Source organism: Coenobita brevimanus, chromosome 57 (genome assembly GCF_032717465.1).
Source record: "Coenobita brevimanus isolate Jiangsu-jjx chromosome 57, ASM3271746v2, whole genome shotgun sequence".
NCBI classification, from domain to species: Eukaryota; Metazoa; Arthropoda; class Malacostraca; order Decapoda; family Coenobitidae; genus Coenobita; species Coenobita brevimanus.
The window spans coordinates 8,686,576-8,747,523 of NC_137010.1; the positions used below are offsets into that span (position 1 = coordinate 8,686,576).

General features: G+C 40.2%; 1 protein-coding gene across 1 annotated transcript; it reads right to left on the reverse strand.

Moving 5' to 3' along the window:
* Positions 1-30,784: 30,784 nt before the first annotated feature.
* Positions 30,785-53,331, reverse strand: Paf-AHalpha (Platelet-activating factor acetylhydrolase alpha). Its single transcript, XM_080274198.1, has 5 exons — positions 53,187-53,331; positions 45,714-45,920; positions 42,085-42,207; positions 33,075-33,180; positions 30,785-31,008 (listed from the first exon to the last, which is right to left on the reverse strand). Exons 1-5 carry the CDS (start codon positions 53,250-53,252, stop codon positions 30,785-30,787), a joined length of 726 nt encoding a protein of 241 aa, XP_080130324.1. The 5' UTR covers positions 53,253-53,331.
* Between the last annotated feature and the right edge of the window lie 7,617 nt (positions 53,332-60,948).

The following is a 60,948-nucleotide window of genomic DNA, read 5'->3' on the forward strand; positions in this document are numbered from 1 at the left end:
TAAACTTCTGATCATGATAGTAGCTATGTATTTTAACTTCTTTTTACAAGAATGGCTGAGAAGTAAAGCATAAGGCAATGCATACACAGACACTGTGACAGACAGTCATCAGAATCTTATGCAGATTGTATATAGAACCTAAGCAGAGATACTAATAAAAATGATAAACAAAGTTGTTATATACTGTAAGAGAAAATGTTAAGGTGTTCAAATCATGTGGTTCATATAGGTCTACTTCTGAGGAATAGTTCAGGTTTACTTATCAGTTTATGCTGCTCAGGGTCTGGCAACTGGTCACTCTTGCCTTCTGTGTCTCTAATGAAGAGCCTAGCCCTATGTCCTTATACTCCTGAAGGGACAATAATGAAATACACAAATGAAAAAGTGTGTTAAAAAATCTAGTCTTCCATTACCCCTGCGAGGTGCAAGGTTTTCAAGAATTCAATACCATAATAAACAATTTAAGGCAGGTAGGTAGGTAACTGGCCTATGCTTCTAGTAACATTACCGTATATAATAGAAAAACTTTTCAGCTGCCTCCTGGAGACATGAACCAATGCACAAAACTCTGCTTTCTCAGTCCACTACACCAGTAGACAATCATTTGAAAAAAATACTACTAATATTTGTGTGTGTGTGTGTGTGTGTGTGTGTGTGTGTGTTTGTCTGACCTAGTTGTGGAGGTTGAGTCTTTGAACATCCAAGTCCTGGGGTCGATGTTCTCCTGGTTCTCCGTCTCCTCCGGGATGGCACGACATCCATGGTACCTGATACAAGGGATAACAGAAAGTCATAGGCTATATGCTAATGTACAATGCAAATGCAGTAACACCCTATACTTTTTTATTACCGGTTCACTATGGAGGTCTTTGGGTATTAAGCCAGACTATGGACTGTGCATGGATATGGCACTGTTAAGGATGTGTAAATTGTGTACACAGAATTCATACAATGCAAAATACTGTATAGAGATTTATGAAAGATATGCAATAAGGAAGCCTACTGATTATAAGGTAGAAGTGACAATTCTTTCTCTTCCTTTAATTTCCTTATCACTGTTCGCCTGCTGGCAACTACAGTAGCTACAATGTTGCATGAAAAGTAAAGACCTGAGCAATAAAATTATTGTCTTATAATTTTGTTGGTTGTCCAGAAGTATCAAATACTTCTGGGCATCCACAGTTCTACAATGGCTCTTCTTCTGATTAATCTGAATGCATTTTATAGGGATTTATTGTAACCACTAAACTAGGTAAAGTAAAAATAATACAAATGAAAAGATTATTTACAAGATATCAATAGCAAATTTGCAACTGACCCAGAGTCAACAGACTATACTGTATGAAACTTGTCTGTCTTAGAAAGGTTATTTTCAAACTACAACAAAGTAAACTGATATTGCCATGAGCATATCCATACTAAAACAGTGCAGTATATGATTCACTCTTTCACCACTATGCTATCAATTTAAATGTCAGCATATTTCATTCAACTTTGGAGAGATCTTTCACAGTTAAGGTGTTAGCTAACACACATAATAGTCTGAAAGGTATGAAGACCGGAATGCTTCAAAGTTAGAATGATATAATTATACATCTAATTATGAAACTAAAATACTTTACTCATGAGTTATCATTTCAGCTCACCATCCTCCAATACCTCTCACTGGAATGAAGCTGCACTCATGAGCAAAAAGTTCAGCTCACCATTCTCCAATACCTCACACTGGAATGAAGCTGCAGCCAAGAATTCAAACAAAGAACTATCATCCACAAAGGTTCATATCATATTATTTATAAAGGCTATGCCATTACAGTAATCCCTCCAAGATCCAACGTAACTGAGCCAAAAGCATGTCCGGGATTTGGTTTTGTTCGGGACTTGGGAAAAATGCCCCTGGACCGGTACTTATAGACCCCAACCCAACCAAACTTTGAAAGCCACCTATATAACTCCCTACCAGACATGCATAGCACCTATTTAAGACCCTATTCACACAAATAAGGGACAGAAACCAAAAAATAAGTGAAAAGAGACCAGAAAATGAGGAATGAGAAGTGAGTATGGAAAATATTGAGCAGTGTACAGGGTACTTACGACACAACCGTGACCGTCGCAAAGCTTGACCCGCCTCCTCTATGGCTCTGACAGTGGTGAAGGTTCACTTGAAGCATGTACAATAATCCAGTGTTGCGCTGCACTTAATCCTTTGCACTGAGAATTATAACTGTTTAACACTCCACATTCTGTTCTTACTTGCACTACGCCAATTGCAACATGCCAGCGTTGCACTCTGCACATAATCCTTTGCACTCTGGATTTCTTAACACTGCACAACACTGTAAATTCCCATGTGGTCTAGTGGCGAGGTATTGCAGTTTATTTACTGCCCACCACAAAAGTGAGCACGTGGGCAGCCATGGCGACAAGCGTCCAGTCACAATGGTAGGTAGGCGGGAACTAGGGAGGATGCAGGGGCGCTCTAGCAGATGTTGCAAGAACTATAATCCAAAACACAGCTGTTTGTCACTGCGCAGCAAATTTAGAGTAGGGATGAACACATATCGGCTTTTTTTTTTTTTTTTTTTTTGACCGAAGCTCAAAATGTCTGGGACTTGGGCGTCCAGGTCTTAAAGGGATTACTGCATTTATAAAGGCTACAACATGCCTCCATGTGTCGGCTTTGGTCACCCAATGGTAGCTCTTCATGCTGCTCAAACTCTGGCAGCCTCCCTATTCAGTCCCTTACCCATGAGGTCACACATTGTGACCTCATCACAGGTCTTTTTCAGTCTGCTTCTCACAACCCTACTTCCAACATTCACACATCTCACTTTCTGCATCCAATTTTCATCCTCCATCCTCTCCACATCCTCAAACCACCTCAATCTATCCCTCCTCATTACAACATCAATACACTCCAGCTTGTAGACTGAAACTCTACTAGCCTGCACAGCAAGCAGTTCAGAATATTCCTGCACACCTCCAAGCTAGCAGACTTTCTAAGAACTTCCAAACCACCTTAATGTGGGACCACAAGTCTTCCTTCAATGTAATCTGTCCAATCGGGGAAAGGAGTAAATGGTGAGCAGAAACTTCAAGAGCTCTTGGTATGATAAACGATATCAATTTCACCACCTTATTCTAATACCCACATTCATATGAGGGAAATTTTAGAGTATGGCTCTTTTATCTTTACTATGGACATGAATACTGGGTAAGTAAGCCCCATGTACAATTTCCTCCTCTTATGCTGCAGGCAGTACAAGACAACTTGAAACACAAGTGTGAAGTTGCCACATCCCTTTACCAGACTTGCAGTAACCTGTCCTCCTGTCCCTTCACTCCCATCCTACTAATTTCTGGGGATTAAATAGCAAGTTAATACTTAAGAAAACAACATACCGCAGTTGACACATCTCGCGGAAAACAGAGTGCATATCTCAAACTACAGTTAGTGTAGTTCCTTTTGGGGGCAGTCAAAAGGGGCAGGGTGAATGAATATGTAAAGTTAAGTGAAATTTGTCTTATAGTATCACATGTTAACCTACAGTTATTTAAAAAAAAAAAAAAAAAAAAAAAAAAAAAAAAAAAGTTAAATCTGACTAACAAAGCCAGGTCAGAACAGAACCTTAGCTCTGCTAAATTGATGAGTTTTGCTGACATGCTTCTTCTATTTCATTAGTTGACTGAGATGGAAGGATGGAGTAGAGAGGTACATGAGAGAGGGGGCTGTGAGCTCAGGGGGACGGCAGCAAAATGGCAGGGGACAAGGTGACTTGGAGATAATTTGTTTGTGGCCACCCCTTACAGGATTAAGGCATCTGGGTATAGATAGACAGAAAGATAGTTTTCAGTTATGAACATTGTTAAAGTAACTTTGATTACGTACCGCTGATGCAACTTTACCCAGTTTATTCTCTTCTCGTGATGCTAAGTCACTGTTCCTATTTAGACAACTCTGTTGGAGCATGTAGCACTTTGCAAACAAACACTCTTCCTGGTGTCAACCAAACATACAACTCCTCAGTAAATAATGTGCGTTCTAACCCATGAAGCCATGATAATATTTATACAGTAATATAATTTTCCTTCACTTACATATTTGGTCAAGTTTAGCTAGTCTGAGTAACCATATTTCACATGGAAGTTGTCCATTAGATTTGCAATTTGTATCAGTAAGCACAAAAAAGTTATTTTCAGTTATCAGAAAACTTTACCTATTTGTACAAGTCACAGCTCTGGGTTACCCACATAACTGCAATAAAAACTTGTGCACTTCGTGGGGGTTAATTTGGTTGCCAATTTAAAAAACCTGGCATGAAGAACACATCTCAGTCTCACTTGTAAGGTGTGAGGAAGGTGTGTGGCTGAGGTGAAGGTGTGGTGGTTGGGGTAGTGATCTGCTGTAGTGCCCGGTGGGTGGACTGTGGGATGGAGGTGGAGTACACACCCTCCTCACTCACCCCCACATTACCCTCGCCATCCCATATCGTCGCCTCCATTGTACCTGCTGCCACCTGCAATGTGCCTGAATTATAATGCTGATAACACACTTCAAGATCTGTTGTACTAAACTGTTAAACCCAATCACTACTTTAAAAAGGGTTGTCTCTGTTGCGACTAATTACTACACTACACTTCTTCCTCAAGCTACTCCAAAGCTTTCCATAATAAAACTGGCTTGTTCTATACCAGGTTACAGGCAAAAGGAAGTTCACTCTGTTAATATACTCCACCACTGTTCCAAACATTTAAGATCTGCACAGGCTATTCAGACTCATCCCTCCTTGTTACTTCAGCTTATAATTAAATGGTGCTGGGACACAGGAAGCTTACAATTTACACTACCTAACAGCTGCATACTCAGTCCAGCATTATATATCACAAGTTATATGGCATACTTGGCAGGCGGGCTGATGCATGACCACCTACATACTTCCCTCCTTATATGATCTTCCATTATAGCAAGAAACTGTCCAATGCTTACCCTCCCCCCCACCCCTTCAACTATCCACTTAATACTTATGTGGTATTGGTAGCTATACAATTCTGAGCCATCCCAAAAATACAAAGCATCTGCAAGGTAAACAAATATCATGCCCAGAGTGAAATTGGCATGGAGAAGGCGATAAGTTCAAACTATGCCTCATGGGGGGGAGGATCCCAAACCTAATAAAACTCAGTTGAGAAGAAATAAATAAACTACATGGATTCAAACAGAGTTCCTGGTAACCCTTAAGGGGACATTGGACCATCTCTTAAAACTAACAATAATTTTTACTTGCCTCTGAACTGATTCAGTTTCTTTGTAAAGGTGTACAGAAGTGCATTTCAAGTATGATAAGGAAACATTAATAATCAAGGAAAATGTGCTTACATAAGTGATAGGTAAGGTTAGGATACATTTGGTTAGTACAGCATAACGTTAGGTAGGTTAGGTTACGAAAGGATAAACAAAGTTGAGTTCCATCCACCCATCCATTGCCAGACGCCATGTATCCCAAACGGGGTGGTCAAGGGCTTAGAGTTAATTGTTTTACAGGGAGGGGCACTAATCCTCCACCAACCCCACTTGACACGTAGGGATGCCAACAGTATCTGGTGTTCCATGGCGGTCACCCATCCAAGTACTAACCAGACCCAACGTTGCTTAAGAAAATTAAGGTTAAGTTTTGACAAACAGGTACTCATAAAGGTAATTTTGTTAAAAAATGGCATTCTAAGATGGCATCCATCTGTCTTCATGCACCACAAGATGGCATCATCAATCTTTGGTGCTGTTAGAAACTGGAAACATACACTCCTTTCAAAAGACTTTTCGCTGCTTTTCAAAGAAATAAAAAAAACACTGAAATCTGAAAACACATTCAGAAACTACACAAAGTCCCATGAAGATCTAAGAAGAAAAAACACAACAAAAACTGCAAAATAAGGTGGTCCTATGTCTCCTTAAAGATTACAGTTCCTTTCATCACAAGAGTTGAACAGTTAGGTTTGGGTACACAGTGCTGCCATACTGTGTTGGGCTGGATTTAGTGCTGTAACTGATACAATTTGCCGAACCGATATATCACCAATGTTTGCATTTTTTCCGATACCAAACCAATACTGATATCTACCGCCAATATTGGGATATCAGATTTGGACGGAAGATGCATTAAAGTGACTATTATTGAAGATTTTGTTCAATGTTTTGCCTGATTCTGTGTGAAAGAACGTTGTTACCCTGACTCTGTTTTGCAGCTTAATAATGTTACTGAAAACTATTAAATTCATTCATTCATTCATTGCCAGACGCCATGTATCCCAAACGGGGTGGCCAACGGCTTAGAGTTAATTGTTTTACAGGGAGGGGCACTAATCCTCCACCAACCCCACTTGACACGTAGGGATGCCAACAGCATCTGGTGTTCCTAGGCGGTCACCCATCCAAGTACTAACCAGACCCAACGTTGCTTAAGCTTCATTATAATAAATGGGTAGGTGAGAAAGGAGAAAAGGAGAGAGAGAGAATAGAACTGATGGCCGAAAGCAACAAGTTTAATAAATGGGTAGGTGGGAAAGGAGAAAAGGAGAGAGAGAATAGAACTGATGGCCGAAAGCAACAAGTTTGGGTCGATGTACAGTCAAGTTGCCTAAGGCGCAGCTAACTGGTTCTGGACCAAGCCCGTGCCATACAAATAACTAAACCTATGGGAAAAATGGAATTTGGTTCTCAATGTTCGCCCAGAGTCCCCCTTTTCACCCCACTTTTCCCTGCTTTTCTCCACTTTACACATGCACACAATCAAGCAATCAGTCAATGCATGTATTATATACACATAACAACAGGCACAAAAAACGGGAGGGTGATCAGCCTTGTGTCTACTTGGGCAACACCATGCACTGCAGACTGAACGAAAAAAAGCTTGGCCAAGTAGACACATCAGCTGACAGACCAAAACATTAAAGATGGCAGAGGCTGCCTGGTCAAGCACTGACTGAAGAAGTTTATTTGACAAAGTTTGTAGGCTCAAATGTCAACAAAACTAACATTTAACGCATTAATAATCATTCTTATATACGTGATGATGATGATGGGAGGCATTATACTTCGTCTTAGCCCAGAGACAGGTGCTTCATCACTAACCTGTTCATAGCGATTTTATGAACAAACCTATAAACTGGTCACAATGCCCAAAGAATCTTTAATGTTTCATTACTTAACACAATGAATCTGGTGAAGTTTAACCTCCTTATAAGAGAGAAAAAAGTCCAAAGTTGGAGCACCTGTAATATGGAGCTGAAGTGGTCGCCATATTCTTTATTTACAAACAGGGGAGTGCACCACCAGGGGAATTTGCCCGCGCGTTTCAAACCTTGCCACGCCCGTGCCATAGGTAGTTTATTTGTGTGGTTCTTTTTTGGGTCTGGCACCTTGCCGTATCATAGAAAACCGTGCCACAGAAGTCTGCGCCATAGGCGACTTGACTGTATTCCACGTATTGGTGGTGTGTAAGTGTGGTGGCTGTGAGTTTATGAACACAAAGTAGTGTACACAAGCTGTTGAAATATGCAAGAACTGCTCACATCCATTAGTTTTTTATATTATTTTGTCATAATATTTACATTCACTCTTCTATCTGCGGTTTAAATAAAGTGATTTACTGCACATAATATGAAAGAATACAGCATATGAGGCCAATAAGCGTAGAGTAACTCTTGAGATGAGAAGATGAACATTTGGCAACTTCGTTTAAACTCAGTTCTATAGTGAAACAATCCTCTAATTGATAGAAAAACGTTGCATACAGATCTTGCTGATGCTTCTTCATAACTGTGCTATAAGTGCAACATTTGCTGTTTGGTTGTGTGTGTGTGTGTGTGTGTGTGTGTATATATATATATATATATATATATATATATATATATATATTAGTGGTAGGTGGGGGCGCTCACCATCCACTCACTCAATGTAGTGCTGCTCTCGGGTGTCTGCCCTTTCCTCTCCTCCATCCTTCTTTCCTTCCATCCTCTTCTGTCTTTCTTTCCTTCATTCGTTCCTTGTCCTTCTGCCTATGGTTGACTTTACACTCCCTCTTCTGTCACTGCGTACAAATACACAACAGCCATCTTTGGCTTTGAAATGAGTACAGAGAAAGTAGGAGGATACAGAGAAGGGTTTGCTATCAGTTGCCTCAGACAGCTGAGTCTTAGATAGGAGGAGGTGTGGTTTAGAGAAGGAGAGGTGGTATTCAACAGAGAGAAAGTTAGAGAAGAGGCCATAAACGTTGCCGAAATGAAGAAGTGAGTCAGACAGTGGTTCCAGGCATCTCGCTGGGTTGTCATTGGGATGTTGGGGGCATTTATGGTTACTCCCCCCCTAGGGACTCCAAGGCTTGATTATGAGACGCTATTTTGGTTAAATTTGGAGTAGGAAGTGTAGTGTGTAACGTGCATGTAGTTTGGTGTTGACAGAGAAACTCGTATAGGAGGGTATGCTAGCCTACTCTCTGTGTTATCGAAACACTGAAAAGGTTCACCAAAGGGGGATGGTCAGGAACTAGTACCGAGGGCTGATGAAATGGGAGCTCCAGCTCTCCCTCTCATCTGCTTTTGATCCACCTTGGGAGTACTGCCCTGCTCGACTGGTGCTACAATCTACTCCCTACAGTGCTTGCCGACTTACAACACTAGTTCGATTAGATTAGATAATGTAGGTTAGAAACTTGATCTGAACAAGTGTACATTAGCTTCCTGACTTCATTGATATCCACATGTGACAGAAGTATTGATGAAAAAGTTATGAGAGCTCCCACATACAGTAAATACTGTACAGTAATTTACAACTGTACATATTAATCAATAAACTACTGTGCATCCTAACGATCCTAAAGAGTGGTTTCAAAAACACTGAAACTTGAAAAATTCATTCATCATCCAATCCTACATTGCCCCATGAGAAGTGTAGGAGCCCGGGGCTAGGCAAGTTGGTCCTTACACTTAAGATGAGAATGACCTGCCTCACTCATCCCTGTGTGGCATTACGTGAACAATAAACCCCAACCACCCTTTGGATATAAACCTTCACTGGCTCAATCCGATTGGAGCGCCGTACTTACCCACTAAACCACCAGGCGCCAAAATTTGATTATATGGTTGCCACCCAGCATAGTAAATGGTTTCCTGGTGTACAGGAAACCATTTGGTTTGTCACTCAGTGTAGAGTCACCCACAGGCAGAAAGAAGAGGAAAAGATAAAGGAAAGAGAGACAGAAGAGGGAGTGTAAAGTCACCCGTAAGCAGAAGGAGGAGGAAAGAAAGAAGGAAAGACAGAGGAGGATGGAAGGAAAGAAGGATAGAAGATAGGAAAGGGTGGACACCCGAGAGCAGCAATACATCAAGTGAGTGGATGGTGAACACCCTCACCAACCATACAACTTGAAAATGAACTTGGAAAATACTGAAAGAATCCCATGAAGGGCTCTGGTAAAAAAATAAAAAATAAATCTATACCAGTATAGCCAGACACCATAATCCCGTAATGGGTGGTCGTTTGTTTTTGAGTTACCGTAGCTGTTTTACAGGGAGAGGTATTAACCCTCTGCCACCTCACTTGCTGACATGTTGGGAACACGTATGGGTTATTTATATTATTACCACCCAGCACTGTAAAAGGTTTCCTGGCTTACAGGAAACCATTTGGTTTGTCACTCAATGTAAAGCCACCTGAAAAGGAAAGAAGAGTAATAAAATATGACAGGACAAATGGGAGATACATGAAGTGGGCACAGAAAAAAAAAAGTGATAAAGGTGTAGGAAGCAGTAGGGAGCACAACATCGAGTGAGTGGATAAAAAATTATATTAAAACTGCAAAAATGGTGGTCTTTTCTCTCATTGAGAAAAAAAAATAAATAAAAATAATAATAATAAAAAAATTAATGTCATACCATATAAACTATTTCCACAGCATTTATGTTTCATAACTAATTACCATTAAATCCTTGTAATAAAATTGTAAGCATTTGTTATTAGGAACTCTCCTGGACTTTGAAGTGCTTTGCAAAAAAAACTCTTAGAACATTGGATATACTCACCAGATAACCCATATAAAAGCTTTTAATTATAAGCATGGTTATAATGAGGATTTCAAAAATGGGGTGGTTAAGTCTAATTAATGGATGACCCAGGTAGAACTTTTGGCATTATTTCAGAAATAAACCCAACTAATGCAGAGTGACATTCAGATGTTCGTCATTTAGTTTATGCATTTTTAATTAACTTTTATTTATATATCCATCACCAATGCACTTTTTAGAACTAGGTAGATATGGAGTGAGAGTGGGGATTGTTCTGCCTGTATTTCCTTCTGTAATCAAATCTACATCAACTAATCTAAATTAGGTTAGGTTAGATGCAATGAAAGATGGAGATAGGAGCTAGAGACTCCCCTCCCCCCCGCATCTCCTTTTTCATGTAGGCTGGCTATGAAGAAAAGTATTTGTGACAAATGCTTATGTATGAAAATAGGTACTTAGAATTCCTTAAATTCAGCTAGGAGCATATTAATTAGTTGGTTGGGTGTAATTCCAAAAATTTACCAAACTTTTCATGGGAGGGTCTAAGGGGGGCTGTTTCCTACAGAAATTTGGGGTGGCCAGGCAAATTTCAGAAATGGCCAATGGCACATCTCTGGTTATGCCATTATTTTTGTGGTGAATGAAACATCAAATCCGCCTCTTTTCCTAACATGGTGCCATGTTTCTTAAGACGTAACACAATATACGGTTCATTGACAGAGTAAGCTATTGTTACTGTAGTTCAAAATCTCTGGACACTGGACAAAATCAGAAAGTAGTTTTATACATATACACTAATTCGTCTACTGGGCCACTTCTCGTACCTATAAGTAAACGCTAGTGACCAGGGCCAGACTGAGCAAATTTTAAGATTAAGTACTAAACCAACGGTGCATCTCATCCTTTCCACTAACATTCCAAGATACTCCAAGACACCAGAGTAAAATCACAACCTTTAACATACTGCTGAAGGCTGCTGTATGACCATTCTGTTTCACGGATGTGCTGGACTCGGTTTTCGTTGTGAATATTTTACGGTAATTTTCCCAGTGCTCACATACTCTTCTTATGCTCTTGTTTACGTTTTGAACATCACGGCACTGGAAGAGAGCGCGAGTCCTAACTGGTGCAGACACATTCGTTTTATTATTATTATTATTATTATTTTTATTATTATTATTTTTATTATTATTATTATTATTATTATTATTATCTGCTACCTGTTTATTATCTACACCTGCTGATTGAACTTACTACTTATACAACAAAAAGGTGGTGGGTCTTGCCCCAGTATTTTTATGTATGATATTTGCAATCATAGTTTCTCTAATCCTAAAATTTACGCACTGTTTACCAAGTGTAGGGAGAAAAAATTGTACAGGTAATAAGGGCATATGAATTGTAGCTGTTGATTTGTATATGCCTGATATCATTGGGTAGCAATAGTATACAAGTTCATAATGTGTTTTGTAAATGGCAACTGATCTGTAGGGTCGAGGAACACTACTTTCTGCCACCTCAGAAGCAGTGTTGCCACTCCTTGGGTTTTTCTACTAGATCTTGGGTTTTTTGCTTCGACCTTGGAGTCTTGGAGTTTTTTCCTAAGAATCCAATAAATCTTGGAGTTTTTGTTATGTGTATCAAAACAAAATATTTTGATGTGAATACTGTAATAATATAGTACTGTATATCATTAAACGTAAAAATCTGTATGCTTAATCAATTGGAAACGAAAACAATTATGTTCGGTGACGATAAATATGAGTCATGGACTTGTTTTTCATCACTGAAGTTCAACGAGGTATGGCCGGGAGTGGACACGTACACACGACTGTACTGACTCTGGACAGGTTCAGTTCGCGGCCAGTATCTGGGCATTTCCCCACACTCGTGAAAGAGCCAGAACTTGATGACTTACAAGAGCAGTGGCAAGATCTGTTGCATGCCAAGGCTAGTCTTCAAAATTTGAACCTGTCACCAACCTCTTTTTGGCAAGAATTACTTTAAGTAAAAGATGGAAACAATGAAGCAAAGTTTTATACTATTGCAACATTCATGCGAGATTTATTGGCCTTGCCACATTCATCTGCCGCAGTTGAGCGGATGTTTTCTAAGATAAACATTGTTAAAACCAAGCATTCTAACAGGTTATTAACCGAAACTGTTGCAAATCGTATGCTTGCAAAGCAAGCAGTCGCTCGGCAGGGAGGGTCTTGCTGCAATTGGAATCCATCTAAATCTCTACTAAGTGACATGAAAAGTGGAAAATGTCACCAGCGCTATACAGAGAGGTGTTCCAAGTCAGAAGTGGCAACTCTGCACCCAGAAGATGCCAGCATTGATTCGGAAGAACTTCCACTACAAGTATACATGCATTAAATACGTACTGTATAAATCCCAGGTAAGACATTGAAAGTATATACATATTTTCGAGACTTTAACACAAGGTAAATGTTCGGGTACGGTGAAAATGAATATCTTGGGTTTTTTAGGTCAATCTTGGAGTTTTCTGAGGTGCAATCTTGGATCTTTTTAAATTCTGGAGTGGCAACACTGCTCAGAAGTGAGTGCAGGATTATAAACGCATTAAAAGTTTGTGCTGGGGTTGCTATGGTTGTAAGACGTAGCCTGTAAATATGCCGTCAAGGGAGGCTTCTGGGAGCCTTAACGAGGTGCGTTCATGATTATGTAATAATACTGTATACTACTGCACTGTAGTACTGTACCCTCTGAAATGTTCGCCCTCAGGAGAGAGTGAGTCCAGAACACATTTCAAGAGACCCAGCTCTTACAATATCCTAGTCAGATGCACTACATTATGCATATACTGTACTGTACTTTGAAAGGGAGTGTTTTGTGCTTGCATAGGCTGATCTAATCACCTTCATGGCAGCATTCTGAGCTGCATTATCTCCCACGGCAACTGCGTCAAGTCTCCTAACCCTGATATTTCTTCTACAGACACCCATGTTTCCTTGGTCTGTCCATCACCGATCTTCCTTTCACATTCAGGGTTGTGCAGTGCTTCGCCCACCTTCTATCAGTCATTTCCTCCACATATCCAAACTGTCTTTGCTATTGTCTGTATGCATCATATCGCTGACATGATTAAAATTACAGGTGTTCAACCATCTTTGTAATACAATACCTTTTAGTACAATCAGTGTGGTTACCACCCAACCATTTACAACGCTGGGTGGTAACCATATAACCAAACCATACGTGCTCCCTACGTGTCAACAAGTGGGTTGGTGGAGGGTTAGTGCCCTTCCCTGTAAAACAAATAACTCGGAGTCAAATGGCCACCCTGTATGGGATTATGGCGTCTGGCAATAGATAGATAGAGAGTACTGTACTGTATCTGTGACTGCATTTTCTTCCCCTACTGTCCTTATTTCACTTTGAATCTGTGCTCTAAACTTCCCATGTTGCATTACTAGAGAGCATTAAACTTCAAACATAAAGCATACAACTTCCTTCTCACAGAGGGAGTCCCTTTATCATCCATAACAATTCTGTCCTAACAAGCTTATCTTTTGATTTACTGTGTATTTCATCCTGAAGGGTTCAGTGTTCTATCTTTTCCGTATGACTGATGGATGGATACAACAAGAGTAGTGGCTAAACACACACATTACATAAGTTGTTCGTTAACACAACTGCATAGAGCTATTCAGCCCCCTTACTCGACTGTCAGGCAAGGGGGCCACTTCAGTGATGCCAGTCCTTCACAGCAGTGGTACCATCTTGGCCTTGATCATTGTTTCTTTTAGTGTCATAATATGTAATTTTGCTGCTTCCATTGTCGTAGCCTCTAATACAGGTACCATCATCATTACCTCCATCGTAGTCTTTAGCAGGGTAGCAGAGGACCTTACAAATGGTCCCCCAGTCCATGCCATCACTGGGGATGAAAGCTAGACAACAGTGTCCAAGATTCTTTAACGGATGGGCACTACTTTTGGTCCCGCGGAGTGTGCCTCAACTACCAGTATGCGTTGCCTCCTGCTATTTGAGCTAGGGATCAGGAAGAGACTGAGGTCTCCATGTGTCTCATCTGCTGTATGACCATCTCATCCCTCCTGCCCTGACATAGACTTCATCCTTATGCAGATTATTCTCACTGATGGAGTCTAAATCATTCTCTCTCCTCTGGGTCCTAAAGAGGCACTGGGAATGAGCTGAAGTCAGAGCTGAAGGGCAAGGAAGGATAAGAGCTTCTTTAACACAATATCTTACTGAAAGTTATAGGGTAAGGAAGGCAGGTTGATGGAAGAATGATAACTTTTTTTTTTTTTTTTTCAACCACTTTTGAACATAGCAAATGAATTAACATCTGCACAACCTCCTGCACCAATCATGTCATGGGGAAGGTTTTAGCTCAGTCAGTAGAGAGGTGGCCTGCAGTCCTACCAGACCTAGGTTCAAATCCCTGCTGGTGCAGGGAACAGTTTAAGGATTTGAATTTAATAAAAGCAGACTTTACTGATCTACCAGAAGACCCGCCAACATGTAAAAATACCCCCGCTAATACCAATACACCAGTCCTGTGAGACAGCCCTAACATGGATTCAATATGGACGGTGGGTGTTAGCACCGAAGTGGTGACATGTAGAGGTGTATGATATGTAGGAGGACTACTGGGCCTTGGGAGCAGGCTGTGAAGCCAATGCCCAGAGTCAGACACATACACACACACAAAAAAAGCAAAACTCACCGAGATGCTTAAAAGTTACATCCCCCTCTAGTGATCTTGAGCTTTTATTTCCTGGCAGATCACATGATCTCTCCTGCATGACATATACACAACTTATATCTTGTAATTTACCTTTCACAAAGCTGCACCTGCTATGCACCCATTTATCACAGATGCTACTGTATGTAAGACAGTTGCCACTAATCTTTTCTTGTATATGGCACAAGACTACTGATCACTTTCCAATGACACCTCTCTTCCCACTCATCTAACCATAGCCTTTTCCCCAGATTCACTCTCATTTCCCTAAACTGCTTACCCTCTTCCTACTTATGAAATTTCCTTGCAGGCCCCTCCTTGTTATCAGCAATCACTGATCAGTAGCAAATAATCTGCATATAGTAACTCACAGCAATCCAGACCTGAGAACTTGCGACAGTACTTTCAGATGGCTCAAGACAAACTTTAGATGCACACCCACCTATACTGTAAACATCCCAGTCTCTACACTACCCACACAAAGTTGAGTTTGGGCTATCATACATTTTCAGTACCAGTATTCCATGAACCACCCACTCTCCTGGTCCCATCTTTCTTAGAGGACTGTTCATGACCTCCTGACATCCTATCAGATGCCCTTTAAAAGTCCACAAAACCCAAATGGGGATCACTCTCTACTCTAGGAACTTCTCTTGTAGATGATCAAGTACAATATAAAAGTAGCCTATATTATACTCTTAACCAACATAAATCCAAATAACTGCACATCTCATCAACTTAAACTCACCTTTTTTATGTTATTCCAGATCCTCATCATCTTTCATTGTCCAATTCCATATCTTCAGATCCCATTGCTAACTGTTAATTGCGGGTCCCTCCTCCTCAAAAGCATTTACCATCATCTTTAAGCAATCATGTGGCACCAAGTCCTCTTAACAGTTGCAATGATCAACTTAGTTAATATCTTCACATCTTCTTTATCTAAAAATCGACATTTTTATGACCATCCCTGAGGTACTATTTGCCTACCATTTCTCATTTTGCCTTATCACATGCTAATTGGTAGTCTGTTATAATACTTCCTCTAAGCATGCTATATTTCAATACTTCCAGTAACTGCTTTCTCTATGTAGTTTTTGTGATGGCATAAGTAGTGTATACAAAATCAAGAGAAAGAAATACTGTTTAGAGATTTGTGAAAAATGTGAAGTATGGAAGTCTGCTGATCAGAGGGTAAAAGTGTGTTTGGATGGTATGGTCATATAGAAAGAAGGGATGTGAAGGAGGGTTGTAAGAAGGGAATTTATGAATATGCATTAGGAAAAAAGGAAGACTGGAGGTCTGACAAGAAGATGGGTGAATAGAATAAAGAATGTGGAAAAAAAAGCAAAGGGAGCCTCTGGTGCTAAAGTTGGTAATGTATGATCCTACCCATGCACCTGATGGCAGACATCAACAAGAATGCAAAAGCATGTCTTTTTCGATGTGTCCACATGTCTGCACCCTGTTGAGGTTCCCTTAGTGACACACACTCTTGTCATTCACAGTCATTTCATCAGAACAATTTCCTCATAAAATCTCACCGTACACAACACAATCCTTCCACACCTATACCCATGCATGAAATATTAAGTAATGACAGGGCATGTCTCCAGTGAAGAACTGGTAGGAAAGTTGCTCTTTAGGAAGTGTAAAAAATACAGATGAACATGTATAATAAAGTTGCTCACCCATGCCAGGTATGTGTAAGCCATCTGCTATGATACATAGGCCTACATACTGTACATACATACAATAGTAAGTGAACTGACAAAGTGTAAAGATGAAAGGATGAAGTATATACAAAGTATGGATGTGCATAAGAAGTCAACAGTATGGTCTTCATCTCACAGGGATTGTGAATTCGGCTGAGTACTGTACACATCCTTAGAGCTAACAGCTTGTCCGCATGCAATAGCTCATTCCAGAACCTCAGGGACATATGCTTTTACATTTGATAGGATGTGATCATCAACTAATATCTCAAGACCACAATTCTCTCATTCACCTATCTCAGTTCCAACTCATTGTCAACTTAATACTCATAAAAAAAAATCCCAGTCATGTTTGCCTGTCAAGAAAATTTATCTATCAGTCTACTTTGTGATGAATTCAACTGAGCTCACATTCTGCATGACCCTTGCACACAGCATGTATCCACCTGTCTGCCTCTCATTGTGCTGATTTTCAATCTGATCAGTTTGAATTTCACACCTTTTACTTGCCATATTTAGAGAGATTTCATTCCAGCCAAAGCTCAGCCATTCAGTACAGTCTACCCACTAGTGCAAACCAGAGCCAGCGTTCCTTTAACTCTGATCACTTAGGGACAGTGGTCTTAAAACAACCTGCCATGCCAAGTGCAGGGACACCAATCCAAGCACAACACACTACAGCTGACAAAAAATTACACCCCTGCTGATGAGGCAGCTTTCATGGGATGCTACTGCAGAGTTCATACCCTCAGTAACTGCCAGTGAAATTTGCCTGTCCTTTGCCCTCTAGCCAATGCCACCAACCAGTCTTATAAAGATGAATGTCAAAGTTTGGGATCTGTACTGGGAAGTGAACTTCCCTAAAGGGACAAGAAAGTAACAGGTTTTACAGCTATTAACCAGAAACAGATACCAACACACTGTAATGCATGAGAACAGATATTCAAGATAAGTGCCAGGATTTTAATAATGTAAGAATTTTAGCTTGAATTTTTAGTCTATGTACCTTTGGTACCAATCAAGAATGAGATTGTGTGGTTTATTAGCAAGCTAGCAGGCACACACCACTCTTCCTCATAAATTACCTGTAGACACTAAACAGAAGCCCACCATGAAGTTAGAACTGAGAAGGAAAATAAAAACCTCTATGAGTGTGTACTTGTTTAAATTGTTTAAATAACTTAATTATCCACAAAACATATAGGGGTGTTCAGGGCTTTAGTGTGTCAGTGGTGGTGGTGCAGTGATGATTCAAAATTATAATGTGGTAAATCACCAATAAAAGTATACTAACAATCCTCTGCTAGCACTATGTCCTACCTTCATGTTTCTCATTCCTCCCCACACATCACAGAGTATCCTTTCTTCTCATAATCTTTTCTTGTGTATTCAATTGCTAACATAAAATCTTTTTATGTAACATCTTCTACCACCACAGCCACCAGAGAAGCGCTGGTGAACTTTTGCTTGTGATAATACAATAGCAGTGCAAATAAGGTCACACTGGCCTCTGTGGTATGAGAGACTGAGCACATCTGCTATATTCATTACAGATCTAGCACTGTATTCACCTGACTAAAACTCAAGATATATATTTTCTTACCTCTCATACCACAGAATCTCTAATTAAAGACAGCATCACACTACACTAAACTTCTGCTGAACCTGATGCATGCAAAGTCCAATACCATAAACTGAATTACTTCAGCTATATCACAACTACAGTAGTTTAAGTTATTCAGTGACATCAGTGTTTTAAACAATGAACGAGGCATGTCAAGACATGAATAATTACAAAGTGGGCCAAAAATCTGGAAACACCTGGAGTATTAGAATACAGTACATTTAACCTTTTTATTGCTGTGGACAGACTGTGGTATTTTATTCAGTAGGTGGGGGCGCTTACCATCCACTCACTCGACGTAGTGCTGCTCTCAGGTGACTGCTCTTTCCTCCTTCCTTCCTTCCGTCCTCTTCTGTCTTTCTTTCCTTCACTCTTTCCTCTTCCATATGCCTACGTGTGACTACACTCCCTCTTCTGTCTTTTTTTCCTTCATTCTTTCCTCTTCCTTCAGCCTATGGGTGACTCTACACTGAGTGACAATCCAAATGGTTCCCTGTATACCAGGAAACCATTTACTACACTGGGTAACCTTATAACCAAATTATGGCGCCTGGTGGTTTAGTGGGTAATTAAGGCGCTCTAATTGGATTTAGCCTGTGCAGGCTTATATCCAAGGAGTGGTTGGGGTTTATTGATCACGTGATGCCTCTCAGGGATGAGTGAGGCTGGTCACTCTCATCTTAAATGTCAGGACCAACTTGCCTAGCCTGGGGCTCCAATGCTCCTCATGGGGCAACACAGGATTAGATGATGATGATGATGATGATGATAATGATAACACCAAACAATTTTACGCACCCAAAGAAACCACAGCAGAGTTGAAAACTATCTCCAATAACCCTTCCATTGCGTAGAACAAACTTTGGTACACATGATTCTATTAACTTAATGACAAATCCTAGGAGTCAAAGGGTTAAGTGTTTTGACTCTTGGCCTATCCTGTACACTAAGTAACATTCAGCAATGCAATATCATCCAAAAACTAAACTGATAAACATGGTCTACAATCTAGCACAGTGTCAGGCTGCCTTTAATAAGTAATGCTTATCATTCATATAAAGTACAGTATTATACATTATAAAACTCAAGCAGTAACTCCTTTTACAATAGTTAAAGCTGAAAGTACATATTCAGTAATACCTCTCATGTACCTCACCATACATGAAAATTTGTAACTCATTCACCAGAATGCATGTGTAATATGCAAAAGTACTGTATTAATTAAAAATTAAAAGTAGAGAATGTCTTCAGAATCACGTAAAATAATCGTACACAAACAAAACTGTGTTTCATTCAAGATCATCCTGAAACTGTGACAGGTATATTTAGATGCCATTGAAAGATGTGAATTATGGCGGTAAAACTTATTCAGCTGCAACAGAGAACTTAACTATATGTGCGTGTATATATTTATATATATATATATATATATATATATATATATATATATATATATATATATATATACAGTATACTGTATACAGAGAGCGAGAGAGAGAGAGAGTGGAATCACCTAAATCGCGGTCTTATGTGACTGGGAACATGCCGCAATTTAAGAACTATGCGATTTAGAAATAACTAATCTTAACCCCTGTAAGATAACCTGGGGTCTGTCAGACCCTGCCAAAAGTTTCTTTGTGTATGCCATATACTGGTATTAAGGTCATGGGATTTGCTTTTCCCTCTACCTTCTTGATCTTAATTAGTTTTTGCTCTATTACTGCCTTGGGGTCCAGCAGACCCCAGGTTACCTGACATGTTATTTAGGTGGGGTCTCCAGATTTTACGTTATTTACAAGTACAGGGATTTATCCCTTTCATAACACATACTTTGGTCACATGTCTACACCAGGCAGTGGTTGATAACTGGGGAATCATTCTCAGCTAGGGAGTAGTAGCATTGCATTTAAGGATGTATAAATTTCAAGTGTTTGTCTTTGTAATTTTCCCAAATATTTTACTGAATCAGAATTTTGATAAGTTTTCCACAAAATTGTAGCGAAATGGTTGTATAACTTGTGGAAAAACACATACTGTATTTCAATTAACCCATTGTATCAATTTTTGCCGAATTTTTAAAAATTGGGGTCTGGCAGACTCTGGGTTACCTGATATCTGATTTTTAGGGTTACCTTACAGAGATTAAGGGAAAATTACTTATGAGTCTGTCATTTTGGAAAAGTTGCCCCCCTTACCCCCAAATGACATCAAACTGGTCACCAGCAAACTATAGCAACCTGGAAAAGAAATGAGTAAACTATTTAATACACTGTACGATTCTTACCTGACTATGACTGAAGATGACACTGCTTGAATGGACGGGGGAGAGGGGAGAGGTTTCTCCTGATTACATCTAACTTTTGAGTGTAAGTTAACGTTAGCTTCTTCTTCTTCCCCTTCCTCGAAGAAGTTGTAGGCATTATGATCAGCCATGGTAAAAGTGGGGAGACAGAGGAAACATTGGGGGGATGGGGATTCTCTCATACCCTACACCGGAACTAACGTACACGCCAGCAGAGAGGAGACAATGCACTGGCAGGTGCCAGGCGGCAGGGCTCTCATGCACGCATCCTTCATGCTTGGTGTGGGAGGGAAGCGCTGTAATTGGTTTACAGTAAGTGCTACGCTTGAATGCGATTGGTTTCTTAATTAATAGAGATCCTATAGAGAGACGAACAGCCAATATTTTCAGCTGCTTGTTGATTGGTCGGCCGACATGGTGGCATTTTGGTGCAAACGCCTCACAGCCCGGGGGCTGGCTGAGTCAGTTGACTACAGATTTGTCTAATAATACATCTCATCACTTGCTGTGATACATGATTGGATGATGAATAAAATAATGCTTTAATTTTGTTTATTTGCACTACTGAAGATTTCAGTATTAATCCTCATCTCTACGTGTGTAAACGCCTAAATAATCGCCAAATTATAATGCTGACAAACCAAACTGTTGGTAGCCGCAGTCTGCAGATTCGTCTAAAAATACATCTTGTCATTTGCTGATACATGGTTGATGAATAACATAATACTTTAATTTTGTTGAGTTACTGAATATTTCCATTTTAATCCTCCTCTCTACATATGTAAACACCAAGATAATTGCTGAATTATAATGATGACAAACCAAACTCTTGGTAGCCACAAATTGGGGGGGTGCTGTGTTTTTTTTACTGGTACTTTTTGCCCTTATTAATGGCTTGATTGTGCTGCATTTGGGTGCAATAACAGATGGACCTCCTATGCAACTTTTCCAACTCCCTTGTGATCCACCAAGAAGGAAATTATGGAATACTGAGGTGAAGAAAGCAAGCTGGATTGCGAGTGATTGTGTCCATGTTGACCTTGCTGGGCAAGTTTTATTTGGTCCACATCCACATAGGGAGGTAAGCCTAGATAATATCCCGATGGAAACCAATTTACCACAATTATGGATATCAAGAACAACAACAATCTTTACATTCAACCAAAACTCCATTAGTTAAAATCATTAAAAAAACCACGAGCAAAATAAGTAAACACTGCTGGTGTTACTCAACCTGGCATCGTCTGGCAACGTCTCCCAGATCTTTATATGCTTCAAAATTAGCCTACCTGATACGGTAAGGAAAATCTCATTTTTAACAGCTTTACTCACTACGGAACCACCATTTATGCAAACATATCATGACAGATGCTCAAAAATGCATCAGAAAACCTTCACTTTCGAGGTTGCAATTACGAATTACACATAATTTAGTAAATTATTGATATTGCAAACTGTTGCAGTGTATTTTGAATTTGCTGTTTAGAAACATGTGAGTTATGAGATTCCACAGCATGTATATAGTGTGTGTGTGTGTGTGTGTGTGTGTGTGTGTGTGTGTATATATATATATATATATATAAATATATATATATATATATATATATAATCAGCAGGCACATAGATTTTAAGCCACTGAGTCCAGAGATACGAGGTGGTATCCAAAATTATCCAGACTGGGACTGCGATGCCTAAATGGGTTGTAGTAGTGTGATGTGCCTCTAGGTGGCAATGCTAACATGCACTGTGAGTCAGTGTGCCACGTGGTGTGGAGCTAGACAGACATGGGGATCTGCGATATTCGTTCATATGCTGTCATGCACGTGTCGTCAGGCGATTTTTGAGATGGTGAGGCTGGACTTTAAAAACACTGGGACGATTGTTTTGTCTCAGGGTCATAACCATAAAAACCAGCTCTCATTGCCAGTTATGACCCTGAACAAGAAAGTTTCATTTTCTTAGGTGAGTCCAAGAAGCTCAGTGCAGACACTGACACACTGCTGTATTTGGACAGCCATTAGAAACCCTGGAACAAATCTGGCTGCAATGCGGTGCATGCCCAGTTCTTCAGTGAGAATCCTCTGACATGTCCCATTACCAATTCTCGTCTCTCAAACATCGTGAATGCTCCGACATCGATCCTCACAGACAAGCTGCTGAATTTCTGCGACAATTTGAGAAGTTGTACTGGTTGAGGGCCTCCTTGTGTGGTCGTCGTCATCAACCATTGTTTGACCGGCCTTGAACCGAGTATGCCACTAAAACGCCTGTGTCTGACCATGAGATTGCTCACCAAACGCATGTTGAATCACTGCCAGGGTCTCTGCTGCATCTTCCTGAGATTTGCACAAAATTTGATGCAAATTCACTGTTCCATTATTACTGTACACCCATCTTGAAAACTGCCTGATGACATGTGCATGACAGCAAACAAATGAATGTCATTAATCCCTCTGCCTAGCTCTATGCTGCATGGTCCACCAACTTACAATGCATGTTAGTACTGCCAACTAGAGGCGCATCGCGCTACTACAACCTGTTTAGACCGCGATCTCAGTCTGGAAAATTTTGGATAGTACCTTATAGCTATAATTTCACTCTTGCCTTCTGATAATTTTATTCAGCTTAGGAGACTTTTAAGCAGAGGGTCAGATATAGCCTTAATAAACCTCTTCAATACATGTCTTTTCCTCAATGGAATAGAACTGTCTGGTAGCAGGAAGAACAAACCAAAAGGATATCATTCAGAATGAAAGGGTTCCTATTCAATACTGCAATTACCCATCAAAACACCACCTTAATTACAGTACAACTGCCCACCAGCATTACAGTTGCCTCTTTTCAATGTTGCCTGATGGGACTTACTATGATCAACCTCACATATAACTCTGGAAACTGTCTGTGTAATATTGAGTTCATGCCACTGAATCCAGCTCAATTCAGCCATTCAAATAAGTCATGGATTGTGTTCTAAAATAAGTCATGGATGTGTTCTAAAATATCACAAACTTTTTACACAAAACTGATATTGTAAAACTGGGGAACCTGGCAGAACAGCTGTATAAATAGTAATAAAACTCTAATAGGCAACCTATATGTACAATAAGTTATCAAAGACTTAACAAAAAGAATGTCAAGAAAGGTGACTTATAACAAGGACTTACTGTACCATACTGGATGGCTTAACAAATGGCTACAGTATTCTTCACTGAAATCTCAGCTTACAAATAATCATCCCTAAAATAACTACTATTAACATTACGTTCTGCATTCTGCCTTACACAAAAAAAGAAAATTTAAACAAGTTAAATAAAATTATTCAAAATAAATAACTTTCTACTCACAAAACCATAAATACAAAACTCGGGCTACTAACTGGAAACACACACACACACACACACACACACACACACACACACACACACACACACACACACAAAAGAGGACAAAGAAACAGTATCGTTTGCTGTCACACAAATCTGAGGATACAACTTACTCTTGGGTTAAACATGATAACTGCTTTTAGTCTGTTATTATGCTATAAAATACAAAAGGGAAGAACTGGCAAGTGTTGGACACCCTGCACTTTATAAGGTGGGATAACTCACATATTGTGCCACAATTAGGATGCTAGTTAGATGTGAAATACAGTACTATGTAACACTGAATTAACACTTTCAATAAGATGATGTCATATTGTATTTCACTCTTGCTACCTCCATGTGATATTGTTGTTTCAGAAGAACCAGTCAAACTGAAGTGGTTAATGAAAACTAAAGTAACCACTCTTACTCAAAATATTTCTCTTTAGCTACATAAAATAATATGGAAGTAGCAAAAATACACCAACAAAGCATGTCACCTGATTCAAGGGGTACGATGTTTGTCATGTGTAAATATTATGTAACACTGTATTAAAGTCTCTTTGTAAAAAAGTATAAGACAAGATTACAAGGAAGTCTCTTTGCAAGTACCTGTATTGTACTGGGGAAGATTGTGTAAAGGTCTGCTTCCTACTTCTACCCAGAACAAGCCCTTAGGATACGATAAACTACAAAAGACATGAACTGGGACCAATGGCAGCTTGATTCATCTGACAAGCATTCAGTCATGTACAGAAAGCCTTTACTGAAACAACTGTGAGACTGTATTTCTAAACCTAAAATCACTGAGTCCTCCCAACTTGCACTAACTGATCAGTGACTGGCTGACAATAATGCTAATGGAATACCTCTCTGCAGTGGCACCACCTCTCAGGAAATATCCCAGGGGTGAAACCATCCAAACTATCCCTCCCCGGTGGAGCGTGGTACCCCAGTGCTAATTCTGTTGTGGGGCACCTCACCCACCAGGAGTACAGTGGCCAAGGTGCCAATCTCTTCACTGGATATCAGGTGAGGGTGACTGGTTTCCCCTATAACTCCAGTGTTCCAACTTGGTGAGACTGTGGGCAACCCAACAACAATAACTACAAACAAAATGTTGCACATACAAAACACATAAGAAATCATTACCAACCACTAGCTGATCTCTTTATGACAATCAGCTTAATACCTTTAGTTTTCTCCATTACTGGAGACAGAAAGCATAACAGGCATGATATGTGACCAACAAACTATACTGTACACAATCTACAGTAAACTGAGCAAGAACTTTGTAAACATTCTTGAACATACAAGCAAGATACAAAATAAAGATACCATACCATTACCTTTCTATAACACAAACTCTTTCAAAGTTCCACTTGTCATCCTGTTCACTCGCACTACTGTAGGATCCACATTATTTCTAAGGTAACCAGCATCATCCTAACCCAATTTCCCATTATTACTCAGGACTGAGGAGATACAGAAAAAGGCCATACATGTGCATCTGTTCATTAATCATGAAAGCCTCTGAATTTCTTATTCTTAAGTTACTATTTACTGATAAGCCAAAACTACACAAAGTATGTATGAACTCTTTAAAAATGTCAAACTGAAAAATTAACATAACCTATCTGCTTTCTCAGATACTGTAAAAATTAAAACTACTGATGTGAGTGTGTCCACACTTCTAAGACAGTTAAATTATTCAAATACACAGTACAACTTCTCACTATGCCTGACAATGAATATACCTCTATTCAACTGACATACAAATGCAGTACTATACCTGTACCACACCAATCAAAAGTTTCCTACATTAATTGGACAAGCAATAGACACAGCATTTTCTTTTTAAAAATCTGTCATCGAAGACAACTTGCAGACACACAAGAAATGCCTCTCAGCAAACAATTATCAACATAAACAGGTAAAGAAAACTATATTTGCACACTCAGCTGGCCATTGTTTCTGCTCTCCTTCTCAATCCACCTCTGGTTGGAGGGACATTGAGGCTTTTCATGTCAAACAAACACCTCTTTTTTCCAGTGTTAAGGTGTTAGTCTGAGGCTTTACTGGACTACATGAGGAACAGTTCAAAGTGACGCTATTACTTCTGCAGTCTAGAAAAGTATCATACTGTATTACCACCACCAAGTCCTCGTTGTGTGTGAAACCCAGGTCATGACTTCCTTTCAACCAAGGGGAGGAGAGGGCAAACAGAAACCAAGGCTCATGGATGCACTTTACTTCTGACTTTCACATATGCACAACACAACCATGACACTCAATAGCAACAAAACTGTTTCGGGTGCACAGTACAAAGAACGACATGTAACTGTACTTGCCTCCCTCCCAGCTGCTGAGATTCCAAGGCTACTTAAACTTGCTACTGATCCCCAAAGCTCACCTGATAACTAAACATATCTGTGTGTATTTAAAACTGCACAGGGAACTTGCTATACAGGTATAATTATGAAGGCTGGGCTGGGTTAGGATGAAGAGAAACTGCAGCCAAGCATAACAAAGCTGCAGGGATGTTCTGATGTCTTTACCATCACAAATGATAGGCTAGGATATGGACATCAAATAACAGAAAGATTGACAGTTACTTTTTTGGCTTGGTTATGCCAAAACAGGTTTGGCTTTGGTTTGGTCATATTTTTATAGCATTTTGAAAGACAGCATGATCTGTACAGAAGTTAAGAGGACTCTGCGTGAAAGTATGTTAATGCTGACATTTTTGTATAGAAGCGAAACCTGGGCAGTGAGTGATGCTGAACTTATTAGGATACAAGTGGTAGAAATGACCTTTTTCAGAACAGTCACAGGCATAAGCAGGATGAGAAATATATCGATATTTAGAACAAATGAATGGGTTACTGGAACTATTGAACAAATAAATAAATAAATACACTGGGATGATATGGCCATATTCAAATATTCCACCCAGAAAAAAAAAAATAAAAAAAAAAAAAGGAGGGGGGTGTTGAAGGTGAAAGGGAGGATAATGTTGGAAGGGGCAGACCACAGAAGACATTGGGGCTATATGCAGGTGAGAGACGTACAAGGAAGAGGAGAGAGATATGAGACGAGAAAGTAGGCTGGAGGAAGTTCAATACTGGGCATCCCCTGTTAGGAGACTCCCAGGAGGGAGCAAGGCATCAGAGATGATGATTATGACGATGATGATGATGATGATGATGATGATGACGGTGATGGTGGTGGTGGGGACTGTTCAGGTGGACTAAGAAAGGTCACAATAAATCAGCCAGTAAGGTTACATGGATAAAGTCAGGCTCCTTAGCTAGATCACAGTATCTTAGGCAGTCTATTTTAGTTACACAAGGTCACATCAGGTAGGGCAGTTCAGCTTGTTATGTATTCTGTACTGTTTGTTTAGGTCAGGTTAGGCTTGTCTAGGATGTCATGATCAGTTTGTTTACTACAGGTCAGTTTCAGTGAGTTGGGGAGATAAATATTTAAATGCTAAGCTCTCATTACATTTGAGTATAAACACAGAGACTTCAGTATATTTTTCACCAGGAAAACTGTCCTTAAAATGATATACCTAAAGAAGTAATATATGACAAGGCAAGATCAACATCTTAAATATAAAAATACATTAATAACTTAAAAATAAATAAAGACTAAAAAATGTATCAAATTTGCTGTATCACTAACCATTTTGTCATGTTCTGCTACCCCATTCACAACAATCTGTACCAAGTGTGCTTTGTGCACAGTAATGATGACAGAGCACATGCAGAGCTGAACTTGGGCCCCTGTAATCTAAAGGCTCAACCACAGACAACTGTCCCTCTTCTTATAGTGGTGGGACTACATACACCTTGACTGAAAATAAGTAATGCACACACTTCCAGAGAATTTTGTCTTGAAGGCCATAATTCTTGTAGCAGTTGATGTTTGAACTATGAGGAACAGTGTTCCAATCATCCAGGTAAGTCTGATTCAGAATCAGTATAATTAAAAAGAAAATCAAACACTGTAATTTTCTATTGCTCCAGTTGTGATTTTCTGCAAGTAAACTGATTTAACTGAAAACTAATGGATATGATGAAAATAATATACATTACATATTACAAATACAAATTTGTAGATGTGGCCTAAAGTAAAAAACTAGAAATATATGGTTATGTGACAAGTTTTCATGATACCCAAACTCTGAAGAGTTAGTATTCTCAAATTTCATAACATTCACAAGACACCCATGAAGTGGCAATGCCAGTATATTAATCTCAAGCAGCAGCCATACACTAAAACCATGCTGTCCTTCACCTTGGGACTAGATTAAGCACCTTTGCACAACACTAATAAATATTAACATTATGCCCCCAGGAGTTGCTGCTGGGAAAATATCTGACAACAACTTCCCATCAAGAAGTACGGTAAATACAGTGCTTAAGATGGGAGCGCCAGAGGGAGTGAAAGCACAGCTGTGTTTACTGCTTAGAGTAACAAAGGTCATGCCCATTACTGTTATTCCTTCTATACAATAATGAAAATGGTGGGTTGCAAAAGAAAACGCTCCATTTATTAGCTTGAAAGATTTGATGCCAGTAAAGTTAACATGAGGTTTTGTTTGCTTATGAGTGAAAAATGCTCATAAACAACAAAAAACTCTTGTTACCTTTACAAGCACTAAATCTGCTTACACTGTGCAAATGACAACACCTCAGCATGGAAAATAATCAACAGTGTATATCTTTTTCGTCCATGCACAGCAGCTGGGCACAAGCTGATGTCTAGCAAAAGTTCTCGCCATTTATAGTACATCCTGCCCCCTCCTACACCATGAGCTACCACCATACTACACAGTTCCCTCTGACCTGCATAGTGGGGCTGCACCTTACACCAGTAGGAAACTCCAACACAGTTATCAACAGCTACTGACACCATATTTTATCATTCCTAAATAAATTCCTGTATGGAAAATGTAGCTCATTTGTCAGTGGAATGTGGGAAGAAGAAGAAAAAAAGCTGTACAGGGATATTCTAAACACAAATAAACATGCATATAATGAACAGGCGTCTTAATCCCTTCATCCCAATGATGTATTTTATATTCTATCATGCTACAACCAGACAATATTTTATTCACACTGAGACATGTCTGGCAGTAAAGGGATTACCAAAAAAATGTACTAACCCCTTTTGCTACAAGATCTCATGAACTGAATAAAACAACCTGATTATAACAAAACTAAAACAAAAATGTACACCATCAAACTTTGGGGGGTTAAATACCTCCCTGATACAAGGACTAAGTTTAATGCCAGCCTAAACTAGCAACTGTAATCTATCAACATACTCAACCACAATAATTTCAGCCACACAAGGTCTATAAATATGAGGAGCAGCTGCACACATGAGAATTTTACAGTACAAAAAGGAAGGTGGGAAGCAGCATTAGGGAGAAAAAAAGGGGGAGGGGGGGGCAAACCTAAAGCAAGATCACTTAAGACTACCACAAGAACAGGCAAGCCACTTCCCTCTGTTCTCAAGCTTTGGTATCTAGGAATGCATTGGTAAGCAGAATAACAGTTGGCAGCCACAGGTCCTGACAGCATTCAGTTTATGCTCATTACGATGATCACAGAAAAATGATCATGTTTAGAACAAAGCCAGATAGTTGCTCTAAGTCCAAAAGAGATTGATAACAGGGTACAATGCTTTTGGGGCTGGACGTAAATACAACCAATATCTTCTAATATAGGACATAAAGTATCTAATATAACCTTTCTTTTTCTGTGTAAATAATATCTATGGTACTGTAACAAAACCAAAAAGCTATCACTCGAGGTTACATTAAACAGCTTAGAATAAAGGATATATACTGTACTGGGATGCTGACTTATGTAATGAAATACTGCAGTTCATCCAAGATTCAGATAATCTGAAAGTGTTTTGAAAGTCACCACAGATAAACTTCACAGAGCTGTCACCCCAACAATAGACTGGTGGATAAACCTGTATACTAATGGAGGTTTCTTTGAAAGAGTAACCATTCAATCTTTCCCTTAACACCAGTGATACAAAAAGAGTAATGCAACTATGGGAGAACTGTCATCAGGATATGCTGTGACTGCACTGTACATAATACCTAAATTTGCTTATTTTGATCAGGAAGGTGTGTGGGAAATGAAAGAATAAGAGATGGATGGAGTGTAAATGAGAATGGGAACCAGTATATGTAATTTTCACTCATTCATAAATAGGAAAAAAAATGGAAAGAAGTAATAATTGAAAAAGAGAATAACTTAAAACGGTGCTTGATCACTAAAGAATTCCAACTTGTTATATATGGAAGTATAGTACAGGAAAGAGATGAGTACATAATTTTTATTTTATTAGCTGAGCACTTAGGACCTTTTGAGCAGGGAAGATGGAAGAAATATACAATGTTGCATGGATAAAGGGAGCTGGGGACAGGGGAAACTGAGAAGGACAAAACAGAAGAGAATGGAATATGACAATGTATTGTATAATAAATTAAAATAAAAAATGGAAGAAAAATTTGATGAAATGGAGGGAAATGAGTAACACAAACAAAAGAGATAATATTATGAAATACAAGGAAATGAACAGGAATATGAAAACATGAGAAATGAGGACAAAACAAAAGAAATACTGTATATGATGAAAAATTAAACTTATCTGAACCTGGTTGTTATCTTATATCAAGATACCCATGGAAAGAATAAAGGTGCGGGAGGGGGGGGAGGGCAGATCAGGAACGCAAAGACTGACAATGAGAGTGACAAGGGAGACAGAAGACATGGTAAAATGGAGACAGATGCAAAACGCAGATTGAAGATGAAAAGAAACCCAAAATATGACACAAAAACAGGGGAGGGGGAGGATAATGACTGATACGCAGTGAGGAGTAATATAAACTAATGTCAAAATTTGCTAAGGAAAGACAAATAGAGGAACACCTAAAATAATAATATGCAAGAATTAATCCGCACTGGGTCCTGGATTACTGGGGTTGTCTGAGGGTGACGGGAGTGTGGAAGAGGCATCGTTGGTGAGTGCGGAATCCTCCTGTAGCAAGTTGGAGAGCAGAAGGTAAAGAGGTTCAAATGCCCGGCGGTAACCCTGTGTGGTCAGGTGGAGGTAGTCATACATGTCCCGGTGGTCAATTGTTCCATCTGTTAATACTAAGTCCTGGTCCACACTCACTACCTGTGGGCCAATATTGCCTTAATTAACTTCACAAAGTACAGTACTGTGAGTTTTTTTTTGTGCATTGTGTGGTAGGTGGGGGCGCTCACCAACCACTCACTCAATGTGGCGCTGCTCTTGGGTGTCTGCCCTGTCCTCTCCTCCATCCTTCTTTCATTCCATCTTCTTCTATCTTTCTTTCCTTCATTCTTTCCTCGTCCTTCTGCCTATGGGTGACTTTACACTCCCTCTTCTGTCTTTCATTCCTTCATTCTTTCCTCTTCCTTCTGCCTATGGGTGACTCTACACTGAATGACAAGCCAAATGGTTTCCTGTACACCAGGAAACTATTTACTACGCTGGGTGGTAACCATATAACCAAATTTTGGCGCCTGGTGGTTTAGTGGGTAATTATTGTGCTCCAATCGGATTGAGCTGGTGAAGGTTTATATCCAAGGGGTGGTTGGGGTTTATTGCTCACGTAATGCCACTCAGGGATGAGTGAGGTTGGTCACTCTCATCTTAAATGTCAGGACCAACTGCCTAGCCCTGGGCTCCTATGCTCCTCATGGGGCAACGTAGGACTGGATGATGAATGGATGGATGGATGATTATAACAGTAGGGCATTAGTCATCTACTGCAGTGGTCAATGGTATTGTTTGTTGGCACTAAATCCTGGGCCATGGTAACTTCCAATGGAACAATATTATCTTTAACCTCCTGGTGCCAGGTAGTCTTTTTTTAGTTTATTCTTAATACCATTCATTCATTCATCATCCAATCATATGCTGCCCCATAGGGAGCATACGAGTTCTTGATACCACTTGACAATAATACAGTAAACCCTCTCTAATTCGAACCCAAATAATTCAGAAATTAGTTAATTCGGATCATTTTTGACCACCAGACAAATAATTTTAATTCGGATAGAAATTCAAATTAAGCGAGACATGTCCGAAAACGGTTCCAGTGATAAGTGGACATGAACAGTTTTTGTAGTGATAAGTGTAGTGATAAATGTTATTTTTAAGAACTGTACAGTACCTTCGGTACAGTTAAGTGTACTGTACTCTACTACTGTGTTGCAAGACTTCATTATCAAGGTTTGACACTATTTTATTTATTGTATTGTGCACTCACTGAGTATAAAGTAATAATGTACTGTACTGTTCAATGTTTTTGTGAAAACGCCATGTTTTAGCGAGCGTGGGTGTGATTTGGGAATAGGGGCAAACATGAGCTCCAATAATTCAGATTTTTGGATAATTTGACATAGGGTTCCCCCCAATTAATCTGAATTATAGAGGGTTTACTTTATTTAGCTTTGAAAAGATCTTTCACAGTGAAGGAGCTTAATGGGGATCATTTCCAGCTCCTATGAGAGGATTCTGCAGTTACATAGTACAGTAAAGTCTGGAGTTAACAATAAAATAAGACATCCCTGGGCTCAATGGGTAAACTATGAGCAGAAAGAAAGGCATTTCCTAAGCTGAATATAGTAAGTCTGACATTAACTATGCCTCTATCCATCATCCAATTTTACTGTCCCATCAGGAGCATTATAGGCCTGGAGCTAGGCTATTAAGTCCACACACATAAGGTGGGAATGACCAGTCACTCATCCCTAGGCAGCCGTATTCCTCTGTCTGTATTTCCTACTGAATATGACCTCCAGTCAAATGCAGTGTGTTCAGGTATCCAGAAATGAACAGAACCTGAATTTGGCTCTCTGTTATACTGTTTCTGTTTTTTCTTGGAAAGAACAATTTTAAAGGCTTTTGGCCTCTGGTTCCTTCTTCCTCGCATTAAAAAAAAAAAATAATAATAATAATAATAAACGACAACTACACCTCAGATGTAGACTCATAATAGCTCACATCCAGCTGAACTTAAAATATTCAGAGTTAAACAAATAATGTATACTGATACCATACAACAACCTTCAACAAACATCTTTTTTATCCTCTTTCTATCTATCTACCATATAAAAAAAAAAAAGGAAAATGATATACAGTATGAGTTATATTTATATATATATTCTTCGATATCATGTACCACATCAAGTATTGTACGTTGGTAAACCTACCTGACAAAGGTCAAAAGAACGGAGAGACTCCTTGACGAGGGTATTAACTTCACTATTCTTTTCTCGCAGTCGGTTGGGCTTTTCACCCCGGGGAAGTAGTGTCTGCAAGCAGCACATATTATCATTTTTTTTTTTTTTTTTTTTATGCACCTTAGCTCTAGAATCAGATCATCTGAGAGCAAAATAAATTCTGTATAATACAGTCATTACTCGTTTTACGATGTTTCAGTTTACAATATTTCACTACAACACTAATAGAAAAGTTCCACCCAAAAATTCGATTTACAACAAATTTCCCACTATAACGATTTTGCCATCAGAAAGCGCCAGGCACACGCAAGGTGACCATCGCTTGTCTCAGGCAAGATGGCGGCCCCGGCGTGCAGGAATTGTTATGGCAAGTCCCGCCACCCCTTCAAAGCCCTGTCTTTTCAACTTGTTCATGTATGCCCCCCCCTGTTATCTTCACCTCTCAGCCAAACATTGTACAGGTAACTCGCACGGAACACGAGGGTTTCGTTCCTACCGTGCCGTGTTAGGTGCGAAATCGCGTATATTTAAACTATTCCGTATTTTGCTCCCTAGACCCCCCAAATGCGTTGTTTTGCTGTTATCTGTCACTAGAAAGCACTTTAAGTGGTTAGAAGGTTTATTTAATGTTATAACTCACAAATACAGTACTCCTGAGCAAAACTTCAACACACAAATACTGTACGTAAACACAAGGAAACATTCCGACGCCGATCATAGGTAATAAATTAGGTTAACTGGTACCAGTGCTTTAACTTACAAGTACATACCAGAACAGTACATATTTAACTTAGAAATGCAGTACTGTGATATCGAATGATTTCAGTACATAATCTGTTAGGAATGGCTGGAAAAAAAAAATGTTATGAATACATTTTCACCTTTTTGATATATGTTTATGGTAGTTTCGAGTTATTTTTTACGTTATCGTTGTGCCCATGCTTGGAAAAGGGAGCGAAAGAGTTGAATTTTCAGTCCTAAAGGAGAAAACTGCACGTCCTCCAAGGCTAGACTGCCACGGGAGAATAAAGTGGAGGGTCAGTCCGATTAGCAATAAAGAAGTTGTGTCACAACTTCCAGCTCCCACACCACGAGAATGGCTAAAAATAGAATCGTAATGCAGTTTCAGAACTAACAATAAGTCTAATTATTACGAATACAGATACAAAGCAGAAATAAATACGTTTACAGACAGGGAAAACGTATTTCTTCCGTCATAACATGTTCATCTTTCTCAATCATTTTTCGTTCATCTTTATCATTTTACCTTGTTATTTTCGCAATATATATTGCTGTCTCGTAAACAGGGTGGTTGTTTGTGTTTTGCAAGGGAGGAAAAAGGTTGTATTTTCTGTCTGGGTCGAGATAATGGGTGTAACTATGTGTGGGTAGGCATGGCCACGAGCGAAAAAATCGTACATCCACTCATCACGATAGCCGGTGGTGAACTGACAGTTACGTGACAGATGATACATGAGACGGTGAAGTCAAGGTCATGTCCCAGATTTTCGTTCACTTCCCGAAAGTTTTCACAGTTTTCTACAAGTTGCAAACCATTACAGCAAACCTGAGCAAATAGGTAAAGATACCAAGACAAAAATGTATTTTTCTCTTATTATAAGTCTTTAACGAACAAACAAACAAAAGGCAATATTCCGACGCCGATCATGGGTAATCATATAAATCAGGTTAACTGGTTACAAGGCTTTATTTAATGCTTTAATTGCTTAAAAGTACATACCAGAACAGTAAATATTTAACTTACAAATACAGTACTGTAGAAAAGCAGTACAGTAAGAGTTTAACGAACAAACAAAAAAGGCAATATTCCGACGCCGATCATGGGTAATCATATAATTCGGGTTATCTGGTTACAAGGCTTTATTTAATGATTTAACTTTATTTAAGTGCTTACAAGTACAGTACATACGAGAACAGTAAATATTTAACTTACAAATACTGAACAGCACTGTGGAAAAAACGAACAAATAAAAAAGGCAATATTCTGACGCCTATCAGGTAAACTGGTTATAAGACTTTATTTCTTGCTTTAACGTTATTTAATAGTACTTTAAGTTGCACATAAACTTACCAGAACAGTACAGTACTGTAAATATTTAACTTACAAATACTGTGCTACTGTACTCGGGAATGTCTCACTCACTGAATAATTTCCCGTCTAGATCGTCACGTAATCAAAACAAACCGCGCTCTGTGGTGACGTTCGAGGATTTGATCTTTCAAAGGCCTCTCCTGCGTTAATTTGTAGTTTTCATAATGGTTTTTTAATCTTACGTTGTCTTATATGTATCCCAGCCCTTACCGTGTATAATTGCGAGCGCGTTCCGTGAGATCGTGTTCCGTGCGAGTTACCTGTACTACAGTACAGTAATCCCTAACACGAACCGAAAACTGACAAGCACAGGCGTAGGTGGAGACACTTTAGCACAGTCTGGTGCACTAGCCATCACTGCCTCACATATGCTACATTCTGATTCTTTATTGTACGAACAGTTGACTCATTCACCCAAAACATACGGTTCTGAGAGAATTCCCCGTAAAGTCAATTCACCGTCAAAGCATGGACGATTCCCCGTCAGGACAATTCGCACCCTGGATGATTCCCCGTCATTCTATAACTATACTTATTATTGACTGATTAATACTTTAATAACTAATTTTCAGGGAAAAGGTTACTACATGACAGTATTGTGATACCAACTCTAACATACGGAAGTGAAGCTTGGACGTTGTTGGAAGGACACAAGTCAAGAGTGAGAGCAGTGGAAATGAGTTATTTAAGAGGAGCCTGTGGAGTCACCTGGAGAGACAGGCTGACGAATGCGGATATAAAGGAGCGTTGTGGTGTTGATGTGGATGTGATAGGAAGCGTTATGAGGAACACACTGAGGTGGTTTGGCCATGTGGAGAGGATGGAGGGTGAAAGACTGACGAAGAGAGTGTATGTGAGTGAGGTGGAGGGGGGAAGAAGGAGGGGGAGGCCGAGGATGAGATGGAGGGATGGGGTGGAGAGGTATATGAGAGAGGGGGGTGTGAGTTGGGAGCAGGGCAGTGAAATGGTGGGGGACAGGGCGACTTGGAGGCGATTTGTTTGTGGCCACCCCAAACGGGATTGAGGCGTCTGGCAATAGATAGATAGATAGATAATTAAAAACTAGTGTACTGTACTTGCTAAAAAAATTGGTATGTAAATACATGACGGGGAATCGTCCTGATGGCGAATTGTCATTGACATTCCTTCCCTAAGGTTGTCCAACACTTTAACTTTCTCTGTCAGCGACATCACTTTACGAGCCCGCTTTGGTGTGTTAACACATGCATCACTAGCACCATGCTCAGGCCCCATGTTGACAAACAAGGCAAGCAATCACTGGAAGGCAGAAAAATAAGCCACAAATAACAATTCACCAGTCACACACGGTTTGACCGTCGGATTCAAACTGACTGTGTGGTGCGTGGTAGACCAACCTCCCACCCACACACACACACACACACACACATGTATGCACACTGGCGGTGGGTAGGCATTTTTATGTTTTATTTATTTCTCTCATATATTAAAATTATTTATTTGAATACTATAATTTTGTTTTAATTATTGTAAGAAAAATTCGTGGATAACTGAAATCGTGTGAAAAAAGTTCGCATGAATTAAGGGATTACTGTGGATTTGTGTGTCCAGTGGTAGGGTCAGTGCTAGTGTAGGCCCTAGTGCTATGGCTGGTCCAAGTATGGGTCCCAGTGCTAAGGTTGGTGCAGGTATGGGCCGGATTCCCCTCCCCCTAACCTGTTCCTGTCTAACTCAGAGGCTGACCACTAGTGCCTGTAAGCACTGGCTGTCCCCCAGCCTCAGGGGGGGACGACTTGGACCAACACGGAGGAATGAAGGTGGGTTGTCATTTATGGTTCAGTCTTGGTTAGGTGACTTTGGGAAGTAGAGTTGATGTAACCCCCCTTTTATAATGGTTTTCAATGTACCGATTTACGATAAAATCGGTATATGATGAGGTATGACCCGACATAACCCCATCGTAAAATGAGTAATGACTGTAAATGATAAATTGAATGTCATACTCTATGAGCAAAGGTGATGTTTACAAGACTTGATAAGCCCAAAACACATTACTGTCCAAGTTTCCTTGAATATTATATTCACCTTAAGATCCAAAATCAGTACATCCATACTATTCATACTCTGTTTTTTTTCATCAAGGCAAAGATGCACTTGACAGGTTGGTGATGAATGGCTGAATGCTTCATGTTCGAATAATATCACTGTATTTCAGTTAATTACTAGGTTTTGATTCACATTACCGGTAATTATTTGAAATACATTCATCCTCATCCAGACCTCCTTTCCCATCCTAGGGCAGGGTGAGGAGTAGCAATGTCCAGACAGCCCAAGTCTGCCCAGTCCAATGGGCAACACATCCATTCACTCATCATTTAAGTCCCCGGAATCCCAGCTCAATCTGATAAGATAAATTCATCACATTCTGTAGTTTCACATAAACGTATACGACAGAATCAATCTTGACACTGTTACCGTTAAAAAGGGGTGCAAATCCCTGATCATGCACTTCTTACAACACTCATCCAGCCAGCTTGATCTCTTGTCAGTCCCCAAACATCACCGGCTTCCATACCTCTCTTCCTCACACACTCATCCACCATATTCCTCCACCTTCTCCTTGGCCTGCCTCGCTTCCTTCCTCCTTCAAATTCGCTCAGACATACCTTTTTCACCACTCTATTGTTATCCATTCTCACCACATGACCATTCCAGCTCAGTACACTCTCTTCGATTGTGGAGTTCACAGACTGCCTCACTCCGCATCTTTCACGAATCACATTATTTCGTATCCTATCCACCCTCTGTACTCCACATACATTTCTCATCAGTCCCATTTCCACTGCTCTCACTCCTGACTTTTCATTTTCATATCACACCATAGTTTCAAATCCGCATGTTAAGGTTGCCACTAACACTCCAACATGTAGGCCTCGTGCAGCTGCTGCACCAGTCTCTGTTTCTTATCAAGACATTCACTGCACCAGCTACTTTCCTTCCTTGAGTCACTCTACTTTCCACTTCTTTTGCACATTTTCCTCTCTCTTGTATCACTGTACCCAGTTATCTGAACTCTCTCACCAATTCCAGTCTCTCTCCATTCACTGTAACATCAATAACCATCACTTTACTGTACTCCTTTCTACATTTACTCTCAAGGCACAATACTCACAGACATCGGCAAAACTCTGAACTGGTCTACCAAGTTCTTATCTGGCATTTGTAAGTAGTACTGCATCATCAGCATACAACAAATTTGAGATATTCCATCCATCACCAACGCCATCTCACTCTCCATTACTTGTGCTCTTACTTCTCTCATCACCCGATCCATGTATATATTGAACAACCACTGGCACATCACGAAACCTTCTCGCATGCCCACACTGATCACGAACCATTCACTTAGATGCCCACTTACCCTTACATACACTTCATTACCATCACAAAAACTCCTGACAGCACTTAACAGCTTACCATCTACACCGTACATGTGCAAAACCTTCCACAATCCTTTTCTGTCTACTTTGTCATATGTTCCCCCCTCCCCCCCCCCAAAAAAAAAAATATATATATGTATATATATATATATATATATATAGTCCTTCTCCCAAGCCTTCTCCACTATCTGTTTTACTGCAAGTATTTGGTCCACACATCCTCTGCCACTCCTAAAGCCACCCTGTTCATCACTCACTAGGACTTCTAACATATACCTTCCCTACAACACCCAATAAACTTATGCCACGATAATTCTTGCACTCACCTCGCTCACCTTTATTTTTGTACAGGGGTACAATCACAGCCTATTTCCACTCTGCTGGCACAGTTTCACTCATCCATGCCTTCTTACATATCTCCAACAAGCACTTCATTCCACTCTCTCCCCCACACTTAATCATCTCTGCATACACCTCATCAACCCCAGCTGCTTTCCCATTTTTCAGCAGCTTCACAGCTTTCTTCACTTGTGCGAGTGTCATGTTCTCTAGCACTGTATTCCTTCTCTGCACACCCCCAAAACCAATCATGTTTACAGCAGCTCTGCTCTCTCTATTCCCATTCACCCGGCTTTCAAAAGATTCTTTCCATCTGGTTCTTACTTCATTCCCATGGGTTAATAATCTACCACTTACATCCTTCACACTTTCACATTTGTTTCTGCTGTCACTTCTACATTTCTGCACCTCTTTCCAGAACAACTTCCTATTTTCTGAGTCATTTGCATTCATATTTCTTCCTAGATCATCATTTACCTCCTCCTTTTTCCTCTTCACTAGTCTCATTACGTGCTTCTTGCTCTCAATATACTCAGTTCTTATTTCAATTGAACCCCTGTCCTGTAACCACTCTAGCCACTTCTTCCTCTTTTCCTCCACTGCTCTCTTAACTTTTTCATCCCTCCATGTCGTACCTTTCTCCACTGTTGTTACTCTTGGCACACCACACACCACTTCAACATTCCTAACTAAGCAATCCCTATATGCATTCCACAGGCTGTCCAGATCCATTTCATTCTAATTCACTGATTTTAACTCCTCTCCTACTTTGGTTTTGTATTCATCTGCCATTTCTTTGATCCTTAGCTTCTCGACTTTCAGTCTTTCTCCCTGATTGCTCCTCTCTCTCCTGGTCCATCTCATTCCTCTCAGCTTGATCTTGCATACCACAATCATGTGACCTGACAGACTTCAACATTGTCCTCTTACAGACCTCATATCAGTCAACATCAACCTCTCTACGAGCACGTAATCAATCAGGCACCTTTCAACACCATCCCTGTTCTCTCTATACCATGTATATTTATGTGCATCTTTGTGTTTGAAATACGAGTTACAAATGCACAACCTCCTTTCCTGACACATATCCTTCAGTCACTTCCCAGTATCATTTTCTCTTGGTACTCCATAACAGCCCATTATGTCATCCTCAGGACCAGTGCCTACTCTTCCATTGATATCGTCCATTACAATCACTTTATAGCTCCTGGGAATTTCTCCCACTGCTTCATCCAGCTCATCCCAAAACCTGTCTTTCTCTCTCTCACTCCTGTCATCACACGGTGCATAGGCTACAATCACAGCCACTTTCACCTTCTCAAACTTAAACTTGACATACATACATCTCGAGCTGACACATTTGTAATCTCTCATTCCACTCTGCCACACTTCATTCATCAACAAAGCAACTCCTTCCTTGTATCTGCATCGTCCATTCATGCCTGACCTCACACACTTTACACCCTCCCACTCCTCCACTTCACACCCTTTCATCTTTGTTTCACACAATGCCATCACGGCATTTCTCGCACTCACCACTTCCACCCTCTTGCTCTCTTCAGTCACACCTCTCACATTCCACATGGCCATGCAAATCTGCCCATTTGGCTGGGGCCCTGGGCAGGTATTGGGCCCTCCAAGGCTCTCTGAAACATTTGCAATGATTAAGTGATTTTGGATAGGGGAATCTGAGGGACACTTAACCTGGCCCAAAACCCTGGTTATAAGGTTACCAACCAGCGTAGTAAATGGTTTCCTGGGTACAGGAAACCATTTAGCTTGTCACTCAGTGTAGAGACCATAAGACATCCCAACCTTGAGTGAGTGGATGATGGGCACACCCATCTACCATCTTACACGAAATACAGTGGTTATTTGGACATGTTGCATTCAGCCAATGATCATCAACCTGTCAAGTGCATCTTCGCCTCAATAAAAAAAACTGAGTAGGCTACACAGCCTATTTGTCATCTACAAGAGTTTGATGGTAACTCTGAAGTAAAATAGAAGATACAGGTATTATTTTGAGGACATATATTCAAGATAATCAAATAATGCTCCATATCACTGAAACCCATGTAAATGATGAATACTACTGGGTTGGGATGATGAAGTACTGTACATAGTGGTATCTCTCCCTGGGGTAGGAAATACAGTATCACTACCCACTTATTTTTGGCATTGTTGGGACTAGGGGCTGATACCTACCCTCTTGGTACTAATGGTAAAGTGAAAAAATTTCACTACTAAACAAAAAGCTGGCAGTGCAGAATTACCAAATACATTATGTGGTGGATAACCACCAAATGTATTTCCTACAGGTAGGCTCACCCTTCTTCTGGCCCCTCAGTATCATGGCAATAGACTATTCAAGTTCTGACTGCTCCAAAATGATACTGTAAACAGTAATCATGGTATGATGTGTCTTCCTCTATTTGTATTTCCCTCTGCCTAAGACCTTCCGTCTTGAATGCAATGTGTCCAGGTACTTCCAAATGAATGAATCTTGAATATGACTTTTTTTTTCCCTATGAGAAAGTAATCCGTGGGCTTCTAGCTTTTGGTTATTTCTTAAAAATTCTTCAAGCTCTAATTTTCCTCAGCTGGCTAATGTTCCTGAGCTGAAACAGGCTTCGCATGTTTCTTTGTCTATAGATGATTCCTTAAGTAAACAGCGTATTACAGACAAAAGTATAAGGTGCGTCAGGGAGAAATGTGATAGACAGTCTTACGTTTCAAGCAGACATAGTGGAATAGTAGGTGACATTTTGTCCATGACTGTATATGGAAAAAAACAAGTCTAGCAGTCTGCACTCAGGAACATATTATCATATACTTGCCTTTGACATTCTAGTTGTTGTTTACTTTACTGGACATTCAGCTCAATTAGTAACAGTAACAGTCAATTCCACTTTACCACTTGAGGATGTAGGAATCTGAGGCTATGCTACTTTAAGTCAGCTGAACAACCAGTCCAATTCCCTTGGTAACATTAAATAGCTGAAAAACCTCCAATCATCTCTTGGATGACTGAAACTATGCAAAGTCACCACTCTAATGGGGATGGGGGAGATAGAGGTTATCAACATACCACCAGTGACTCACCAAAACAATAATGTATGCTTGTGGCTGTTTATCCCTGATGGTGGTGCAAATTTCTGAGATTCCACCAGCAATCTCCGCTGCCGTGTGATCATGATTGTTGGTCCCCACCATTACCACTACTGCCTGAAACACACCACACAATCATCATTAACATAATTCTAGCCCTATTCTACAGAGGTGTGAGCTGGGAGCAGGGCAGTGAAATGGCGGGGGACAGGGCGACATGGAGGCAATCAGTCTGTGGCCACCCCTTTCAGGATTAACGTGTCTAGCAATAGACAGATAAATAGTTGAACAGGGTGGATATCATCCAGAATCAGTAAAAAGGTAAATACAAAAGCAAGATAACTATCATCACACCACACAATAAATTTACAAATCCTTCCATTTACTGCCTGACACTGCATCCTGTGAATGAGGCCTTCAGTAATGGATCTCCCATCATTTCTGTCCCACTCAGTAATGATCCTCCACTTTTTTCCCCTTTAAGGGTCTAACTCTGGGCACAGACTTGGCAGTCCATTTCCTGAAGCCCAGCAGTCATCCTATACATGTAGAGGTGTATGATATGTAGGAGGACTACTGGGCCTTAGAAGCAGGCTGTGAAGCCTATGCCCATAGTCGAGCACACACACACACACACACACACACACACACACACACACAAAAAAAAAAAAGTCCAGACAGCCCAAATCTGCCCAATCCAATGGGCCTCACCCCCCTACAGCAGTGTGTGCACATAGCAACTTTTCTCCCCTCTCCCTCCTCCCCCTCCCTCCATCCTCCTCCCCCCTCCAGCCATACACACTCCACCACCACTTTTTGCCTGGTTTGTTTTGTTGCTATGGGCATATGCCACACTGACAGCTTGTCCTACCAGCAATAAAGGGGATTTTTGCATGCCACACTCCCCCCCCCTTCCTCCCTCATTCTACCCTATGCTCAACTGATGTCTGCTGAAATGTGGCTGTGGGCATCTTTTTCATACGAGTACTGTATTATCTATTCAAATATCGAAACACATAACTTTGTATTATGCATATTATTATATATACTGTATATTGTATACATTTATAGTTATAATTTTTTTCAGGTTGCCTTAATTCATTTATTATACCACATTTCATGCCTAGGGAACACTTCACATTAACATTAGTTATGTATACAGTAATCCCTCCACTATCCGATGTAATAGAGCCAAAGGCATGTCTGGAAAGTAGTCCCGTCTGGAAAGTGGGCCCCAGCCTCCTGGACTTGTACTACTGGACCCTAACCTAGCCTGACTCAGAAAAACACCTATACAACTCCCTACTGGACATGCATAGCACCTATTTAAACCAATTTAAGAGTTAGTACTTGGATGGGTGACCACCTGGGAACACCAGATGCTGTTGGCATCCCTACGTGTCAAGTGGGGTTGGTGGAGGATTAGTGCCCCTCCCTGTAAAATAATTAACTCTAAGCCCTTGGCCACCACGTTTGGGATACATGGCGTCTGGCAATGAATGAATGAAGACCCTTTTCACACCAATAATGGACATAAAGCATGAAATAAATTAAAAGGAACCAAAGAATGAGGAATTAGAAGTGACTATACCTCAGCCAGGGCACTTACAGCACGTTTGTGGCCGCCTTCTCTAAGGCTTTGGCAGTGGTGAAAATGCTCTTGAAGCACATACAGTAATCCAGTGTTGTGCTGCACTTAATTCTTTGCACTGTGAGTTATAATTGTTTAACACTGCACATTGTTCTTAACTGCACCATGCCAGTTTCAACTGCCAATTTGCACTCCACAGTTAATCCTTTGCACTCTACTGTAAATTCTAATTTCTTAACACTGCACAACACTGTAAATTCCCGTGAGGTCTAGTAGCTAGGTATTGCAGTTTATTCACTGTTTATTCACAAAAAACGAGCACTACGATAAGCATCTACTCACAATCGAAGTTAGGCAGTAACTGTTGGGCGTGTTGGTGATGGGGAAACAGAGTTGCCAGATCACAACAGCCACATTACCAAACTCTTCAATTTTCATTACCAATTTTAACTTTTCATTACCAAACTCATAAAGCTAGCATTAACTCTTCACTAATCATCATATTCATCATTCATTCATCATCCAATCCTACATTGCCCCATGAGGAGCGTAGGAGCCTGGGGCTAGGCAAGTTGGTCCTGACATTTAAGATGATAGTGACCAGCCTCACTCATCCCTGAGTGGCAGTACATGAGCAGTAAACCCCAACCACCCCTTGGATATAAACCTTCACCGACTCAATCCCACTGGAACTCCATAATTACCCACTAAACCACCAGGTGCCAAAATTTGGTTATATGGTTACCACCCACCATAGGAAATGGTTTCCTGTTGTACAGGAAACCATTTGGCTTGTCACTCAGTGTAGAGTCACCTACAGGCAGAAGGAGGAGGAAAGAATGAAGGAAAGAAAGAAGACGGAGTGTAAAGTCACCTGTAGGCAGAAGGACGAGGAAAGAATGAAGGAAAGAAAGACAGAAGAGGATGGAAGGAAAGAAGGATGGAGGAGATACAAGTGGAAATACATGTAATCACTCTCCTTATAATTAACAGCATGTTGATTATTTTCATGCTATGTAGGCTAGCAGATTAATCAGGGAGAGCAAACAATCCACCATCTCCATCCTGTGTATCCTCATACATGTGAAAAATCCGTTTGGTAATGCATTATTCCATTTCATTAACAAACGAATTTTTCATTACCAAATTGGCCCACATTTGGTAATGAAAAATACCAAAAGGGAACCCTGACAGGCGAAGGGGGAAGGGGGAGGAAGGAAAGGGTGAAGGGGCCGTGGTGTAAACAGCTGTTCGGCACCAAGCGGCAATTTCAAATTACGGGTGGGAAAAAATTCGGATTTTGGGGGGATTTTTTTTCTTTTTTCGCCAATTTTGGGTTCCGAAGGTCCAGGCCCACAATGTCCGGTAAGTGGGGTGTCCGGAAAGTGGGCATCTGGATTGTACGGGGATTACTGTATATAATTATTTAACGTAAATAATGCATTTTCTGTACGTTTTTCTATTTTCACCCATGGGGGATCAGTAACTTTTTTGCATCTTTGACAGAAGATTGTGCGATAACTATTCTGTCAATCTGGCTGAAACATACATTTTCAGGTGTGTAAATTCAGTCTCTTGAAATGTGGCAGAAAATTTTCAATCTTGGTGAAAGTAAAAAAATCAACCCTGTTCTGCGGCTGGAGGGACAGATCTGCTGAGCGAATTGCGTACAGTACTTTAGGGGTTAATCTGCTGCTTATACTCCAGCATCACACTACTGTTCCATCACTGACACTATCACATCTGATAGTGACAGAGTTCAAAGGCCATCTTGGGAAAAACAAAAACAATAAGCTTGCATGTTGACAGTCATATAAGCAACAGCAGCAGTCATACATCAACCACTGAGACTCTGTACAGGATCATAAGGTTTGTACACGCAAAATACAATAGTATATAAAAAAAAATGTTCTAATTTTTTGGTAATCATGAAAGTGAGTCACTGAATACCAGTTCATTGTAAAACACGGGTCCACTGCAGGATGTGGAAGAAATACACAATAAGCCCAGATAATTGTGCTATGCTCCTCACCTTAGGTTTTATACACTCTAGCTCTCCATTGCGCAGCCGCCAGAGGACGTGTTGGGTCTGGTCCCCTCCAATGCCAAAGTTGAGGCTGTGCATTGGGGCAAACCACTTCTCCCACAGCTCTGTATTCTGCAGGTTGGCCAGTAGGGAGTCTCCTACAAATACCACGTCTGGCTCCATCTCTCGTGCTTGGTTCACAAACCGGTTGTGCTGCAAACACACACTGTTAGTGGAATATATATATACAGTACAGTATACTGGTATACTGTATGTGTAAATACTGTCTATATATATATATCTATACACATATATATATATATATAAACATATATATATATATATATATATATATATATATATATATATATATATATATATATACAGTATATATATATATATATTACACACACACACAAACTAAAGTCTTCTCAGATTTATTTTCTACAAACAATGTACACTAGTTAGGTACCATACTAAAAATAATTTTATGCACACTCCAACATACAACTTTACTGGTTCATTCTTATGATTTTACAAACTGTATGCTCCTTTCTCTACCATCAAACTTTGCTCTAGATCACTCTCTATGCTCCCTTCTGACACTCTGCAAGTACTCTGTGTTCTAGTAACCACTCCATGCACACCATTAAATACTATGCTCCTCTCAGACACTCTACATCATGCTTATATGTACAATGTGTTTACAATGTGTTAGGTTGTCACAAAGTGAACAATTTTCACTCACTTCACCAGTAACCTGCTTCATGTTCTAACACATATCCATGATAATACTGAGAGAAAATTTTTTATATCATTGTCAAAGTTAAATATGTGAATGCAACATCAACTAAATGATGAGATCTGGTTATAGCTAATTTCATTATTCATCAATTAATATATTAAAAATATATACATTAACAGCTGGGGTATAGTCAGGTGTTTACCAACCTATGGTTGAGCCATTGGGGAAGGGTTCTGTTACGCTTTAACTGATACTTCTTCATGGGGATAGGGAAGAAAGACCAAAAATTCATTGTTATCCTTAGGTTGAGAGAGAGAGAGAGGGAGGGGGGGGAATGGATATGGCAACCCCACTACCCACCATCTGTACAACAAACATGTTAACACATCTAGGAGGTAAGAATTATCTGTTAACTCCTTTCCCCATTAATGCAAGATCTCACTGAAATGAAGGAACATTTTGAAGATGAACATCACCATACTGATCCTGTTTACATGGGGTGGGGAGATCTAAAAACAATGGCTCTTTGGTCTTTTTCCATACAGCGACTAATTAGAAAAAAGTGTCAGTCCCTTTTGTTTCAAAAAGCTACAAAGCTGTTCCACCAGTAATGGACCAGGGCTGTCGCATCCATGTAGTAATATATGGAGGGAGCTTTCCAGTCTATACAGTACACTGATAATGGTAAAGCTGTATTCTTTTAGCCATATTAAACAAAAATAATAATAAAATAAGTAAGGACCTGTTTCATATGCATCCTTTTTGGGTGAGGCAGTCTTAAAAAAAAAAATAATAACTCCTGATTATCCGTCTTGGCATTACCAGGCATACAACAGTATTCGGCATAGCTAATGGCTGAATTAAAATGGTATCCAGCTGAAAGTATAAAATCTTTGACACAACCCGGCATGAAGGACCCTTTCTTCTGGCTAATATACATTACTGTCCTGATGAGACAGTTGTTGTCATCAAACCTCCAGCCACAATCACAATAAAAGTTAATAAAGAAATAAAATACACAAAAGGAATGGGGTTATACTGTACATGTACTGTAATATGAACAGGGTGGAATGTTGAGGAAGGGATGGAGGATTGACGGTTGGTGGGCCTTGCAGCTCACGAGGTGTTTGGTGGTGGGTAGGGAAGGGAGAAGCAGTGGTTGGGAGTAGAAGAGTTCTGATTGGCTAAGGAAGGGGAGGGAGAACTCTAATGCAGAGTTTTCACTGGCTGGTAGCAGGAAGGTGGAAGTTCTCTTACTCTCCATTTTATTCCTCCACTGCAATGGTGCCGATATTCAAACGAACCTACACTGCACTCTATGTCTTTTCCAAAACGTTATTATTAATAAATGGCAACATTGTGATGGGTTTCCCTCCAAAACCTGGCTGGCTTTCTAGTGCTGCTGTGACTTGCTGACATGTCGCATTGCTGCTCCCCCCCTCCTCTCCTCACTGGTAAGTATAACTTACGGTGTTCTGAAGTGTACATTACAAAACTGTACAAGTGACTTGGATTCTGCTAAGGTACCAATGAAAATGTACTGGAAAGAAAAGTAAATTAAATTGTGTTACTAAACAAGAAGAGTTTATAAAAATGTGTCTATTTTACTAGGCAAAACAATCTGAGTATGAAATGGAGGGAGAGTAAGAAATTGTTCTGGAAGGAGGTAAAGAAAGTAAGGCAGTGTGAAAGGGGAAATAGTAGGGGAGTGAAAGATAGGAATAATAGATTGTTGGTGGAGAAGAGAGAGAAACTGAGGAGATGGAAGGAGCACTTTGAGGATTTGTTGAATGTGGAGAGTGAGAGCAGTGCAAGTATAAGTGGTTGGGGAATGGCTGGGAGAAGAAGAGATGAGAGGAGGGAGGAAGAGATCAGTAGGGAGGAAGTAGTGGAAGCGATGAAGAAGATTAAGTTGGGAAAGGCCCCAGGAATTGATGGAGTGTGTGGTGAAATGCTTAGGTATGGGGGTGAGATTGTGGAGTGGATATGGAAGTTGTGTAGTTTGGCTTGGGAAGAGGGAAGGGTTCCAGAGGACTGGAAATCAGGTATAATTGTTCCTTTATACAAAGGAAAAGGAAAGAGAGAAGTATGTGGTAACCATAGGGGTATTTGCCTACTTAGTGTGACTGGTAAAATATATGGTAGAATAATCATTGATAGGGTTAGGCATATGACAGAGGAGCTAGTTGGAGAAGAACAAGGGGGATTTAGGAAGGGAAAAGGGTGTGTAGATCAGATATTTGTTCTAAGATGTTTAGTGGAGAAGTATCTAGAGAAGGGAAGGAAAGTGTATGCTGCTTTCATGGACTTGGAGAAAGCTTATGACAGAATAAACAGGCAAGGTATGTGGAAGGTATTAAGAATATATGGAGTGCAGGGGAAATTGTTGAGTGCTGTGAAGAGTATGTACGAGGGAGCTAGGGTTGCGGTGCGAGTGGATGGTGAGCTGAGTGAGTTCTTTGATCTCAATGTGGGACTGAAACAGGGTTGTGTGATGTCTCCATGGCTGTTTAATATATACATGGATGGGGTTGTAAAGGAGGTGCAGGGTAGGGCAGTGGATGTAGGGGTGGCTCTAATGAATGAGGGTGAGATTTGGAAGCTTCTGGTGTTGCTGTTTGCTGATGATACAGTATATACTGTTGAGTGAAGATGAATGGGAGTTGCAAGGTTTGGTGAATGAATTTGGGACAGTGTGTACGAGGAGGAATCTGAAAGTTAATGTAAACAAAAGTAAAGTTATGGTGTTTGAGAGGAATGAAGTCACAGAGTGTGCAGTGAGGTTGGATGGTGAGGATATGGAGAATGTGAGTGCATTCAAGTACTGTACTTGGGTAGTGTGATGAGTAAGGATGGAACTTTGGGGGATGAACTGCGTGAAAGGGTACAGCAGGGAAGGAAGGTTGTTGGTACACTGAAAGCAGTGATGAGAAATAGGGAGGTGAGTATGGAAGTTAAGAAGTCACTGCATGATAGTACTGTGATCCCTACCCTGACGTATGGAAGCGAGGCATGGACCTTGCAAGAGGGGAACAAGTCAAGAGTGAGAGCAGTGGAAATGAGTTACATGAGAGGAGCATGTGGAGTGACGTGGAGGGACAGGTTGACGAATGAAGAAGTGAAGGAACGCTGTGGGGTGGATGTGGATGTGGTTGAGAAGATTAGGAGAAATACACTGAGGTGGTTTGGACATGTGAAGAGAATGGAAATTGAAAGACTGACTAAGAGGGTGTATGTAGGTGAGGTGGAGGGAGGGAGAGGGAGAGGTAGACCGAGGATGAGGTGGAGGGATGGAGTTGAGAGGTATATGAGGGAGGGGGGGGTGAGTTGGGGGGAGGGTAGTCATATGGTGGGTGACAGAGCGACTTGGAGGCGTTTTGTCTGCGGCCACCCTTTGCGGGATTAGGGCGTCGGGCTATAGATAGATAGATAGATGTGTTTTTATTAGCTTATCTTATAGTATAAACACCAGTGAAGATGATAGTACTGTATACCATTTATAACAATATATATAACCAATTTCCCGTAGAGTACTTGGTCATGAAATTTTTTTTGAGCCCTGAGAGAAATCACTCATCACAGATAACTGATTTTCAAACCGTCTTCAGCTTTTTGTGGATTTTTGTTTTTTATGCAGTTTTTTTTCAGGTTTAGCATTAACATGGACAATCCTATGTGTGTTTTGATGTTCCAATATGGCAGAATGACTGAAAAACACTGCCAAAGTTATGTATAGGCAGGGAGGTTTTTGGTTTTCAGTGTCTTTTGCATGTTTTCTTGGTGCTTAGAATTACTTTGGATATTTCTATGTGTGTTTTGAAGTCTAAATATGGCAGAATGACTAGAAAACACTGCCAAAATAAGGAGGGGTACTGTAGTACATAGTGTATAGGTAAGGTGTGTTTTAGTTTTCAGAGTTTTTTCTGCATGGTTTTCTTGGTGTTTAACATTACTTTGGATATTCCTATGTGTGTTTGATGTCTAAATATGGCAGAATGGCTGGAAAACACTGCCAAAATAAGGAGGGGTACTGTACATACAGTGGAGTTTAGGTAGGGTGTTTTTTTTTTTTATATTATCAGTGTTTTTTTTGCATGGTTTTCTTGGTGTTTAGCATTACTTTAGCTAATGCTATGTGTGCTTTGATGTCTAAATATGGCAGAATGACCAGAAAACACTGCCAAAATAAAGAGGGGTACTGTACATACAGTAGAGTATAAGTAGGAAGTTTTTTGGTTTTCAGTGTTTTTTCTGCATGGTTTTCTTGGTGTTTAGCATTCCTTTGGATATTCCTATGCGTGTTTTGATGTCTCAATATGGCAGAATGACTGGAAAACACTGCCACAATAAGGAGGGGTACTGTACATACAAAAGTGCATAGGTAGGGTGATTGTTGGTTTTCAGTGTTTTTTTATGATTTTCTTGGTGTTTAGCATTACTTTGGATATTTATATGCATGTTTTGATGTCTACATATGGCAGAATGACTGGAAAACACTGACAAAATAAGGAGGGGTACTGTACTTACAGCAGCCATTGTATAGGGTGCTTTTTTGTTTTCTGTGTTTTTTTAATGGTTGCCTTGGTGTATAGCATTACTTTGGATATTCCTATGCATGTTTTGATGTCTAAATATGGCAGAATGACCGGAAAACACTGCCAAAATAAGGAGGGGTACTGTACAAATAGGTTAGGTATGGGTTGGAGGTTGGGTATTGTAGGGGAATTATGTTCATTATCCAGTTGTTGTCATTACCCGGACATGCCTTTGGCTCTATTATGTCTGGATAAATGAGGAATTACTCTATAAGAATTTAGTCTGGTCGGCCCCACCGATTCTGATAAAAGCAAATTCCGGTCTACTGAAGTCCGTTCTATCAAGGTTTAGCTGTACATTCAAACAACAAAAACTGAAATTAATATGTTCAACACTCAGTTTATGCAATTCATTGCAGTTTCTCTTCACAGGTATTAATCACAAATGCTTCTTTTAGTAGAATACTTAGCAATAGAGTGGGGACCGGTGGGAATGTGACAATTCCCACAAAATAACACATCGGGAATCAATATGAAGCACAGTTCAAAGTAAATTTTCTTTTATGAAGTTTCTTCCGGAAATAAAAAATAAGTGAGATATTGTGGGGTCTTTAATGTGGTGTTATGACTTTGTAAACATTTACCTTAACCTAGCTTTTTGTTTTTGTTGACTTAATGGTGAAAACAGATACAATACAAATGAATTCTACCTGAACGCCATTTAACCTAACTACATACGTGTCATCAGGGTCTAACTGAGGTCAATTTCCAATCCATCCTTAGTCCCATTATTACTTCTTAGGAATCAGGTGTTACAGTTTTGTAATCAATATCCTAGATGTAAGTGATATCCAAAAGATTAACACAATTTTAGCTGGATATCTCACATATGAAAGGATTACACAACAGTTCTTCTAGTGAAGTGTACTCAGTTGACTTCCAATCACAGCACATGGGGGGGGGTCATTTGCTTTCAACATTTCATCTGCTGGATGTAAATAAAGTCAAATGTTACATCAGAGAAATTAACAAAACATTTTGCCCACTTGATCCATGTAACATATCACAACTGCCTGATGTGTATGAGCGTGCTGCAGTATTTTTCTGCAACATAATAAGTAGATGCTTCTTAGAAAGTAACTTTGTGCAGTCTGAAAAACATGCTTTGCTTTGGCCCTACCCAAGAAACCCGGCCTTGATGTCAAGAGCATAACTAATTATCGTCCTGTCTCTAACCTGTTTTCTTATCTAAGAAGTGGGTTGGTGGAGGGTTAGTTAGTGACTCAAAGTCAAATGTATGTAATGAATAACCACTGTAATAATGGAAATAAAATTCTGATTCTGATTCTGATTATGGGATTGTGGCTTCTGGCAATAGATAGATAAGACAGATTTTAGTGTGATCTGAATGAATCTGAGCTTCACTTTTGTCTGAAATCACTCATTCTGGAGATAGGCCCACCAAAGGCTATCTCCAAAACAAGTGAATTCTGACAAAAAAAAAAAAAAAAAAAAACTCAAATCTTGACAAAACAACCATGAAATCGTATTTCTAACCTAGCATCCTCTGACAACATTTAACGTAAAGTTGGGTTAGGTAGAAAAATTTGATTTTTTGGTTGTTTTAGTGTGCTTTGTGTTTTTTTTTTTCCCCTTCATTTTTTGTCAAATGGCCACCCCTTAAGGGATTATGGTGTCTGGCAATAGATAGATAGATAGATTTTTTGTCAGAATTCACTTGTGTTGGAGACAGCCTTGGGTAGGCCTATCTCCAAAACATGTGATTTCTAACAAAAATGAAGCTCAATTTCATTCAAATCAGACAAATCAACCAGAAAAAATACTTTTTGTTTCCAAATCGAGTGATATGAAATACCAAAAATTTATCATTTACTTTGCTCATATATAATGTTTTCAAATATTTATCAGAAATCTGTGATTCATCATTAAACTTGTCAATCTGACATGAAAAAGGTCTTAGGTTGATTTCACAAATGTCTGAATGATGGGAGTTCAGCTCTCATACCCATGTACACATATAACTTACTCGATCGCTTACACATTGAAACAGGTCAAAAGGTTATCATTAGCAGAATAAAGGCAGAGAAGAGGGTGAGATTAATGTGGCGTATGAATGAGCCTGCTGAGAGTCTGCGATGGAGAGCATTAGTCAGCCTGGTCCCGCCCTGTCTCACTCACCATGCTCAGCCACCGCCCGTCACCCTGCACGTCCTCCAAGGGCGTGGGCACCGCTGCGGGGTTCATGATGCTTAGCCACGCCCACACTCACCACTTTTGCTAACTTTAGGGGAAAATTTCACTATAAAATGTTCAACCTAACCCGAAGCGATTCTCAGCTCTATGACAGCTGGGATTCAAAATGGCGAATCTCGGAGTTGGAACTGTGATGTTTTATGAATCCCGTGAAACTGTGGTTACCATTTAAATAATAATTATAACAGGAACACTTATTTTCTTATAATCTTTAAGGATTGCTATATTGAAGATAGGTAAAACCTACAGAAGGAAAATAACAAGTTTGTTCTGAATGCGAGTTGGCACATGCAGTTGTTTGCGACTTCACTGGGAAGCAGATTTGATTTTTCATTAAGTATTTTTTTGTTTTTGTTTTAGTGCACTCTTTCCTTATCTGTTAGCATATTCCTGCACAAAGTAAAAACGATGTTAATGTATACAAACCTATTGACTTAAAACTTGCAAGAAATAAGAAAATCGAGTTGATTGATGACTCGTAATATTGCATGGGTTTTCTACATTCATTGCAGACACCGTCATCCCTACAGGATGATTGATCATATTTAACCGGACGAGTGGGACAGTGGCATAGGCACAGTGATGACTGGCTGGTGACTTCCGTTCTGTGTACCATTTTTGTACATTCTTAACCAGTTCAGTCGAGGTTAGGTTAGGTTAATTTATTAATGTTTAGGCTAAAGTAGGTCATTTAGAGCACACACACACAAAAAAAAAAAGGAAATGACCATCAAATTGGACTGGTGAAATATATATATATATATACATACGGTATATATATATATATATATATATATATATATATATATATATATATATATATATTGCCAGATGCCTTAATCCCTTATGCGGGGTGACCACAAACAAATCGCCTCCACGTCACCCTGTCCCCTGCCATTTCACTGCCATGCTTCCAGTTCACACCCCCCTCTCTCGTATACCTCTCCACTCCATCCCTCCATCTCATCCTTGGCCTTCCCCTCCCTCTCTCCCCCTCCACCTCACACACTCTCCTCATCAGTCTCTCACTCTCCATCCTCTCCACATGGCCAAACCACCTCAGTGTGTTTCTCCTAATGCTACCTATCACATCCACACCACGACGCTCCTTCACATCCTCATTTGTCAATCTGTCTTTCCATGTGACTCCACAGGCTCCTCTCAAATAACTCATTTCCACTGCTCTCACTTTTGACTTGTGTCCCTCCAACAACATCCAAGCTTCACTTCCATAAGTCAGAGTTGGTATCACAATACTGTTATGTAATAACTTTTTCACTTCCATGCTCACTTCCCTGTTCCTTATCACTGCCTTCAAGGAACCAGCAACCTTTCTTCCTTGTTGTACCCTTTCAAGCACTTCACCCTCCAAACTTCCATCACACTACCCAAGTACTTAAAAATACTCATATTTTCCATTTCCTCATCCAACCTCACTGTACATTCACTGACTTCACCTCTCTCGAAGACCATAACTTTACTCTTCCCTACATTCACCTTTAAATTCCGTTTCATACACACACTCCCAAACCCATCCATCAACCCTTGCTTCTCCCCTTCAACTTCACTTAACAACACAGTATCATCTGCAAACAGTACAGGGAGTTTCCAAACACTGCCCTCTCTCATTAGGGCCACTCCAACATCCACTGCCCTACCTTGTATCTCTTTTGAAACCCCATCCATATACAGATTGAACAAGCATGGAGACATGACACATCCCTGTTGCAACCCAACCTTCAAATAGAAAAACTCACTCAGTTCACAATCCACATGCACTGCAGCCTTAGCACCCTCATACATACTTTTCACAGCATTCAACAACTTTCCATCTACACCATATATTCTAAATACTTTCCACAGTCCTTGTCTATCCACCCCGTCATATGCTTTCTCCAAATCCAGGAAGGCCGCATACAACCTCTTTCCCTTCTTTAGACACTTTTCCACTAAATATCTAAGAATGAGTATCTGATCTACACAACCTCTTCCATTCCTAAAGTTTCCCTGTTCTTCTTCAACTAATTCCTCTGTTATTTCCCTAACTTTGTCAATAAGTATCCTGCCTTATACTTTTCCTATTACACTAAGAAGGCAAATGCCCCTATGATTATCACACTTCATTTTCCCCTTCCCTTTTGTACAAGGGAATAATTATACCTGACTTCCAGTCATCCTGGACTTTACCTTCCTCGCAGGCCAATCTGCACATCTTCCACATCCATTCTACTACTGTCTCTCCCCCATGCTTCAGCATTTCATTACACAGTCCATCAATTCCTGTGGCTTTCCCCATTTTGACTTTCTTCAGTGCTTCCACAACTTCCATCCTACTGATTTCTTCCTGTCTTCTCACCTCCCTCCTTCTCCTAGTCATTCCCCAGCCACTTATACTCACATTACTTCCATTCTCTATGTTCAACTGTTCATTAAAGTGTTCTCTCTATCTGCTCACTTTTTCTCCCTTCTCAGCTAGTAATCAATCATTTTTATCTTTCATACCCCTACTAACTTCATTGCCACCCTGTCTGACTCTCTTTACCTCTTTCCAGAACATTTTCTTACATTCCCTTCAGTTGACACTCAAATTCCTTCCAAATTCCTCATCCATTATCTTTTTAATCTCTCTTACTAATCTTTTCACCTCTCTTCCTTTCTACATATAACTCTCTCTTCCGTCTCTCAACTTCTTCCACGCCCTTATCTCTCATCCATTCATTATATGCTTTCTTTTGTGCCACAGCCTGTCTCACCTCTTCATTCCACCATGCTGCCCCTTGCACCCCCTTTCGTCTTCTCTTCACCCCACACACCACCTCACATGCTGCATATATTTTCTCTGTGAATATCTTGCACACATCTTCCACATACCCCATCTGCTCCAATTCATATTTACCCAATCATTCTGTATGGTCTGTAGAGTGTTGTAGTGTGTTTTGGTGAGGTTAGGAGCCCAGGCAGGGCTTGCATCATTCATCACTGAACATATGTATTGTTTGTATACTGTGGTGGTGGTTTCTTTGTTGTGTCTGAATGTTGTATGGGCAACTGACCTCAAGGCATTGAGTCTTGGTGTTATTTTATTTTTAATGTTTGTGATGTGTTGTTTAAATGACATTGTTGTATGTTACACCAAGGGTTTTGGGAGTGTGTGTGTGTGTGTGTGTGTGGTAGGGGAGTGTTGTTTATGGTGAGGTGTGGGATGTGACTGTGCTCTGCTGTCCAGTTTGTGAGAAGAGTCACTGTAGATTTGGCTGGGCTATTTTGAGCCTGTTTGTGGTGAACCATTCGTATAGTGTGTTGAGGTAAGGTTGGATGATGTGTGCAGCTGTGTTTGTGTTTTGATGCATACATGTAAGTGTTATATCATCTGCATAGGAAACTATGTGTATCTGTGGTGTGTGGGTATTTCATGCATGTATAGGTTAAAGAGTGTAGGGGACAAATCAGATCCTTGGGGGATGCCATTTGTGAAGTTTCTGATGTTAGAAGACTGACTGGCAAATGTTACAGGTGCACATCTGCCTGCTAAGTAGTTTGCCAGCCATCTTTTTGTGTTATTGTGCATGTTTGTGTTGAGTATTTTGTTTGTGAGGTTGTGGCGGGGGATGGCATCAAAAGCTTTGCTGATGTCTAGTGTGATTAGGAGCGTTCTGTATGGTGGCCAGGAGTTGACTGCAACGGTCAAGCAGCTATACCACCAACGTCTCTACAATCACCTCCGCAGCAAGACCGACAGCTGTGAGGAACTGCAGGCAATTCTTGACCTGAACACAGTTGGGAATGATGTCATGGATGCCGAGGATGGCTTGGACTCACCACCTGCTTCATCCTCATCATGCACAGCACCCACACAACCAACTTCAACTCCTGAGAAGACAATTATGGCTTTTTGGCGGTCATTCAACCTCAGGGATGCCATCACTTTCTTGTTGTCCTCTTGGGCAGATATAACCACTGCAACAATTAACCATGCTTGGTGTCTCCTTGTACTGCACCTGTGTAAAATCGCACCAGGAAGTGGCTTTCAGTCCCTGGCTGCTGCCGAGGCAGCCACTCTCACAAGTGCACAAGCTGTGCCCAGGTTTCAGGCCGTCTCGCTGGAGGAGATCAGGGGTTTACATTCGGCATTAGCAGAGCAGAATCCCCAGGAAATCGTGCAGCGAGTGGACTAGTGATGTATCAGATATCCGCCTCTGCCTCCGCAGAGCCTCTGCAGTGAAAATAATGTCCGCATTACAGTACTATCCGCGTCTTCAGACAACAAAAGCTCCGCATCATTATCTGCCACCACGTTTTCAGATAATAAAAGCTCCGCATAATAATCTGCCTCCGCATCAAGGAACTGCAGAGGTTGCTGATCTCCACCCATCCAATATTTCTCCTTTTTCTGTCATAATTCTTTTTCCCTCTCCTTTTCACCCACAACTCTCCTCTCTGTTCCTTTCACCTACCAGTCCATCTTCCTCTTTCTGTTTTCTTCTCTATTATCTCTCTTCCTCCCTCTCTCTCTCATTATTCCTCTTCTCTCTCTATCAATCTGTCTGTCGGAATAATTACACGTGCTATGTTAATATATAGGCATATCTGGACTAAAGCCAATACTATTTCAGAGTATGACAAAAGATATGCATTCTTCTCTTCATTTATTATATCAAAAGATAAGCATTCTTCTCTTCATGTATTATATCTCATTAATTTATTTTTCGTTTTTATCTTCTTTCTCTCCTCTCACTCTCTTTGTTTAACTGGAGCTCTGAGTCGCAGCTACGACGCACACTGGTAAACATGCCTGACGTACACTTAAGTGTGACTGAAACTTATCACTTTATACTGCATAAACGTACTATGTGTTAAAAACTTTCACGTCCGCGTCCACAACTGCAGACATGGAAGTAAAATAATCTGCAGTTGTGTCCGCATCTGCAAAAATTAATATCTTTACCTCCGCAGTTTTATCCGCAACTGCATTTTATGAGAAACAGATATCCGGCTCTGCCTCCACCTCCGCAGAGCTCTAAAATTTGGTATCCGATACATCGCTAGAGTGGACGAGGACGACGCAGAGCAGATCGCAGCAGAAAAGCCAGCAACACCAGTGATGAAGAGTGAAGATTTGTCCATGATGGAGATCAGCCAGGTACTGTGTGCCCTTGATAAATTCAAGTAAGAATTCAAGGACATTGAACGCTCTCAGTTGCGAGTGAAGGAGGTGATGTCTTCACTGGACAAAACCTTCCGCTACTACACCAACAAGTACAAACAGGAAGTAAACAGACGGAAGCAAACACTCATCACCTGTTACCTTCAGCTTGAACAAAGTGAATAATCACTCCCTTCAACATCAGAAGAGCCATATCCTGAGGAGGATCAAGAGACTGATTTGATGTCTGAGGTGTCAGAAATAGACTTTGAAGGGTTTATGAAAGAAGTGAGTGCATTAGCTAGTGAAAGTGTCGAAAGTGCTGGTGACGAAAGTGGTGTGGTGGGTCATGCAGGAGATCCACACTAGGTGCCTCATCCTGCCTCGGATCCTCTTCTTACCTCCATCACGCTTGTTGTCCTCTTGGGTAAAGGTGAGCAGCCATATTCTTGTTGGTTTGGTTAAGCCATATCCTTGTTGATTTACCTAGTAAAGCCATAATCTTGTTGGTTAATTTTACCTTAGGTAATATGTCTTAGATAGTTTCCCTGTATAGTACAATACTTAGGTCTGAAAGGGGTCTAAAGGGTTGGCCATGAAAGGGGGTGCTGCCCATATGTAATTTTTTCCATAAGTTTAGGTATTCACAGTACTAGGAATTCACAGAATTCCTAGTACGCGACATCCTCTGCCGCCCATATACTTGAGTACTAGGGGGATGTACTGTATTTGCATTTATTGCACGGTAAAACGAAAGGAAAAAGATGCACAATTTTTTATGATTCTCGGATGCATATTCACTTTGCGGTCTTTTTCTCTGATCAGTCAGTGTAAATACACTTTTTACGATAGGATGCTGGTTGTAGTGTTTTTTTGAAGCTGGATAGTTGTGCTTTGTCACAGTTTACTCAAAAATGGAAACCAAAGAAAATAAAAAGTCAAAATGATGAGCTGAGGTTAGGCAAAAACAAAAAATTTTATATCTTGCTGGGAAAAAAAAAAAAAAAAATAAAAAAAAAATAAAGATATAAAAATCTGATTTTAACCAAGCAAAACTTCAATACATTACATTTTTAATGATATATATTACAATGATATACCTGTACTTGTATTACAATGAAATATATTACAATGATATATTTATAATGACAATGCCATGAGTCATACCAAGCGTGCACAGAGCAAGCATTCCACGACATCATGCCTGAGTCTCTTTGTTATGATGCATAAACCTGATATATGGTGAATATTTTACAAAAGTACCTTAAAATGACGAATAAATTCATCATTGGAATCTCTGAGGTTGGATTTGAAATGACGCCAAAAAACGTCATCAGAATCTCAAAGGGCTAAAAGCAGGTAGGAGGTGGCTAGTTACCATTATCCTTAGAAGTATTACAATGAGAATGGTATGGGGCCACAAGCTTGTCGGCTGGCCTAATGTAGTACAACACTCCCAGACGGGGAACTCAAATGCATTTACATGGACAAAGTCCAGGCAGAGATGCTTTACATAAATATCTCTTCTCTACACCTACAGTCTATTCTCTGGAGTACGTTGGACCCATCAACCTTGGATGGTAGTTGGCCTAGGAGATGGAGAACTTCAAATTCAAATCTAAGGCCCTAGACAAAGGTTTGTGACAGTAAGGGCATACAGACATTTTAAAAATTTGCTTACACATTTTGTTGGTGGCAAATCAGTGATGCTGGAGCAAAATAGCACCCAATATCATTGTTCGCTACCATCAGCGGGCAAAGAAAGGCTTACACATGCATGAACAGCCAAGCCCTTAAAAAATGTAAACATGAGAGTAAGTCAAAGGAGCTGGACTTAATTTTGTTATGTTTATAAACTTTTACTATGCACATATACTGTACACAGTCTTAAGAATACACAACCAGCAAAACAACTAAAATATAAAAAAAAAAATTATCTAAAGCAAAGCACCTGCAACCCATTTCCCACCTTACTACAGTGTACACTACTGTATCTTTTTCAAAATATACCTATTGTATCTATCTATCTACTGCCAGAATCCTTAATCCCATAAGAGGTGGCCACAAACAAATCACTTTCATGTCACCCTGTTCCCCGCCATTTCACTGCCCTCCTCCCAGCTCACACCTCTCTCTCATAAACCTCTTAACTCCATCCCTCCATCTCAACCTCAGCCTCCCCCTCCCTCTCCTCCCATCCACTTTACTCACATACACTCTCCTTGTTAGACTCTCGCTCTCCATCCTCTCCACATGGCCAAACCACCTCAGTGTGTTTCTCCTAACGCTTCCTGTCACATCTACATCCACACCACAATGCTCCTTCACTTACTCATTTGTCAGTCTGTCTCTCCATGTAACTCCACATGCCTCTCTCAAATAACTCATTTCCACTGCTCTCACGCTTGACATGTGTCCTTCCAACAAGGTCCAAGCTTCACTTCCATAAGTTAGAGTTGGTATCACAATTATTTGTTGCTTATACAAAGGAGACGTGGGTTAACACTGGCATATGCATTCACCTTAAATATGTGCATGCATGTA

Coding starts and splice junctions, on each gene's coding strand:
- Paf-AHalpha (XM_080274198.1), bottom strand. CDS start 53,252: ATGAACCCCGCAGCGGTGCCCACGCCCTTGGAGGACGTGCAGGGTGAC. Junction 45,921..53,186: donor ACGGGCGGTGGCTGAGCATG/GTGAGTGAGACA, acceptor GTGTGTTTGCAG/CACAACCGGTTTGTGAACCA. Junction 31,009..33,074: donor TTTTGACCTTTGTCAGGTAG/GTTTACCAACGT, acceptor GCCCACAGGTAG/TGAGTGTGGACCAGGACTTA.